This window comes from Salvelinus sp. IW2-2015, linkage group LG9 (assembly GCF_002910315.2).
Source record: "Salvelinus sp. IW2-2015 linkage group LG9, ASM291031v2, whole genome shotgun sequence".
Lineage (NCBI taxonomy): Eukaryota > Metazoa > Chordata > Actinopteri > Salmoniformes > Salmonidae > Salvelinus > Salvelinus sp. IW2-2015.
Genome location: NC_036849.1, coordinates 28868551 through 28920798, shown reverse-complemented (window position 1 = coordinate 28920798; position 52248 = coordinate 28868551). Strand labels below are relative to the sequence as shown.

Genomic DNA, 52248 nt, shown 5'->3' with positions numbered 1-52248 from the left:
GACAAATTGTAACGGTTGCTTTCCCCTCCTCTTCGTCTGAAGAGAAGGAGTAGGGATCGGACCAAAACGCAGCGTTGTATGAAGACATAATGATTAATTAAACGAAGACGAAACACGAAGAACACTTGAATAGATTAAAATAACAAACGACGTAGACCGACCTGAACATAAGAACTTAACATAAACACGAAAAACGAACAGGTACAGACTAGCACAAACGAAACAGTCCCATGTGGTGCGACAGACACAGAAACAATCACCACAAAACAACCAGTGAAAACAGCCTACCTTAATATGGTTCTCAATCAGAGGAAACGTAAAACACCTGTCCTGATTGAGAACCATATCAGGCCAATAGACAAATAACCTAAACATAGAAACACATAACATAGAATGCCCACCAAACTCACGCCCTGACCAACTAAACACATACAAAAACAAGGAAAACAGGTCAGGAACGTGAACACAAATACAGAAAAATGTTTGCCTTTTAACGTATCTAACTTGTCTGAAAATAAATGACTTGAGTTGAACTTTTGACAGATGAGAACGTTACTGCCATATATATTCAGAATTTACATGGATTTCAGACAATATTTCTCAAATTACACAGACCACTAGAAGACAGCCTCACACGCCAGTCAGACCTATTTCCAACCACGAACACCTAGCCTGGCCTGTCCTGCACACCCACTGCTGCCTGTCAGGCTGCTGCAGAAAGAGGGGGTGGTGCTGTGACCATCACTGAACAGAGGATAGAAGGCCATATAGGGACATAGCACAGCCAGAGTCTCACAAGTCAGTATCATATGTCACTGTTTCCCACAGTGTTTGTCTTGGTGGGGTGCAGATGCTTCTGAAACAACATTCATATATATGCATGTTTCCGGTTATAAATCAGACCCGTCTTGAAACGGTGCGCATGTGAACGCGCGTAATAACTCCACCTGTAAAAAGCTCATCATTCACCTTTTATGGTGAAAATAATGCCCTTATTTGCTGTATATTTTGGTATTGGAATTAGGACAAGGAAGTTTCTAAAGAATATATATGGCGAGCTTGATCAAATGTCTCTGGAGGTGTTGGAAGAATGTTTTAAACTTTTCCAGTGACATTTCCTGTAGGGCCTGTCTCTGGTGGGTCAGTTTCTTAAAGAAAAAATCAATAGCAAATTGTTGTAAACCTGTAAACAGATCATTTGAATTCARTAATATTTAGTGTTTACTTTTTCCCAAACCAAAATATGATGCACTGTCTGTGTACTTCACCCCAAAAATATAMATTTATAGTAGGCCCACTTACAGTGGTAGCCTACACACTTCAATGCAAAAGATCAACTGTCTGTTCAACTCTACTGTATATTAAATCCGTGCTGCCTTTCGGATGCATAGAGCAAAATACTTAATAGCAGCCTGATTAAATGAGAGATGCACATGGTAATTTGTTGTAGGCTAAAGCTACTTTGGGAATATGAACCCATCATGGCCAGAAAAGGTTTGAATCCCTGATCCGGCAATGTGGAAAAGTCTGCAGTTCAATGACTAGGTATCCCCTACTTGCTTGCTTGCAATGCAATAACCTTCTGTGTATACGCAAAGTTTGCGGGAAGCTAAGCACATTCTTACTGCAAGTTCAGTTTTTTATAAATGCCAACTTTTGCATTACAACAAATGTTTTGGGGTATGTTTTGTACGAATGCACAGTTTATAAATGAGGCCCCAGACTTTCATAGCTTCACTTGCTGTCCAGCTGAGAGTATTTCACCAGCAAACAACATCAACTACTCGAAAAATGACACTAACTTTATACAAATTAACTAAGTAAATACAATTGACCTATAATAAATAACCGGGAAAGAAAGTTGAGGATGCCCTTCCAAGGTATTCACTGTCGTCTTAAGGCCCTCCCACATTATGTGATTGGAGGACACTTCCAGGAAGTGGAGTCTGGGCATTGTAGGGTCGACCAGCTCTGGGAAGAGGTCGTCTGGCCTGCAGTTTGAGGGCGCGGAGGAGAAGAGATACGGAAGAGGGAGACAGGCTGAGGCCGGGTATTGCAGTTTGGGACACATGTGCGTCCAAGCCTGTGGTGAACTTTGCACTTTCTTAATTAACAATTTGTTAGGAATGATCAATTAAAGGTGTGAGGACGCAAGGTGTCTTGAATTAGAAACAGGATGCGATGTTCTATAAATAGTGTGTCAAATTAGAAAAAAGTAACCATGGCTGTTCTTGCGTTATTGGAAGACATTGTAAACTGTGATTTTAGAAGAGAGAGTTATCAGAGACCGGAATTACTTTTATGCGCATGATGATCCATGGCTTATAAATCGCCATYGTCTCCCTAAAAAATGTTCCGTTAGATTTCTGTGCGGATTTAGCCCCTAATCTGGAAAGGAAGACACGCTGTAATCATGCCATTCCCGTATCTGTCCAAGTACTATCCACTCTGGGATTCCTCACTACTGGGATATTCCAGAGGGAAATAAGTGACAGGTCAGGTATATAACAGCCATCATTCAGCCATCTTCCAAAAAGTTTGCTTTTCTCTTTTGGTCCATGGTTATTCCTGACTAAACACTATTTTGTGCTAGTATCCTATAATGGGAAATCGCTGATTGTAAGGCACGTTCAGGTGCCGTTAATTTTAAATTAATTTGAGATTTATAGATCACAGGTCCGTAAATTACAAATGGGCTTCTTAGAACCTGCGTAAGCAAGTTTTTTTGTGCTCATTGTCACATTTAACATGCTGGTTGAAATGAGGTATTTTTGTTCAGTATATATTTTTATTCAGATTTTTCATGTAGCTGCAGCACCCTCAGCATCCCTACTTCTCGCTGCTATGGCAGAGGCAGTGTTTGTTTTGGTTCTACGAAGCTGTGATGTCCATCATAACGTTAAACAATCAATTCATAGCATTAATTCTTGCAACATGCGATCAATTATCAGTTCTTAACATACATTTTTCTTCTCTGTGCTCATTATCTATTTTTCATGCGCGCATATGATAGACAGTTCGTGTTCAGAGCACGTCTCTGGAGCCTCTGAGCCGGAGGAGCGTGTGTTAAGTACTAGCTGGTAAAATGATCGACTTAAATGAACGAGTCACTTAGAAAATGAATAATGACAGTCGAATATGTACAAAGAGTCGTTCAAAGAGAATGAATCGTTCGTGAAGTGCACATCACTGTCAGACAGATAATAAAATTAACCCAGCAGACGATCCCCCACACCCACACAAATATGGTAATTATCTGATGCCTTAACTGTGTCTTTTGTGTGTAGCCTTGTGAATAAATCTTCTTGGATGTGTGCATCAGATGGGATTCAACTCATAGCAGGCAGCCAGGCAGGCATCTCTCTCGCCCTAGCTCCCTTCCGCTTTAACCAACCAGAAGTTGCGGGTCATACCTTGTTAAATAAAGCCTTTAATAAAATAAATATAAAAAATTATTCTGCCCTGTTAGTTTGTTGTAAATCTCCATTTCAGAAAACAACCTCTTACTACAAACATCACATTCAGGAAGTGTCATAATTTCTTTGGTGGGAAAACAATGGTGCAAAGCTAAATAAATATAAACTATTGTTTCATGTTGTTGGTCTGTATGTCCCACTTATATATTTCCACCCTGTTCGGCTAAATTCTTGAGAAAATTAACAAAATGTCAGTGTTCACCATTATGTTAGCTCAGTCTTGCTCATTCGCCAAGCTACTATATGACTAATTAGGCTCCAAATGTCCACCCTTTTACAAACATGCAACAGGTTTGAAAATAAACCAAAAAAATGTACGTTCCTGAGCTTGAYCAATATGTCCTTTTWCTGATAGAATACTAAAATAATATGTACTTTTCCTCAAAAAAGTTATGAGGACATAATTTATAGGAATGACCCAGCTGGCAATCAGCTGTTTTAAAACACTACAGGTTGAGAGCCAGGTTGAAGCAAACCTTCCTAGAGTCTGCTGGAGATGTAAGTTGGTCCCGAGGAAGGTGAAGAACATGATGCCTAAACACAGAGGACAAATAAGGTGACATACAGCATGACATCTGACGCCCACACCATTCTGTTGTTGGGGTACTCCCACACCACTCACAGAAAAGCTGCTTTTTAACACACTTAATTAAAACCTTTTGGAAKGGAAACTATTTCACTCMTATTGTTTTTCATTGTAAGTCCTATTTCATAGAAATCTGGAAACACTGGACAGATACTTTTTGGATCAGATACTTTAAGCCACCTACCAAACAATCAATACTTTTTGTTCAGAAAACTAAGATTGTAAATAAAAAAGGTAGCCAAACTGCCAACATGAGTTCCTAGACAATGTAATTATTAAATGCTTTATCATAAAATAATATTACGATATGTTAATCTKTAAAAATTCTAAGTAGATACATTTCTAGAGTTATGTTAGACGTGTCAAAGAAGAGTAGGAGTTGTATTCTCTRTCAATTGAGGTTTATTTTTTGCCCAAACAAAAAAGTTCACACAAACATTTTCAACCTTTTGGACTAAAATAGCATAATATTTACATTTGTATGTGATATAAAATAGAGTGCAATTTAAAATTGACACATACATTATTATAAACTGAATCATTTGATCCCTGGATGGTGATTTAAGCAATAAGGCCCGAGGGGGTGTGGTATATGGAAWATATACCACTGCTAAGGGCTGTTCTTAAGCACGACACAACACAGAGTGCCTGGATACAGCCCTAGCCGTGGTATATTGGCTATATATCACAAACCCCAGAGGTGCCTTATTGCTATTATAAACTGGTTACCAACGTAATTAGAGCAGTAAAGTATTTTTTGGTCATACGCGTGGTATACGGTCTGATATACCATGGCTGTCAGCCAATCAGCATTCATGGCTCGAACCACCCAGTTCATAAGAGACAATATACCACGGGTATGATGCAAAACAACTTACTTACTTTCTAATTACATTGGTAACCTGTTAATAATAGCAACACGGCACCTCGGGGGTTTGTGGTATATGGCCGTTACACCACAGCTAAGGGATGTATCCAGGCACTCTGGCTGCTTGGTGAATAAGAGCAGTCCTTATCCACGGTAGATTGGCCAAATACCACACTCCCTCTGGACTTATTGCTTAATTATAACACATGTTCCCAAAACATTATTTCAGAACATAATCATTCCAATAACTAAATYATCCATTTATATTTGTGTTGTGACTAGTTTGAAAAAGAAAGAGCAAAAATCTGGTAGCATAGCATTGTCTTGACACCTGAACATCCATCTTCTCAYTTTGGAATCTGGATACTGGCTGCTTGGTCAGTAGCTCAGGTCCAAAACTTCCTTTGGTCTAAAGAGGCACAAAAAGACTACATGAGTGGAAGATCGGAAGACATAAACCTCAATAGTTTCATTTGAATTAATACATTTGACTCAAATACTGTTTCAATTAACAAGCACAAGTGATCATCGCAATACTCGTTAGTTGTCTGAACAGTGACTAAATAGTATGTCGAACGGTTTCTTGTACTCACTTGCAGGCCTTAATGTTAACACAGATGGTTCTCACATCATCACTTGTGTTAAGCTCCTCAATCAGCACCCACAAGTGTTTTTTCACCAGGCCTTTACACATAGATTTTAGGAAGCCAACATTATCGCAAACAGACAACAGCTTCTGCTTTAGCTCCTCCTGTTGACAAGAAATCATTATCAACAACAGTTGACATTTTCAGAGAAATATCACAGTAAATAGTAAATAGTGCAATTTCATTAAAGGACACTTATCAATTGTAATGCTATGGTAGCTACCTGGCTAGAGGAAGCGGAGATGGATTTCTTCACTTTGTTCAGTGCCCACTTACACACCCAGCAGGTCCCCTTTAGCTGTTGCTCCTTTAGAAACCACAAACAAACAAGAAAGGAGAAAAAAACACACTTAAGTCAAATATAAGCACCCCCCCCCAAAATTATTATTATGAATTAAATTATGGTGTGATGTATTCAGTGTTATGGTTTAAGTACATTTGAATATGTAATGTGAGAGTGAGATTACCATGCGCTTTTCCAGCTGTTTTTCCACTACTTCCTGGTCATCAGGGTCAACCTCTTGACGATGCCCATGGATTTTCCAAACTGCGAAGAAAAATTGACACAACAGTCACTCACGTGATGGGTACTTCACTTGTATTGTACTGAAACCAAAGGTGAACTTGGAGTTGATTTAGGCCCCCTACCCACAGTTCCCCTTGAACCCTGACCCAATGTATGTGCTGCATGTACAGTAGTTACTATTTGAGTGAAATAAATAAAATCTCACCTGAACAAGCCAGCAGACTGAGGGCAAGGAGGACCAGAGATGTCTTCATGATTTGTGGTGGTGGAGATGTGAAGAGTCAAAGTCGTGTTGGGGTTTGGTAAAGTGACTTAGGAATCAGACAAGCCCCTTTATATATAGGAGGCCCCTCTATCCACAGCCCCCTGTATAACCCCACCTACAGTTCATTCTATTGATAGTACAACTCACATTAACCACAAGACACAACCCTTACAAGTCAACAGGATGTTACTGTTTAGACCTACAGTACATACTGATGAGGAGCAATCTTCATAATCACCTTTTTCCATCTCTCCACTGTCTGATCTTCATTTTAATTTCATTTTAATTAGTCAATTACAGATTATTCCATGTACTGTATGTCATGGAAAGAGCAGGTCTTCTTAATGTTTTGTACACTCAGTGTATGTTTCCAGCAGAATCCACCACACTGACATATTGATTAAAACGTRTTCAGCTAGCTTAGAAGTGATACATTTAGGGCTACTAAGATAACATATGGAGTTAAGATAGTAATAAAATTGACCATTTAGCTATTTTAATTTGTATTTTAGGAAACCTGTAGGTATATATATWTTTTTTTAAACAAATTATTTAATGAAGCATTGCATTTGCCCTTACTGCTACAGAAACCCATTGTATAACACAAATACATAGCAAAATAAATCAATAGGAAGTATGTTTTGGAAGTGTCTGAAATGCATCTGAGAGGTATAGGAAAGCTCGGGGTGAATCAAATGTTATTTCAAAACAAATGTTATGTTAGTGGTTGTGGTTAACTTTGCTTCAGAGTCCAATGGCGGCGAGCTTTACACCACTCTAGCCGACGCGTGGCATTGTGATCTTAGGCTTGTGTACGGCTGCTGGCCGAGGAAAACCATTTCAAAATGCTGTTTTCCAGACATTGACTCTAGGGGTTTAATTAAGAAATCACACCACATTCCATCCTCTTGTTGCAAGCCGTTACAATGACACTGTAAATAAGTCAAGCAACACTGAGGATGATTGTTTGAATTAACACAAGGGGTTTTATTGAGAAATGAACAAGACCACAAAAGTTTAATAATCCTTTCAGTAATATTTCAATTACATTTAAGAATTCGATTCCTCCTATTCTTAAACCAGTTGGATAGGAATGTAATGTAAAGCTAAGATATGGCAGTATATTCCTCAAATAAACAGTAAACAATGTGTATCCTTATGTAGCCAGTGACAATCATTATTGAATTTGCTAATATGGTTATTGTATTTTTTTTTTATGTCTCGGCTAATTAATTTCCCTACATGGATTAAAAAGTAGAGTGTATTCTAATCTAATCTAATTGAAAGTAAGATTGAAAGTAAAGATCAGTCCCCCAGGATTCCGCGATTCCACATATTATGCGAGGGCTTGTAATTTGACCAATGACCACACTATTTTCGCTAGCTACAGATTGTAACACCAGATAATTTGTCTCAATCAATGAAAGAAGATTTGAAAAAGACAAGATGGGTGTGTACACCAGTGGAGGCTCCTCAGAGGAGGATGGTGAGGACATCCTCTTCATTGAAATGTCTTTTTTATTTTTATTGTGTAACATAAAAAACTAAAAACAGTATAACTATACTAAACCATACTAAATATATTCATATGTCATCAAATAATTGATTAAAACACACTGTTTTGCAATTAAGTTTTATGGTAACTTCAACAGCACTCTCTGGTGTAGCACCATGGTGTAGCCGGAGGACAGCTAGCTTTCGTTTCCCTCTGGCTACAATGACTTCAATACAAAACCTAGGAGGTTCTTAGGCCTCACCCCCTTCCATAGACCTACATGGTAATTATGACCACTCCGGAGGACGTCCTCCAACCAATCAAAGCTTTCTAGTATGAACTGACATGTTGTCCATCCAATCATAGGATTGAGATAAGATAATTAACCTAGTGTGTTGTATTGGGGTTGTGCCATAGAGTATTATGGGGGGATAGATATTGGATATAAATTAAGAGTGAAAAGTGTTTGTTGAGCTTTTTAGGATATTATTCCATTCAAATGTGTTTCTTCAATTACCGGAGACAGAGGTGTTAGATTTATAAATAGTTTTCTTGGTTTTAGAATTGCTCATTGAATCCCCTCATGCACCCGTAGTTTTGAGGTTTTCATTGCTATAGAGGCACAATCCTCTTATCTACTGGGCTACTGGTTCTATCATGGGTTGGAGCCCGTTCTGCCACGCCATTGTCTGAAGTCGGCGCAGCCTGTCCCGGACGTCTTCCTACGGGCTTGGGAGAGGCCTCGAATCTCTCTGCCATTTTTGCCAGAGTACTAGGACCTCCGGGAGGTTTTCAACAAGGCGCGCTACATCTCTACCTCTGCATCTACCCTATGACTGCACTCTCGACCTTCTACCAGGAACTACAACTTCGCAGGTGCGTCTTTATTCCCTGTCGGGTCCGGAGACCAAGACCATGGAAAGTACATTGAGGAATCTCTTGCTGCAGAGCGTATTCATCCTTCTGACTCCCCCTCCGGCGCAGGGTTCTTCTTGTTTGTGAAGAAGGACAAAACTCTGCGGCCGTGTATCGACTACCGCGGCATTAATGACATAACGGTTCAAAAACATTACCCCTACCACTCATCTTCTCGGCTTTCGAGCCTCTCCAGGGGGCGACAATCTTCTCGAAGTTGGACCTTCGGAACGCCTACCATCTGGTTCGGATACGGGAAGGAGACGGATGGAAGACAGCTTTTAACACGCGGGCACTATAAGTACCTTGTTATGCCATTTGGACTGACCAATGTTCCCGCAGTGTTCCAGTCCCTGGTTAAAACTTCTTACGGCTGAGATCCCGTTAACGGGATCGATTAGACAACAGCTAGTGAAAGTGTAGGGCGCCAAATTCAAAACAACAGAAATCTCATAATTAAAATTCCTCAGACATACAAGTATTTTACACCATTTTAAAGATACACTTGTTGTTAATCCCACCACAGTGTCCGATTTCAAAAAGACTCTAAGACGAAACACACCAAACGATTAGTGTAGGTCTGCACCTAGTCTGTGTAACATGTATGTTTTTTTCGATAAAGTTCATATTTATATCCAAAAATCTTAGTTTACATTGGCTCGTTATGTTCAGTAATGTTTTGCGTCCAAAACATCAGGTGATTTTGCAGAGAGCCACATCAATTTACAGAAATACTCATAATAAACATTGATAAAAGATACAATATTAAACATGGAACTTTAGATAAACTTCTCCTTAACTTCTTTGGGGTAGGGGCAGTATTTTCACGTCCGGATGAAAAACGTGCCCAAGTAAACTGCCTGCTACTCAGGCCCAGATCCCAGGATATGCATATTATTAGTAGATTAGATAGAAACACTCTGGCGTTTCTAAAACTGTTTGAATGATGTCTGTGAGTATAACAGAACTCATATGGCAGGCAAAAACTGAGAAAAAATCCAACCAGGAAGTGGGAAATCTGAGGTTTGTATGTTTTCAACTCTTTGCTTATCCAAGATACAGTGGAAATGGGGTCATGTTGCATTTCCTAAGGCTTCCACTAGATGTCAACAGGTCTTTAAACCTTGTTTGATGGCTCTACTGTGAAGTGGGGGCGAATGAGAGGAGATTGAGTAAGTCTCTCCCAGAGTGCCACGAGCTGACCATGCGCTGACCATGCACGTTCATGTGAGAGTTAGCTGCGTTCCATCGCATTTCTGAAGACAAAGGAATTCTCCGGTTGGAACATATTGAAGATTTATGTTAAAAACATCCTAAAGATTGATTCTATAAATCAAAATCAAATGTATTTATATAGCCCTTTTTACATCAGCTGATATCTCAAAGTGCTGTACAGAAACACAGCCTAAAACCCAAACAGCAAGCAATTGAAACTTTCAAGTTTTAATGTACAGGGAAATGCCTTTCTTGCAAACGTTACACCCAACAATGCAATATTCAATATCAATGTATTCAATGAGAGAACAAATGTAGTGATGGTCTCTGTAAGTAGGATTCAAGTCAACTAGTAATGTTTAAGCTGGAGGCCAAGCTCAGAACTCAACACTGACATATTGGGTAAAAGACATAGTACTAACTGCCTGGTTCAGGGCATACCATGAGATTGGGATTTGATTGGTCCCTTGGTGAAAATGAAAACCACATGGATGTTTTAGTCTGGCTGGCCTCAACTTGATAGGTTAGGCAACTGTGGAAGAGACTACGAGACCACTGATATGCACTTTCTATAAAGTATTCATGTGAATGCATACTATCTTTTCAAACCGTGAAAAGATTTGTGCATGATTAAAAAAATGTCCCTATAGCAGCAAGGCACCACTTTGGTTTTAGATTTGGGAGGGGACATAACTTGGTGTTTTTTGGGGGGTACATCAAAGCAATTTCTTGCATTTTTACACAATCCATTATGCTGTCGTAATTTAGAACAAAAAGTAAGCAAAAAATCCACAGTCATCATGTTAGGTAAGAGAYAATTTTAAAATATGTTTAAGTGATTAATAGGACTGAACTAGATCAAAGTTAATCCAATTATACATATTGTGTTGCACATTTATTAACCAATAGCCTAACAAATGAAAAACTCTTGAAAAGATACAAAGACTTTTGATTGTCTTTATTAAGACAGCCTCAATATATAATTCCAGCCAGACCGACAAGTCAGCCCGAGCCACCTGCACTCCGGACCCCCACAAGTCTAGTCAATAACTCAACTCACTCCCAACACAATTTCCTTCCCAGTTCACACCTTAAAATATTTGAATTCCTAAGGGAAAGGTTTGGAAACAAAAACTTTAACCAAAAAACACACATACACCTCAAATCTACATTAACACACAGAAACAGCAAATCCTCCRTAWAATTAATATCAAAAGCSTAATGTTAATGAGAACTCTTTTTACAATGTATCTGCGTCGACCCATCGTGTCCCTAGGGGTCCACCACCCTGCAGAGTCCCAAYCCAACTCACCCCACTCAGCTTTAGGATCGTAGTGAAACATTCATTATTGGTTTCGGGTGTGTTAGGCCAAGGCCASAGTGACAACCCACAGGATGCAGGACCTGCGGGTCGCAACAGAGMTCATTGCAGCATGGTATGCACTGGGAATAAACCGTAGTTCATTTTTTCTGTGAAGTTAAACAGCAGTTACCTTGCCAGCTACATCAGTCAACTAAATAATAGCCCGTTTCTGCTCTGCTTGCTTTTACAACTCGGTGAAAGAACGCAACACATGCACACTGAACTACAGTATGCTCAAGTCTCCCGTGCTGGTCTAGCCATTCTTCCAGAACCTTTGCTTTCACATAGCCGATCAGCCCAATCTTTGGTGTCCGTGGGGTCCTCATTCCAGCCGTCTAAAACTGGAAACAGCCTACCTGACCGCACAGAGGCGTTTGTATGGTCCTAAAGCACACCGTTGCCGCTTTCTTTTGTCACATTGCAATGATAAAACTGTGTGGCGGGGGGACATGAACCCCCATCCCCACTGAAAGTTGTGCCCCTGCTTAGCAGCACTTCAAATGGATATGCTTAAATAGTTAACAAGGTGGCAGTAGCACCATCCACAAATTGCACTAACAGAAACCATTTAGTAATTGTTTTTTATAAATTGGAAATGACTATTACAGGTGATGAAATGAGTTATTCTAAACATAATCACCTTGGCCCAACCTCTGAGTGATATAGCGATACACTGAGGTGACAACACTGATGTGTGACTAGGAACTTTCCCACAGTATCTTGAAGCCCACCCAACACCCTCCTTTGTGGAAATATTAAACAGTGAGAAGAAGGCCWGTCAGTAGGTTAACTAACAAGGAAACCACAATGTGAAGCGGTGTGTCTTCAGAAGCTCACACCAAGTTGGTGGAGAACATTGTTTCACTTGCAAGACTCATGACACTCCCCCCCGAGAGTTGTGAGTTGTTGGAGATGCAGCAGCTGTGGGAGGAGACTATGAGGAACATGACAGCATGAAGGGTAATAACAGTTTCTCAGCTGGCCCTTTCTTCAGTCAGTCGGCAAATGTTGGGTGGTCGCGTGGAAAAAGTACCATAGCAATATCAGTTTTTTTTTTCCGATTACTTACAAAAACATAGACAATACACATACACATGTATAAACGCACCTACAAACACACAGTGAAATACGTATATCTACATAATGTTTATAAAATATTAATGCCGAGATCCCTCTGCAGCCTGTGTCAATTGATGTCTCAAATATGAGGACCAAGGAGTGTAAATCATCTCAAGTATACACATTGGAATCRAATCCGGTCTTTAAAAGGGTGAAAAGTCAAGGAGTCCTTCTCACAGTGAGGGGGCAGTAGTGAGCAGGCACTTGGCATCTCTGGAGAGGAAGCAGCTCCCAGGCCTTCTCTGGCCCCAGGTCTGCTGTAGTGCCTTGCAGTCCAGTTTGTTGAGCCTCTGGGAGCACAGCCGCAGGTCCTGGACCTGTTCTGACAGGCAATCCAAACTAGAGCTGACCCAGAGCACAGCTAACTGACAACCTGAAGAAAGAGAGAGAGGGAGGGAACAATTTAGAGGTATTAAGAGAGAAACAGAGTCAGACTGAGAACCAATAGACTACTATAGGCCTACTGTACCTTGGAGGTTGAGATAGGTCAAAGGTCGCTGGGTGGAGAGGAGGCTTTGGAGTGCCACCTAGGTCACCGCCGGGTTCCCGGACAGGTCCACAGACACAATGGAGGGACAGACAGGCAGACACCTGAACAGCAGGACACACAGAACTTACAGATCTAAGTACTGGACAGTCAGGTCACAWGATCCAGAGGTAGTGTACAGGATAGACACTTTGAAAAGACCCAGACAGCTCAACTAGCTAAATACAGAAGGACAAGGATTGATATACATTGAGAGAAACCACAAACACACACTTGGAGAGGGTGGCCACGCTGCCGTCCGCCATTTCCCGCCAGGCTCAGGTTGGTCAGGAAGCAGTCATCCTGTGGAACACAGAAAGGACCAATCAGAACCATGTTCTCTGTGCCTGCTCCATTTTCAGCAAGGGACTGCTGGTTAGGGGCTTGTAAGGAAACATTTCACTGTACGGTTGTGCTCGGCGCATGTGACTAATAAAACAGGTCTCCTACCTGACTTCGCCACACTCCCCTTTAGCCTCCCCCAATACATTTTTGGGGTTTCTTCTCGGGCTTCCAGCCACGCTTCCGTGCTGCCTCCTCATACCACCGCTCCTCGGCTTTAGCTGCCTCCAGCTCTTCACGAGAGCGGCGATATTCGCCAATCTTAGCCCAGTGTCCCTTACCCTCCAGAATCTCCTCCCATGTCCAGGAGTCCTGTGTAATGGGCCGCTGCTGTCGCTGCTGCCCGTTACTACGCTGCTTGGTCCGATTTTGGTGGGTGGTTCTGTAACGGCAGCCTTCCTCCTCTTCGTCTGAAGAGGAGGTGTAGCGGGGATCGGACCAAGACGCAGCGTAGCTCGTGTTCAACATGTTTTAATAAACAAGACGAAAACGTGAACACTTACAAAATACAAAAATAACAAACGTGGCAAACCGAAACAGTCCTCTCTGGTGAAACGAACACAAAGACAGGAAACAACCACCCACAAACCCCAACACAAAACAAGCCACCTAAATATGATTCCCAATCAGAGACAACACAAAACACCTGCCTCTGATTGAGAACCATATTAGGCCAAACATAGAAACAGACAAACTAGACACACAACATAGAATGCCCACACAGCTCACGTCCTGACCAACACTAAAACATGTAAAACACACAAGAACTATGGTCAGAACGTGACAAGGGAGCTGCCAATAAACTGCCTGGACCTCAAACCAGCAAAGCCTATGTAAACAAACCAACTGAAAACAAAAGGACATCATTGCAATAGTTTTACATAATGAACMCCTTGAATATTATCACATGATTAAACTCACTGATGGGTCAAACTCAACACGTRGCATTCAGAACAAATCGACCACACCCCAAGCATTTCTTCCAGAAAGCATGGTCAGGTGATGTCCATCTACTATTGGACTCTAGTTAAAGATCAGGCAGAGGCAGAGATGCAGTTCAGATTAAGAGTCTTTCAGTTGTGGAAAAAGTACCCAATATTTGTACTTGAGTAAAAGTAAAGATACCTTAATAGAAGTGAAAGTCACCCAGTAAAATATTACTTGAGTAAAAGCCTAGAAGTATTTGGTTTTAAATTTACGTATATATAAGTATCAAAAGAAAAAAGGTATATTATTTAAAATGTGTTATATTATGCAAACCAGATGGTTTGGTTAATGATTGTCTGACAAATACAGAAAAATGTTTGCCTTTTTAACGTATCTAACTTGTCTGAAAATAAATGACTTGAGTTGAACTTTTGACAGATAAGAACGTTACTGCCATATATTATTCAGAATTTACATGGATTTCAGACAATATTTCTCAAATTACACAGACCACTAGAAGACAGCCTCACACGCCAGTCAGACCTATTTCCAACCACGAACACCTAGCCTGGCCTGTCCTGCACACCCACTGCTGCCTGTCAGGCTGCTGCAGAAAGAGGGGGTGGTGCTGTGACCATCACTGAACAGAGGATAGAAGGCCATATAGGGACATAGCACAGCCAGAGTCTTACAAGTCAGTATCATATGTCAGTGTTTCCCACAGTGTTTGTCTTGGTGGGGTGCAGATGCTTCTGAAACAACATTCATATATATGCATGTTTCCGGTTATAAATCAGACCTGTCTTGAAACGGTGCGCATGTGAACACGCGTAATAAGTCCACCTGTAAAAAGCTCATCATTCACCTTTTATGGTGAAAATAATGCCCTTATTTGCTGTATACTTTGGTATTGAAATTAGGACAAGGAAGTGTCTAAAGAATATATATGGAGAGCTTGATCAAATGTCTCTGGAGGTGTTGGCAGAATCTTTTAAACTTTTCCAGTGACATTTCCTGAAGGGCCTGGCTCAGGTGTGTCAGTTTCTGAAAGAAAAAAATCAATAGCAAATTGTTGTAAACCTGTAAACAGATCATTTGAATTCAATAATATTTAGCGTTTACTTTTCCTGAACCTACTCCACCCCAAAAATGTAAATTTATAGTAGGCCCACTTACAGTGGTAGCCTACACACTTCAATGCAAACGATCAACTGTCTGTTCATCAATCAATCAGTCAATCAAATTGATTTATAAAGCCCTTCTTACATCAGCTGATGTCACAAAGTGCTGTACAGAAACCCAGGCTAGAACCCCAAACAGCAAGCTATGCAGGTGTTGAAGCACGGTGGCTAGGAAAAACTCCCTAGAAAGTCCGGAACCTAGGAAGAAACCTAGACAGGAACCAGGCTATGAGGGGTGGCCAGTCCTCTTCTGGCTGTGTTCATCTGTTCTTTTCTACTGTATGTTAAAACCGCACTGCCTTTCGCATGCATAGATCAAAATACTTGAAATTGTAGCCTATCTAATAGGCCTGATTAAATGAGAGATGCACATGGTAATTTGTTGTAGGCTAAAGCTACTTTGGGAATATGAACCCATCATGGCCAGAAAAGGTTTGAATCACCGAGCGGGCAAGGTGGAAAAGTCTGCTGTTCTGCCTTTGAGCAAGGCAGTAAACCACCAACAACAACTGCTCCTCCGGCATCGATGACCTCGATTAAGGCAGCCCAGCAAAGGGGTTGGGGTAAATGCGGAAGACACATTTCAGTTGATTGCATTTGGTTGTGCAACAGACTAGGTATCCCGTGCTTGCAATGCAATAACCTTCAACAACCAACTTGCGAATGCTAAGCACATTCTTACGACAAGTTCAGTTTTGTATGAATGCCAACTTTTGCGTGAAAATTAGAGCACAAATGTTTTGGGGTATATTTTGAACATACGCAACGTTTAGAAATGAGGCCCTAGACTTTCATAGCTTCACTTGCTTTCCAGCTGAAAGTATTTCCCCAGCAAATAAGATCAACTACTCAAAAAATTACACAAAGTTTATACAAACTAAGTATATACAAATGATCTCTTAAGTTATCGGGAAAGCAGGTTGAGGATGCCCTTCCAAGGTGTTTGCTGTCTTCTTTAAGACCTTCCTACATGATGTGGTTCGAGGACACTTCCAGGAGGCGGAGCCGGGGCATAGCTCTGGGAAGAGGTCATCTTGGAGACAGCTGAGTGAGTCTGACGTGCAGTTTGAGGGAGTGGGGGAGAGGGAGGAGGGGGTCAGGCTGAGACCACACACTGACACGAAGGGTCTGCCTTCCTGCACCTCAAACAGACGAAACACATGCTTGTTCTCCTCTGGACACACAACACACATCACACCCAGAAACACACATACAAGTACTGTGTTCTCCTGGAGACTTTTGGTTCTGGACTGGCCATTGATGGATGAATAGCACCCTCCGGTGGGGATCAGAGGCTCTGAGTTCTCTGTGTAGAGCCCCACAGTGGAGGTGTCATAATACCCATAAAGCGGTCAAACTGAAATGGTTCCAATAGTTTTTCCACCATTCATTTTTTCCCGTAGGGGATTTTAGAAAGAATAAAAATAAGGGCTGTGTTTTGTGTAAGCTTACCCTGGCGTGACGTTTTGATAAAAATGTATATCTCTCTCAGACAAGGTAACATTCATTAATATATTAAGCTCCATTTACACTCAGATGCAAAAATGCTAATTTGCATCAAAGTAGACATCATGTAAAACTACAAATCCCTACAAGCTCCTGCACATCATCTCTAGCTGACACCTTTGCTAACAGGTATTGTGTCAATTTAAAATTGTGTTAATTTAAAACTTGCCCAAGACAGTTCACAGAATTGTCCAATTAAAGAACTGTTTCCAATTGCTTAATTACTACATTTCACTAACATTAGCTAGTCAATCCAGAGATCCATACCTTTGCCTCATTTTGGCAGTCTCATCCAGATCATCATGGCATGTATTGTTCTTTATGACAGCCACAGCCACATTAACATCTAATTAGTATTTCATTTTTGGGGGGTAAATACAGGGGCTAAATACAGGAGAATATATTGATAAGTCACCTTGTCCTAGTGATATTTACACGGATATGAAAATGTCAAGCCAGGGTAAGCCTACATAAAACACAGCCCTTATTTTAGGTGTTTCTCCAATTCCCTGTAGGAAAAATGAATGGTGGAAAAACGATTGGAACAAATACCCTGTTTGACCACTAGATTTTATAGGTATTATAACTCTGTGGTTGTCACGTTCTGACCATAGTTCTTTTGTGTTTTCTTTGTTTTAGTGTTGGTCAGGACGTGAGCTGAGTGGGCATTCTATGTTGTGTGTCTAGTTTTCCTGTTTCTGTGTTTGGCCTGATATGGTTCCCARTCAGAGGCAGGTGTTAGTCGTTTGTCTCTGATTGGGAGCCATATTTAGGTAGCCTGTTTTGTGTTGGGTTTTGTGGGTGGTTGTTTCCTGTCTCTGTGTCTATGCACCAGATAGGACTGTTTCGGTTTTCACGTTTGTTGTTTTGTATTTGTAGTGTTCAGTTTTGTGTGTTATTAAATCATGATGAACACTAACCACCCTGCGCTTTGGTCCTCTCCTTCGTCCACAGAAGAAAGCTGTTACGGTGGTACTCTATCAAACAGCTGTCTGTCCTGCAGCGCTTCAAAGGGCGCATGAGGGCGGGAGCAGCAGGGACTGTGGAACAGAAAGAGTAGAAACATTTAAAGAAATGTAGAACAGTTAATGTTACAGTAACAGACATTTATATGGAAATTAAGCTGATTTTAACCTCAAAAACAGTGTGTGAGTGAGATGATGTATCCACAGGTACTAGGTATAAACATCAGTGAAACTAAATTTGACATTGAATATACAGCCTGGTTGGGATCAATTCCATTTTAATTCCAGTCAATTCAGGAAGTACACTGAAATTCCAATTCCAAAAACCCTGCTACACAGGCCAAATATTATTGCTCTGGGATTTGCTCTATGCTTTCTATAGTTCTGTGGGGAAAGAGAGGGAAATAAGTTGTGTATGATACAAGTGTGTGTACAAATGCCAATATGCTGAATGCCTTGCTATGATATTGTTTGGTCAAGAACAACAGCAACCAGACAATCATAATAAAGAATGTTCTGGGGAGTATTCATTAGTCGGTTTCTGTTGCATAACCTTTGGTCTGTTGCAAAACGTCCAACTCATTCATTAAAGGAGTGATAACAGAGGTGGGATTAAGTGTTGAGGCGGATCAGATGAAATGGAAGATTCGCCAGCCGTTTGGTGTGACACAGACCAGGTGAAGAGTGTGGTGAAACAGAGAAGGCATTGTCTGGCCTGCTGAGTTTTGATGCAGAGTCTTTGCCCAACAAGGTGAAGTTAGGATGTGTTAGTTATCCTGTGAGAGCTTTTGTTCCTAAAATACTACTGTGTTTTAGGTGCCAAGCTTATGCTCATGTTGCAGCAGTGTGTAGGAAGGAGATTCCAAGATGGAATGTGTAGTATCGGTGGAGAACGTTGTGTGTGTAAACTGTGGGGGTGCCCATGGGGCTGGAGATCGTAGGTGTCCGGTGAGAGAAAGGCAGGTTGAGGTTGCCAAGGTCAGAGGATTCCTGTGAGTAGCCAGAGTCCAATAAAGAGGGCTGGGAATAATATGTGCTTCAGTAAGGTGGGTTTCAGTAAGGCGGCATTCATAGCCGTGGTTGACAACTGTACTGCAGAAATGGAACGCAAGTCACAGATTAAAAGAGGTTGTGGTGGCAGCTGCAGAGAAGTACTTGGGATTGCGAGCTTTTACTGCAGAAGATTTGCAGGGGGTGTTGAGTAGTAGTGTTCTGTCCTGCCAGACCTTTGGCCTGGAGTAGGATTAGAAAGGGTTAAATAGTGGAATGGTGTTTTTTTGTGAGGGCTACTAGTCAGCAGGGTAATGTTCCTTTTTCCCAATTCTGTATTATCGGAAGTTAATGTAGTGTCATGACGTTGCCCTCTTTGGGTACAGCAAGCCCCATCCCCCTCTCTCTGTGTCCCACACTCAGGCTGCTGCGACCTCAGGTTGTAAATTCCTGGAGGAGATTATCTCCTCATGGCCACAGTATAGAGACAGAGTGAAGTTTTCATAGAGAGTACAAAGGAATTTCTTCCACCTCACAGAACTTGAGGTCCAAACAACATTTATGTTCTGGAGAATGTATAAAAGATCGGTGAAGAATCCAGCTAGGAACTGGTCCGTTTGGTACAATTTTGTGAAACTCATGGGAGACTACGGCCACATTACCATAACGCTGTATATACAATAGCATCAGATATGAGGCTTACATCTAATTGTTGTACAGGATGAATGAGGAAAGATTCAACTATTTGTGAAATTATGGGATGCTATGTAATGATGTAATGTGAGACAATTGTATTTCTGTGTAAAGTTTCACTTAAGTCACTGGCACGCCCCCATGAACACAGTTAGGACCTGGCGTCATGAGACAGCTTTTTTCTGCTCTTCCGAATAAAACCCCCACCTTGAGAATTTCTCAACAGACCATGTTTCTCTCAATTACGAGAGGACAAATGTTGTAGACCAGTTTACCTCGATAACGAGAGGGCCAAGGTTTGAGACGATTGCTGAATCTTTTAACCATCCCACAAGGTTAAACTCTTAGACTATCGATACCGACAGAATAAGAACAAGTCTTTGATATTAATTACTAGTCTGCAGCTAGGAATTCGGTATCATTGAACGCGAAGACCGACAACTGCCGAAACATCTACTCTATAACAACATGAATGTCACCCTGAACTATCCATCCTAACCACGTCAGAGAGAGAGGGCGGGCAGACTCTCCAACAGAAACAAACTTTTCAACAGAGATCCCGACGACACACTGAGCGTAAATATATATATTGATTGCAATTGTTCCCGAATGAGTGAGCGTTCATGTCCAAAGGATTAGCATTTCAATTGTTATAATTATCAACTGTGTGTTGTCTTATCTCAGTCGACCCCCACTTCCCTTTTGTACACCAAGCCGCGATGCCGGTTTAGCCCACTAGGGCACATTCCACCTATCATTTCTTGTAACCCTATTTACTTTGTTTGTTTGTGTGTGCACTTCTGTGATTGTTTAGCTATTTAATAAATAAATGATTGAGACAATTGATGTATGGATGACTCATAGTAAAGGCTGGGTTCGTGCAGATCAACAATTTACGACGTTCGGAATGAGACTAATGTGAGGTAAAATAAATTATTCATTAATTAAGAAGACTAATTGATCAGATATTAAAATATCTGAAAAGTTGTATTAGGAAAATTATAACTTTTTCCTTGGTGCCCCGACTTCCTAGTTAATTACAGTTACATGATTAATCAGTTTAATCGCGTAATAATAATTACAGAGAGTTATTTGATAAATAAGTCTTCAGTTTAATGATGCCAAAGACACCACAGTAGGTAGGCCGTGACTGGCCTCACTCTCCAGTACAGTAGGCGGGGATGTATGCACCTAAGTTGTGGACATGATCCGCCAACCCAATCCCAAAGAAGAAGAACTCATTCATTGCGAGATCGAAGTAAGTGAACAAATTAGGTTTTATCTCCCGGGCAGCGCTCATCTTGTCCCRTCAAAGTGTAGGCAGACCTGACAACCAAAAATAAATTGAAGATCTGCAAGCTAGCTATCTTTGACTGTAGCCTGGCTAACGAGGAAGTGATTGTGAAGACACTAGTTAGCCAGCCAACGTTTTTCTAGTCTGTCTGCTGTTAGACATTACTGCCTAGCTACCTCATTATACTGTTTCTACACTTCATCTTATTCTTGGTCGTGATCCATAGTTCCCATATAATCCGATTATTAAAATTGAACCAGTTCTGTAGCTAAAATAATTTGTTATCCCCTCCATAACTTTCCATAAAGCCCAGCCAATGTTTACACCAATGACTGCTTTGGAGGTTGTTTATTTGCTGATGACCTGGCACTTGAACGTGACGTAAAGTCCAAGCACATTGAGGAGTCCTTCTTGGTAAGGGAAAATATGAACACCCAATGTAAAGTGTCGGTCCCGTGTTTCATGAGCTGAAATAAAATACTCACAAAATCTTATTTCTCTCAAAATATGTAAACAAATTTGTTTACATCCCTGTTAGTGACCATTTATCCTTTGCCAAGATAATACATCCAACTGGTGTGGCATATCAAGAAGCTGATTAAACAGAATGATCATTACACAGGTGCACCTTGTGCTGGGGACAAAACAATTACCACTCTAACATGTGCAGTTTTGTCACAACACAATGCCACAGTAGTCTCAAGTTTTGAGGGTGCATGCAATTTCTGACTGCAGGAATGTCCACCTAAGCTGTTGCCAGAGCATTGAATGTTAATGTCTCTACCATAAGCCGCCTCCAAAGTTGTTTTAGAGAATTTGGCACCACGTCCAACTGGCCTCACAACCACAGACCACATGTAACCACGCCAGCCCAGGACCTCCACACCCGGCTTCTTCACCTGCGGGATAGTCTGAGACCAGCCACCGACAGCTGATGAAATTGTGGGGTTTGCACAACCAAATCATTTCTGCACAAACTGTCAGAAACCGTCTCAGGGAAGCTCATCTGCATGCTTGTCGTCCTCTCCAGGGTCTCGAACTGACTGCAGTTCGGCATCGTAACTGACTTTAGTGGGCAAATGCTCACCTTCGATGGCCACTGGCACACCGGAGAAGTGTGCTCTTCAGGGATGAATCCCGGTTCCAACTGTACCGGGCAGATAGCGTATTGCTGATGTCAACATTGTGAACAGAGTGCCCCATGGTGGCGGTGTGATTATGGTATTAGCAGGCATAAGCTACGGACAACAAATACATTTGCATTTTCTCGACTGCAATTTCAAAGCACAGAGATACCGTGACGAGATCTTGAGGCCCATTGTCGTGCCATTCAAACGCTTCCATCACCTCATGTTTCAGCATAATAATGCATGGCGCCATGTAAGGATCTGTCAACAATTCCTGGAAGCTGACATGTCACCCATTGAGCATGTTTGGGATGCTCTGGATCGCCGTTTACTACAGCGTGTTTCAGTTCCCGCCAGTATCCAGCAACTTTGCACAGCCATTGAAGAGGAGTGGGACAACATTCCACAGGCTGCAATCAACAGCCTGATCAACTCTATGCAAAGGAGATGTGTCGTGCTGCATGAGGCAAATGGTGATCACACCAGATATTGACTGGTTTTCTGATCCAAGTTCCTATCTTTTTTTTTTTACAGTGTTTGTGACCAACAGGTGCATATCTGTATTCCCAGCCTTGTGAAATCCATAGATTAGGGCCTAATGAATTTACTTAAATTGACTGATTTCCTTATATGAACAATAACTCAGTAAAATTGTTGAAATTGGTCTGATTATTTTCATTCTTCAGATAACATTATAATGTTATACTGATCATGTACAGTAGCAGTGAAGGCTGGTGGGATGAACTATAGGATGACAGGCTCATTGTAATGGCTGGAATAGAAGTAAATGCAACAATATCATACACATCAAAGACATGGAAACCACATTTTTGACTCTGTTCCATTAATTATATTCCAGCCATTACAATGCCCCGTCCTCCTATAGATCCTCCCACCAGCCTCCACTGTACAGTAGGCATTCATCATATGTTGGGATCAGTCAGAGTAGTGAGCTATGTGATTGTTTAGCTATTGCTGTCTGTTCTCTTCAAATAGGTCGCCAAGAATACAACAAAATATCAAACATAAAAGATGCCTAACATTACTTACACCAATGCTCAAATTGACGTCCCATGGAACTTTCCCAATTTCATGATCTTTCAAACATTCAAGATTACTTTATTTACAAGGCTGGATTGATGTGCTGCTGATTATCAACAACAACACAGAAAGAGCGCGGTCTTTATAAAAGAATGGATGACATCAGCGTAGGCTAGTATACTCTTCACTGATGAATATGATTCATTCATATTATCAAGGCTACTATTTGTTGAAATAGGTTAATCCTATCTAATAGAGACCAATCTCTTTGTGTATGTAGGCTAATCCCACATATCTATGTTWGCGAATCTCAGGCTGAAGCCGTATTTTAGCAGCCCTTGAACATGTCTCAGTAAAAAAGCACTGATAGGCACACAGCTGAGGGACTTAATAGTCTTCCACATCAGGGACTGTGTCTGACTGTGTGAACCAGATCCTGTATCTATCTCCCACCATTGATCTCCCAAACGATCACGCTGCATCATTATGAGAATTGGTCTGGGCGGTACAGAGCAGAGTAGAGCAACAGGGCAGAGCGAATGAGCCACATCCGCCACTGGAGGGATCAAATCTGTGCCATCTGATGCTCAAGGATTTATAGGTTTAGTCAAAATTGCTTTTTCCCACTGTGGAGATTAAGCACCGTGGGATGTTTGTTGGTCAGGCCAGAGCTGCTGCTTCTTCCCCGGCCCCGATGCTGTTCTGCTGAAGACAATGTCTCAGGACCCACGAGGTGTTAGCCCTGGTAGGGTGTGGAATTTGACTGGAGTTTGAGTGGTCTACAGAGGTATGTGCACCATGCAGGTGGATACTGTGTTGGTGCTGTTCTGCGTCTGCCTCATGGGGGTTGCTGGGAGATCAGCTCATCAAAGAGGTGACAAGCTGGAGACCTACAAACAAAGCAGGTAAATGCAAATTCCATCCCAGGATCTATACATAACACAGACTGGATGTATGGCATTGAATTTATCCTTTGATTGACATTTTATATCTAGACATGGGTTAAAATGTGAATCTGTATTTTTAATAGATGTCCACTTGGTGATGGTAATGTTCTGTTGTCCTCACCTGTTCTGCTCCCCCACCAGGTGATTTTAGACTTATTCAGAAAGGGGATTTAGAGAGGGGACCTATATTCCAGTATCTAATAATGTTCTATTGTTGGATGTTGTGGCTGTTGCTCCATGGGTGGCTGGACTGGATGTGGCGCTATTGGATGGAATGAATATCATTCTGATCWGTTTATGATACAAATGTATGGAGCCCTAACTCAACCTAGCCTGGTCCTATCTGTTTTTGACATGTCAGCAACCACAGGAGGTGGCAAGACCGCACAAACAGACCTGGGACCAGGCTAGGGTCAACCAATACTTTGAAGTGCATACAGTTAACAACATATAGAACCAATTATRTGGAACTGATGGATTAAGTGGCAATGAGGCATACCGTATATTACATACAGTACAGTATGTTACAGCTGAATGGCAAATTTACTACAATGGTTGCTTTTAATACAGGATCATTGTCTCTATACCGGGACGGTTGAGCTAATGTGCGCTAATGTGATTAGAATGACAGTTGTAAATAACAGCAAACTTTCCAGGACATAGACATGTCTTATATGGGAAAGCTTAAATTCTTGTTAAYTTAACTGCACTGTCCAATTTACAGTAGCAATTACAGTGGAAAAATACCATGCTATTGTTTGAGGAGATTGCATAACAACAAAAAACTTTTATCACGGCAACTGGTTTGATAYATTCACCTCTGAAGGTAAATAATGTACTTACATTCAGTAATCTTGTTCTGATWCGTCATCCTGAGGGTCCCAGAGATAAAATGTAGCATAGTTTTGTTTGATAAAATCTGTCTTTATATTMAAATGTAGGAACTGGGTTCTCCAGTTTGAACCCCTGCTGTCTCTGGCTCCAMACCCASCCYGCCCGGCCATCTAGATGTGTGATAGTTAGTGTATAAGCTAATGATCCATCATGTATGACATTCCTGGAATGTGTAAACTTAAATGTTGTATTACCATATCATTTTTGTATGTTCTCTATAGTTATGTACTTGAACATGTATAAATTGACCAATTCGACACATTTGGGCAGACTTGGTACAAAATATTGATTGTCCAGTATTGCCATGCTTCACTGGATCAATCTGAAACTTTGCACACACACTGTTTCCATCTAGTGGCCAAAATCTAAATTGCGCCTAAACTATAATAATATATTATGGCCTTTCTCTTGCATTTCAAAGATGAAAATACAAAAAAAATCATGTTTTTTTTCTTTGTGTTATCTTTTACCAGATCTTATGTGTTATATTCTCCTACATTCATTTAACATTTCCACACACTTCAAAGTGTTTCCTCTCAAATGGTATTWATAATATGCATATCCTTGCTTCAGGCCCTGAGCTACAGGCAGTTAGATTTGGGTATGTCATTTTAGGCAAAAATTGAAAAAAAGAGTACGATACTTAAGAGCGATGATGTTGTTGCAATGTTATAGCCTTAGGACAGTACATTTTCTAGCCCAGATATAATTAACCGCAAATACCATAACATGTTGTCTGGCCATATTGCCTACAGATTCATAAAACATTTAAATATTATTTTAGAWMAACTTTATTTTGAYAGGGAGTCAATGCTGAGACCAAGGTCTCTTTTTCAGATGAGCCCTCTATAGCACCACATTACACATACAATAAATACATCAAACTACACATTCATATAGGCCTACACATTAAAATGCACGTTATTATACACAACAATAATAACCTGCAAAATATGAAATATTCCTAAAATGTAAGAGCTCTCGAGTCCTACAGTACAATGCTAAAAACAGAACTGTGCACCTGTTAATCTCTAGTGAAGATGATAATGATTTTTCCCATCCAAACTGCAGGGTGCCTTTGGACTCACTATCAGCTTTGAGTGATTTATATCCACTTAGTGCATTCCAAAGGCCCTTTAATTTCCTAATCCCACAAACCATGTCTCCTTTAGACACAATTTCACTCTGATGTGATCATGGCTCTTTGAGCTATTTTTACAGTCGATAGTGAAAGTCTACACACCCCTTGCACAGTCTTAAAATGTATTCTAAAAAGGAATTAAAATCGGATGTTCCTCTACCAATCTACACAACCTACTCCAGATGTTCAWAGTGAAAGAAAAATTATAGAACATTTTAAAAATGTATTAAAAATAAAAAACAAAGAGGTCTTGAATGATTGCATACGTCTTCAAACCTGAGTTAATATKTGGTGGAAGCACCTTTGGCAGCCATTATTGCTGTGAATAATTTCAAATAAGATTCTACCAACTTTGCACAACTCTTAGGGCAACATACATGTATATCCATCATTTTTGTCAAAATTGCTTAGGCTCATTGAATTTGGTTGGGAGTCATTAACGGACACCAATATAAATAAACCTTGTCTCTGATTTTCAAGCAAATTTAAGTCTGGACTGAGACTTGAACACTCAACACCTCTTGGAAAGCCATTCTGGTGTCTTTGGCATAAACATTTGTTGCATTGTGTTGCTGAAAAATACACCTCTATCCAATGGATTAGGTTTTGAGAAGACTGAGGTGGGTTTTCATTTAACWAAAAAATGTAATAAAAATAAAATATTGTGTTAAGATATTCAATCACAATTATATTTTCAAGGAAAATKAAAAGTCCTTTATTTCAAAGTTACACAGATATTGTTGTAGATAACCACTTTTTCTCTCATGTAGATTGGAAATGTTATGGTCGTGAACAGATGCCACACATTTTGTAACATAGGAACACAGTATATTGCTGTGAGTGAAACCAAAATGTTAGCAACACATAACTTGAAACAGGCACCATAAACATATATGGCGACGGACTTGAACATGTGTTAATTTTCTCTCTTCAAAAAACAACAAAAGAACACAGTACATCAAAGCAGTATCAGACAGTCTTAGCTTAGCTTAACAGACACTGATGGTATACTAAACCCGACCTCTCACCCCAAAGCTGTTTCTCTAAAGTTCATATGAAAAGCATTCTCTGTCCTCTTGAATGGCATGAAAATAACAACAACAGTCAATTGTACAATCAGCTTCTGAGAAATGCAACGTTTTGTTATGACTGGACTGCTGTGAATCCAATCACGGAACTGGAGCAAACCGATATCCGGACAGAGCAATGAAAAAAATAACTGAGTTTAAATTGGCACCAGTGAACTGCGATGCACTTTCAACTGAGCTCTTCCTTGTTATGTGCACTTAACAGGAGTTGATTAATGACCCTGGTGTTGACTCTGTCAGGCCAGAAAAGGCAGGCAACTGTATACCAACAGCAGAGCTATAGGAAGCCCCAAGGCAGTGTTCTGCAGACACACACACACACACACACACACACACACACACCACACACACACCACACACCCCACACACACACACACACACACACACACAGACACACACACACACACACACACACACACACACACACACACACACACACACACACACACACACACACACACACACACACACACACACACACACACATACGACACACACACACACACACACACACACACACACACACATACACACACATACACACACATCACACACACATACACACACACATGCATACGCACACACACAGAGAGACTTTTCTAGACTCTGGCCCTTGGAGGGGATTGGAGATACATTTGTGCCAAGCGGATTATCAACCAGCTGCTGGGGAGGACAGAGAGGAATATCAACCTATACCCATCAGCCCACACCGGTTAGCGCCCAGCAGCGCACTCTCTTGCTCTCTGTCTGATTGTCACGGTAGATAATATCGCTGTCTGCTGTTCTCCTCTCACCATGCACGCCTGTGGGGCACTGTCACAGCATGCACTCGCCCGTAGGCCTCCCATTAATCCAGTTGAGGGTTTTTAGGGGAAAATCTATTTTTTTAATTATTTTTTTATGTTTCTGCCGTGACCTGGATAACGCTATCAGAGCGACAAGCGTTCAGAAGTAGGATCCCTTTGAGCGTTGACGAGACGTTCTCTTGAAATAGTGTTTTTCTGAATGCCCTCATGCCCTTGTGTTTTGGGGATGAAAATGGCAACGATTCAGCCTGATTTGGCTCCTTGAGTCAAGTTGAGAGTAAAAGACAAATTTCTGCTTAGCTTTATAAAAAACATGATAATGATAACAACAATATAATATATTGTTAATATATAATATAATGATAACAACAATTTCTACTGTGTCTTACACTGGTTGTTGCTTCTTTGAATTATTTATTTGTTGTTGTTGCTAAACTGCACAAAACTTGCTTTGTAGTTCAGCCTCACAACGGTCTCAGTTTGATTAAAGGTTATCATTACAAGGTTACTATATACTTACGTCGACGCTCTTATGCAGAGCGATTTACAGTAGTGAGTGCATGCATTTTAATTCATACTGGTCCCCTGTGGGTTTCAAACCCTCAACTCTGGCGTTGAAAGTGCCATGCGCTACCAACTGTGCCACTCCTGTGTCATTTATTGAATATCTATCACCTATACTGGACTTCATCTTGCCATTTTGACCAGAAGCTGTTTGAAATCATTTTGTGATCTTTTCATTATGCCCAGGTGAATGTCACTATTCCTTTCCCAAAAACAATTAACAACGTTAGAGGGCCATTTTACTGAAGAATGTGTTTGTTTCATATGATTGTGTTTTTCTTTTCGTGTTTTATCTTTTCTTTTGATGTATAGTGTAATAATGTGTACTGTATATAGCTATGTATTGTGTAATTGATGTGTATATAGATATGTATAGTTTACTAATTGTTGATTGATGTGTTCAAATATTTTTCATCAACAGATCCAGGAGAGAAACATCAAGAATGGATGATGGAGGAGCTCACAGCAAGACCGCAAGGTTAGAGTTCAATGTCATTGTACAAAACACTGATCAGMAAAAGTGGTTTGCCAACTTGAAGCATGACAGGAAAGGTTTTATCAATACATTTGATATTGTAAATACAGCAAACCTGATATTGTAAAATGCTATCATACTTGACAGTGTACAACATTGAAAAAAGAGATCCTCAACTTATAGCCTAACTCTAAAAAGACAACCTCTTTTCCTCACTACAGCCCAATCCTAAAACGAGGTCCAGACATGACAAAATCTCCCATGACAAAATCTGAGCAGCTCTTAAGAATAGATGACCATGACTTTACCATGCGACCAGCATTTGGAGGTAAGACTTTACAGGAGTCATATAATGTGTATATTTCTACCTAGTAAAATCATCAGGTTTAGTATGTGAAAAACATGCTCCACTTAAGCTTTGTACCTACCCTGCATCAACAATAATTACTTTGATGGTAATGCACAAATGGTTTACTGACTCCCTTTAGTTGTGTTTGCTGTTTTGATGTTGCTTAGAGCACCAACACAAACTCCTTTTTTCCTTTAAACAGGGTCAGACAATCTATCCAATGGTCTTATCAGCTCAGCCCTCTAGAAGCCCTAATGACACCAACAACATGGAAAGATGTATATTGTCATGCTAGTACAGATGTAGGATCTTAATTTGATCACTCTTTTGTTGCTGAGAATTTTCATGAACCCCTAAAAAAAATGTCCATTCATTATAATCCACATAATATTTCAMATTTCCTGTTGCTGCAGGACTATTTTCCTGCTGTAGCAAACTGTCTCAAATTAAGATCCTATATCTGTACTCTCTCTTTTAACACGGATGTTTGTGGGACAGAGTGTTTGTGGTTTCATGGTCATCGTACAGGGGATTTGCTGTTGTGGGATTACAGGACATATCCCACTGAGGATATACATTGATTTACATAAATCTTCTGTAATTTCAACATAGTAATTGGATCTACGCATTTGTTGAAATTCCACATGGAAACGTTCAAAATCTTTTCATCCTATATTCAATATACACTGAGTATACAAAACATGCTCTTTCCATGACATAGACTGACCAGTTGAATCCAGGTGAAAGCTATGATCCCTTATTGACGTCAATTGTTAAATCCACTTAAATCAGTGTAGATGAAAGGGAGGAGACAGTTAAAGAATAATTTTTAAGCCTTGAGACAGTTGCGACATGGATTGTGTATGTGTGCCATTCAGAGGGTGAATGGGCGAGACAAAAAAATGTAAGTGCCTTCAAACAGGGTATGGTAGTAGTTGCCAGATGCACCGGTTTGTGTCAAGAACTGCAACGCTGCTGGGTTTTTCATGGGGAGGTATACTCTATGTATATTGCGGGGTTGAACGTATGTAACATTTTATATTTGATTAGACATAGTTTATTTCACCTTGTTTCAATGTTGATAATAAAATAATATGTTTGAATCAATGTAATTGTTTCAACGTAATGCCATCAACCTAAATAAAGAGGTATATCGAAAGGTTGCTGGATCGCATCCCCGAGCTGACAAGGTAAAAATCAGTTTTTCTGCCCCCAGAAAAGGCAGTTAACCCACTGTTCCCTCGGCGCCGAAGACGTGGATGTCGATTAAGGTAGCCCCGCGCACCTCTCTGATTCAGAGGGGTTGGGTTAAATGCGGAAGACACATTTCAGTTGAATGCATTCAGTTGTACAACTGACTAGGTATCCCCCTTTTGAAATAAAATATGAAGCCAAAATTACTGCCTGAACAGTGACTCCTACTGGTATAAGAGGGGTAATGCACTTCAGTGAGAACAAATCACATTCCAGATACCTACCTCTATGTACCTTGCTTAGCTTTGGAAGCGAGCTGTGAACATTTCTGCCAAGCTATCACGTCAACACACTAGACACATCAGCTTCCATACTCATTCGCGTAAATCACATTGAATAGTTGAAAGTAACTCTTCTAACTTTTCTTACTTCACAAGCTGTATGTGAAAGTAAATTTGGAGTGAGGTTGGGTTTATGTAGGCTACATTGAAATCCGATTTGCCCAACAGAGGACACCATCATTTCAACGTGTAGTCAGGTATATTATCATTCATCCATGGTTGATTGGATCCTAGTTACCATTAGCCCTATAAATAGGATGAATTCATAATATGAATAGAAAATGTGTACCTTAGGATATTGTCTTGTATGTGAAGGATGGTTGGCTGATTTCACATTTAATATATAAGTTATTAATATGTTGGATTCATGTCTCCATCTCAACCAAAAACCKAARTTGAAGAAAAGGACTAAATCAAATCAAACTTTATTTGAAGTGCATATAAAGTTTCATTTGATTTAGTGCTATTCTTTAGCTTAGATTTTTGGTTGATATGGAGATGTGAATCCAACAACATTAATAATTACTTTGTAGTCTAACTGGATATTGAATTGTCATTGTTCAGGCAGGAAGCGTTGGACTGTGGTTTGACATTTTATTTCAATATATCTTTATTTAGGTTGATGGCATAACATACCATTTTACTATCAACATTGAAACAAGGTTAAATAACATACAATATGTCTAATCAAATATGAGATTCAAAATAATTKAAATATACAGTATATTAAATACAGGATAAAAAATATGTTTTTTTATGTTTCTACATGATGATTATGTTGAAATTAGATTGATGTAACAACCTGTAAGTCAGGTTAAGTCAATGTATTTAAGTACAAGTTCTACCCTAATTTCAATGTTTACAATGCTGATTGAAATTAGATGAAATCAGTAYTGGTTGATTACTTTTCCGCAATCCAATGTATTTTTCATGTTGATTCCACGTCACAATACGTTGACAAATTACATTGAAACAACGTTGATTCAACTCATGTGTGCCCAGTGGTCTCATGTTAAGGTTAAATTTACTTTTTGAGTTRTTTACATGTTGGGAATCCATAATACCTTTAGGATGACCTTCTTAGTTCAAACATAGAGATACAATGATGTTCGAGGCCAAATGACAAAATGTGTTTCAGAGCACCCACGCAAGCCCATGGATCAAGCAACATGTGCGTTACTTTAGAAKGCATGTGATATTCATGAACCAGAACAAGGGCCAAATATGTCTTTTKTTATGAATACATAAACATAAACAGCTGTAAGTGCAATCTGAGTCTAAAAAACATCACACTATGAATGACCCCTCTCCTATTGAGAAAGTAGATCTAAAAAAGAGAGATTGGAAAGGCATCCAGATGTTTGCGGCTGCAACAACTGTGATCCATTGTGACCTAATTGTGTTCCTGTACTAAGGCGGATGATGGAGAGTGAAGGTTAAAACAGTTTWAAAAAATAGAATCCAGCCCATCATGGCACAAGCAAATCCATTGGCTGACAATGCAGCACTGAATTTATTGTAGTGTATTTTTTGCATTAGGCTTACACTGACTGAATGAAAGTACTGTATATTGTATTACACATAGTATAGTCACAATACGTGATGTTCTTTGTGCTAGAATCAATGATTATTGAAGCACTTGGCCAAAGCTTTTGATACGGTAGACCATTMCATTCTTGTGGGCCGGCTAAGGAGTATTGGTGTCTCTAAGGGGTCTTTGGCCTGGTTTGCTAACTACATCTCTCAAAGAGCGCAGTGTATTACGTCAGAAAATCTGCTGTCTCAGCCACTGCCTGTCACCAAATAAAATWAAATGTTATTTGTCACATGCGCTGAATACAACAGGTGTAGACCTTACAGTGAAATGCTTACTTACAAGCCCTTAACCAACAATGCAGTTTCAAGTTCCTTGGCGTCCACATCACCAACAAACTAACATGGTCCAAGCAGTCCATAGATGTATGTGTAGTATGATTTGACCTTAGTCCTGTTTTGACGCTTTGCCTGTTTGATGGTTCAGCACCTCAGGAGTAAATGTCAGTTGGCTTTTCATAGCCGATCATTCAGAGTATCTCTACCGCCCCTGCGGTTTCTAGAGAGTTGAAAACAGCAGGTCTGGGACAGGTAGCACATCCGGTGAATTGGTCAGGGTTCCATAGCCGCAGGCAGAACAGTTAAAACTGGAGCAGCAGCACAGCTAGGTGGACTGGGGACAGCAAGGAGTCATCATGCCAGGTATTCCTGAGGCATGGTCCTAGGGCTCAGGTTCTTCCAGAAAGAAAAGAAAGAAAGAAAGAAGAAAGAAAGAAAGAAAGAAAGAAAGAAAGAAAGAAAGAAGAAAGAAAGAAAGAAAGAAGAAGAAAGAAAGAAAGAAAGAAAGAGAATTAGAGAGAGCATACTTAAATTCACACAGGACACCGGATAAGACAGGAGAAATACTCCAGATATAACAGACTGACCCTAGCCCCCCGACACATAAACTACTGCAGCATAAATACTGGAGGCTGACGATACCSCGGACAAGGCCAAACAGGCAGAATATAACCCCACCCACTTTGCCAAAGCACAGCCCCCACAACACTAGAGGGAWAKCTTCAACCACCAACTTACCATCCTGAGACAAGGCCGAGGATAGCCCACAAAGATCTCCGCCACGGCACAACCCAAGGGGGTGCGCCAACCCAGACAGGAAGATACGTAAGTGACTCAACCTACTCAAGTGACGCACCCCTCCTAGGGATGGCATGGAAGAGCACCAGTAAGCCAGTGACTCAGCCCCTGTAATAGGTTTAGAGGCAGAGAATCCCAGTCGAGAGAGGGGAACCGGATAGGCAGAGACAGCAAGGGTGGTTCGTTGCTCCAGTGCTTTCCTTTCAACTTCACACTCCTGGGCCAGACTACACTCAATCATAGGACCTACTGAAGAGATGAGTCTTCAATAAAGACTTAAAGGTTGAGACCGAGTCTGCGTCTCTSACATGGGTAGGCAGACCGTTCCATAAAAATGGAGATCTATAGGAGAAAGCCCTGCCTCCAGCTGTTGGCTGAGAAATTMYAGGGACAGTTAGGAGGCCCGCGTCTTGTAACCGTAGCGTACGTGTAGGACCAAATCGGAAAGATGGGTAGGAGCAAGCCCATGTAATGCTTTGTAGGTTAGCAGTAAAACCTTGRAATCAGTCCTTACCTTAACAGGAAGCCAGTGTAGAGAGGCTAGCACTGGAGTAATATGATCAAATTTCTTGGTTCTAGTCAAGATTCTAGCAGCCGTGTTTAGCACTAACTGAAGTTTATTTAGTGCTTTATCCGGGTAGCCAGAAAGTAGAGCATTCCACCCCCACCATCACTGCATCACTGCACTCTATACTCCTCTGTAAACTGGTCATCTCTGTATACCTGTCGCAAGACCCACYKGTTGATGCTCATTTATAAAGCCTCTTAGGCCTCACTTCCACCTATCTGAGATATCTACTGCAGCCCTCATCCTCCACGTACAACATCCGTTCTGCCAGTCACATTCTGTTATAGGTCCCCAAAGCACACACATCTCTGGGTCGCTCGTCTTTTCATTTCGCTGCAGCTAGCGACTGGAACGAGCTGCAACAAACACTCAAACTGAACAGTTAAATCTCAATCTCTTCATTCACTCAATCATGGGCACTCTTAATGAYAGTTGTTGCTGCTTTGCATGATGTATCGTTGTCTCTACCTTCTTGTCCTTTGTGCTGTTGTCTGTGCCCAATAATGTTTGTACCATGTTTTGTGCTGCTACCATGATGTGTTGCTACCATGCTGTGTTGTCGTGTGTTGCTGACTTGCTATGTTGTTGTCTTAGGTCTCTCTTTATGTAGTGTTGTGTTGTCTGTCTTGTCGTGATGTGTGTTTTGTCCTATATTTATACTTTTTTTTTTTTTWATCCCTGCAGGAGGCCTTTTGCCTTTTTTGCCATCATTAAATAATAATTMGTTCTTAACTGACTTGCCTAGTTAAATAAAGGTTAAATAAAATGCATTTAATTAAATTAAAGTATCCATTATAGCAATGCGTGAAGGAAATGAAGGATAAATGGTACTGCACTTGTAAAACACAAMATGTTTTAAAAAGGTTTTTGAACAGAGGTCCAGGATTGTCAATTAATTCTGGAAATCTAATCTCTCATTGAAATTTATATTAATGCAATTTTATTTAATTACAGGACCCCCTATTCCAGTTGGGGTAGATGTTCAGGTTGAAAGTCTGGACACAATCTCTGAAGTGGATATGGTGAGTGGGATTTCAGTCTCTTTACACAGTGAAGGGTAATCCTTCCTAACCTGGTGGAACGAGACTGATCGCACAATAGCTCACATTCTGTTTGTAAAACAGAAACGTGAGCACAGCCGTTAGTCTGCTTGACCAGGCTAAATCTTTTCCCCAAACTTTAGAAAAAGTATTCCACCATCTAGAAAAATGCTTTCAACCAGAGAAGCCGTTTATTAATATTATGTAATGACAAAAGATGAAGCATACTCAACTCAGATACTGTACCTCACATGTAGAATCCTCCAAACACATATGTTGCATCCAAATAGCATATTCATCAATAGGCGTGATTGTTCTACAGCACTACCACCGCTCCCACCACTCCCACCACCACCACCAACACCACCACCACCACTACCACCAACACCACCACCACCACCACCAACACCACCACCACTACCACCACCACCACCACTACCCCCGCCCCCACCACCCCCACCACCACCACCACCACCAACACCACCGCCAACACCACCAACACCACCACCACCCACTACCTGTCTCTTATACACATCTAGATGTGTATAAGAGACAGCCTACCAACACAACCACCACCACCACCAACACCACCAACACAGCCACCACCACCACCACCACCACCACCACCACCACCACCACCACCACCACCACCACCACCACCACCACCACCACAGCCACCACCACTCCCACCAACACCACCACCACCCCCACCATCACCATCACCACTCCCACCACCAACAACCCCACCACCACCACCACTCCTACCCCCACTCCCACCACCCCCACCAACCTGCTGTGTTGTTTCAGGACTTCACCATGACCCTGTACCTGAGGCACTACTGGAAGGACGAGCGCCTGTCCTTCACCAGTACCAATAACCAGAGCATGACCTTTGACAGCAGGCTGGCCAAGAAGATCTGGGTTCCTGACATGTTCTTCGTCCACTCCAAGAGGTCCTTCATCCATGACACCACCACGGACAACGTCATGCTGAGGGTGTACCCTGACGGCAACGTGCTTTACAGTCTGAGGTAGCTCCACTGTGTTACGGCCCTGCTACACTATAGCCACCGGGCGTCCAGCATTGCCAGGAGCCATCAGCCATTGAGGAAATACTTCCTTTGAAATCAATGAAAGCTGCTGTACTGCCCGTGTTGCGCACGCATTGCATCACGTCCAAAGGCGGCATCCAAGCTTAAGAATAGCAGAGGTTMAATTCTCRCATGTTCATTCTTTCTTGTGAAWTGAAATAATGAGAAATAACAACATGCTCTGATATTTACAACTTCGCGAAGAAAGTTAATCTGTGTCGTTTACAGTAGGTGCAAATAACGCATTGTGTGCAGAACAAGCAAGGAGGTAGGAAAASCCAAGCATGAGCTAGCGAGATCCTATTGGTATGTTGTAGCATGTGTTCTTAATGGAGCTCTCTCTGCACCACTAATTGTAGAACCACTGACATGTATTATTTACTTGACTATTGTTTCTGGCGTTATCCCTAAGATCTGGAAAGCGGCACATGTCCTCACCTTACACAAAGGTGGAGATCCTTCTGACTTAGATAACTACGGTCCAATTTCCAAATTCTTGCCTTTCCAAAGTTTTAGAATCTCTGAATAACTTTCCCCTAAGAACATTTTTAAACTATTCCCTCTGTTCTTAATGTGCACAAATCCGTTTTTTGACCTGGACATAGCACGGTTTCAGCAGATACACTTGCTTTGGATGATGTGTTAAACTTGGATCATAAAAATCATTGTGCTGCCTTATTTATAGACCTTCCAAGGCCTTCGATACCAATGACCATCACATTCTTATTCAGAGGTTGACTGAAATAGGCCTGGATCAGGCTTGCAAGTGGTTTGRAAAGTATCTGTCAGACAGGACTAAATGTGTGATCTTTGATAGCGTTAAGTCTAGTTTCCTGGATATCACAAAAAGTGTACCGCAGTGGTCAGTACTGGGACCTGTTCTCTTTACCATTGATATAAATAATATTGGTCTATCTGTTAAAATGTGTAATATTCATCTGAATGCAGACGGCACTGTTATATTTGCCATTGACCCAACTGCTGACCAGGCTATGTTAGAGATGCAATCTGACCTTGTTACTTTACAGAAAGCCCTGGTTGGTTTAAAACTTGGACTTAATGCAGGCAAAACTAAATACATGTTTTTYTGTAGTTCTTGCAATGTTTCAGATGGACTACATATGTATTCTATCAAGGCACAAGGCGAGACCCAGATGCAGACACAGGAGGCAGATGGTTGGAGTCTTACAATGTTTATTAATCCAAAAAGGGGTAGGCAAGAATGGTCGTGTACAGGCAAAAGGTCAAAATCAGTTCAGAGTCCAATAGGTACCGAAAGGCAGGCAGATTCAAGGTCAGGGCAGGCAGGGTGATCAGGCAGGCGGGAAAGTAGTCCAGAGTCAGGCAGTGGTCAAAACCAAGAAGACTAGCAAAAGAGAATAGAAAAGGAGTACGGGGAAAAACACGCTGGTTGACTTGACTAAACATACAAGACAAACTAGCACAGAGAGACAGGTAACACAGGGATAAATACACTGGGGAAAATAAGCGACACCTGGAGCGGGTGGAGATAATCACAGGGACAGGTGAAACAGATCAGGGCGTGACATATTCATTGGATGGTTCTCCCATTGATCGGGTTCCTGCCAACAAATATCTGGGCATTTRGATTGACAAAGACTTCATGTTTAAAAAACATACTGTTGATCTATTTAAGATTTAAAGTGGGCTTATTTTTTTGAAATATATCTTGTTTTTCCCTAAGTAGCAGAAAGCAGATTGTGCAGTCAACTTTCCTGCCAGTTCTTGATTATGATGACATCATTTACCAGATTGCAGCAGCCACTACTCGTAAACCATTGGATGCTGTCTACCATACTGTAGCGCCATATGTTTTATCACTGGTGACAGGTTTAATACTCACCACTGAATTCTGTATCAAAACGTTGGCTGATCCCCATTAAAGTCCCATAGATCAATTCATTACTCGCTTTTTGTTTACAAAGCCCTACTACACAAGCTTACAACTTACCTAACTTCGTTGCTAACGTATAAAAGAATGAGCAACCAAACCCACTCGCAGGATTTATCTCTTGAGGTCCCTCTGGTCTTGACCAATTTAGGTAAATGCTCTTTTAGTTTTAGTACCCTCCAGTGTTGGAATAACCTACAAAATTCCTTTCAAATTGATTCCCTGGTGCTGCTAGGGTAGTTTAGTTGCTTTGATTTATTGTAGTGGTTTATTTGTTAATGGTTGTGTTGAGGTTGTGCCTTATGGTTATTTGTATTAATCTTGTTTTAATTGTAATGTAAATTATTCTTCCTGTTGTGAGAAAATGTTTGTACTCAGAGCACCATTGGGAATGAAACCCTGGTCTCAATTGGACTACCCTAAACAAATAAAAGTTTATAAAAATGTGTATATTTCCGTTATGGAACACCTCTCTGAAGTGTGTGTGTGCACAAACTCAATTTGGCATTGCACTCATTCTAAACAATGCCTTTTTCTTTTTACTTTGGCAAAGCGTCAAGTGTATAAAACTTTGTGCACTGGATTCCTAACAGATTCTGGTTCTGGAAACAGAAACATTTATTGAGATCAGATGTTTCATTGATGAGAAAATGTGCTAAATGTTGGGCCAGTTTTACCTACTTCCATCCTCTCCCACTGCCCACGACTGGTCTTCCTCTCACTACCATATTTGGTGGTSAGAAAACGGCTCTGTGTAGCAGGTAGAATGTCACATTGACGCAACGCAACGCGTACAGTGGAGCTGCAGTGTTACCACAGACAGAAGGGGAAACCCAGACAGATTACAGGGGCTATAAAGCTGAAGCATCTATGCTTGTGTTGCCCAACAGTCCCCCACCCACTTCCCTTCCCTTCATTGAAAATGAATGGGGCTCAGTTGTTTCATCGCCCCACCCCAGCACTACACAGCTGAATCAAATAACCAACTCAAGCTTTGATCATTTGAATCAGTTGTGTAGTGCTAGGCTGGGAAAAAAAAAAAAAACGTGCACCCAGGGTAGCCCCAGGACTGAGTTTGGTAAATCCTGCATCAGGGCACACCATAGCAAAAGGTTTTGCAACGGAACACGGAAACAAGCGTTTCTTTTGGACAGGTTCCGATAGCACCCCGTTTCGGAACGTTTTTGTGCTAGCTGAACACCACCTTGGTTTGATAACTAACCCTTAAGGGTGTTGGATTTAGTGCTGAAATCCTTTTCAAGTTGACTTATCTGTCACGCCCTGACCTTAGAGATCCTTTTTATTCTCTATTTTGGTTAGGTCAGGGTGTGACTAGGGTGGTTAGTCTAGTTTTTTTCATTTCTATGTTGGCCTGGTATGGCTCCCAATCAGAGGCAGCTGTCTATCTTGTCTCTGATTGGGGATCATATTTAGGCAGCCTTTTCCCACTGGGTTTTTGTGGGATCTTGTCTACGTCTAATTGCCTGCAAGCACTACATTAGTTTCACGTTTCGTTTTGCGCTTTATTGTTTTCTGTGAGTTTCATCCAATAAACATGTGGAACTCTATGCACGCTGTGCCCTGGTCCATTAATTCAACCAACAATCGTGACAGAAGATCCCACCACCAACGGACCAAGGAGCGTGCCCAGGAGGAGAAGGGATCCTGGGCCTGGGAGGAAAGCCAGGAGTGGAGGACATCCTGGACTTGACAGGAAATAATGGCAGGAGACAAAGCCTGCCATGGAAACAGGCGGAAGCAGCGAAGGAGGAACAACGACGACGCCAGGGTTCGCAGACAGGGCGCAAGCCCAAAAGATAGCCCGGGGGAAAAAAGTGGGGGGGAGGGGGCACACTGAGTGATCAGCGGAGCCGAGGGGTGAACCAGAGCCAGTCTGGGAGTCAAGTGAGGAACTCGACGAAAGATTCCGGAGAGAGGTGTTGGCGTTGAGAGCGCTGCAGAGCTGGCGTGCTGAGGAGCGTGACACCAGTCCGGTGTCATTTGCACCAGTTTCACGCATCTGGCCTCTAGTGCGCCTTCCCAGTCCGGTACGTCCTGTGTCGTCTCCACGGACTCGCCCTGAGGTGTGTGTCACCGTTCCGGTACAATGTGTGCCGGTTTTACGACCCGTGTCTCCAGTGCGCCTCCACAGCCCAGTGCGTCCTGTGCCAGCTCCTCGCACTTGCCGTGCGAAGGTTATCATCTGTCCAAGACATGTTGTGCCAGCTCTACGCTCCAGACCTCCAGTGCGCCTCCACAGCCCAGTACATCCTGTGCCGGCTCCACGCACCAGGCCTCCTGTGCATCTCCCCAGCCCGGTACTTCCTGTGCCGGCTCCACGCTCCAGGCCTCCTGTGCGTCTCCCCAGCCCAGTACGTCCTGTGCCGGCTCCACACACCAGTCCTCCAGCGATGGTCTGCAGTCCAGAGCCTCCAGTGAGGGTTCCCAGTCCGGAGCCTCCAGCGAGGGTTCCCAGTCCGGAGCCTCCAGCGAGGGTTCCCAGTCCGGAGCCTCCAGCGAGTGGTTCAGTCCGGAGCCTTCCAGCGAGGGTTCCCAGTCCGGAGCCTCCAGCGAGGGTTCCCAGTCCAGAGCCTCCCAGCGAGGGTCCCAGTCCAGAGCTTCCAGCGAGGGTTCCCAGTCCAGAGCCTCCAGCGAGGGTTCGCAGTCCAGAGCTTCCAGCGAGGGTTCGCAGTCCAGAACCTCCAGTGCGGTTCACAGTTCAGAGCCTCCAGTGAGGATCCATGGCCCGGAGCCTCCTGTGATGATCCATGGCCCGGAGCCTCCAGTGATGATCATGGCCCGGAGCCTCCAGTGACGATCCACGGTCCGGAGTCCCCGGCGACGATCTACGTGCGGAGTTCCCGGCGACGATCCACGGTCCGGAGCCTCCGGCTACGATCCCACGGTCCGGTTCCTCCGGCAACGATCCACGGTCCGGTTCCTCCGGCAACGATCCACGGTCCCGGTTCCTCCGGAAACGATCCACGGTCCGGTTCCTTCCCGGCAACGATCCACGGTCCCGGTTCCTCCGGCAACGATCCACGATCCGGTTCCTCCGGCAACGATCCACGGTCGCCCGGTTCCTCCGGCAACGATCCACGGTCCGGTTCCTCCGGCAACGATCCACGGTCCGGTTCCTCCGGCAACGATCCAAGGTCCGGTTCCTCTGGCAACGATCCACGGTCCGGTTCCTCCGGCAACGATCCACGGTCCGGAGCTTCCGGCGACGAACCACAGTCCGGTTCCTCCAGCGACGATCCACGGTCCGGAGCTTCCGGCGACGATCCCCGCACCAGAGTCGCCACCAAAGAGGGCGTATCCACGAGCGGAGCGGGGTCTACGTCCCGCACCGGAGCCGCAACCGAGGCTAGATGCCCACCCGGACCCTCCCCTATAGAGTCAGGTTTTGCGGCCGGAGTCCGCACCTTTGGAGGGGGGGGTACTGTCACACCCTGACCTCAGAGATCCTTTTTATTCTCTATTTTGGTTAGGTCAGGGTGTGACTAGGGTGGGTAGTCTAGTTTTTTCATTTCTATGTTGGCCTGGTATGGTTCCCAATCAGAGGCAGCTGTCTATTGTTGTCTCTGATTGGGGATCATATTTAGGCAGCCTTTTCCCACTGTGTTTTTGTGGGATCTTGTCTATGTCTTGTTGCCTGCGAGCACTACATTAGTTTCACATTTCATTTTGCACTTTATTGTTTTCTGTGAGTTTCATCCAATAAACATGTGGAACTCTATGCACGCTGCGCTTTGGTCCATTAATTCAACCAACGACCGTGACATTATTGAGGCATATGAAGGAGGCCTATTTGTTGGACAGCAAAACAAAGCTATTGGACATGCTACTTAGTAATTATACATGTCAGATCCTGTGTGTGCAACCCTCCTTGGTTGTTAAATTGGACAATGAGTTCATTGAATGGATGATATAAATATAGATCTGGTGGTGCATGACATAATTTATCTGACAAAGTTAGGACCTTTTAGTGACAGCCATTTCATGAGACAGGTGGACAACACTGTTGTAATCAGGACTGTATGACAAACATTTTCCCTTCCCTTGCCAGTGTTCTTCATTGAACAGATTTAATCAACACCAGTCCAATTGTAAACAAGACAGCCACCAAATAGAGACCTCATGTAACCTTCAGTGACATCGGATATAACATTCTGTAGACTCCTAGCCATTAGACCTAGATCACCTACATGGAGTTGACATTGGAAAAGCAGTCTCAATCCCCAACAACAATTTTTTGTTAAATTATTTTAGGCCCGGTAGATTCAAAATTCAGTTTTCCTGTGTTTTGTACCATATTTGTACACCAGCTGATGAAACTAACACTGTCAAAATATGAAAATGTAATCAGTGTTATTTCTACATAGGACATTCTAATCAGCAGGTTTTGCATGGGTGGAGTTTTGGCTTGCTTGGTGATAAATCATCAGGCGGCATAAATKAATAGACCAATAACAATGAGAGTTCCTAACTTCTCTCCCAATAAAAGCTAGTTTTCAGTTTACATATCACTCCCATTAGGCCCCTCCACTCTGGTGGATTGATCCCCGCACCACAATCCTAACTGGGGTTAATGCACTGCTTTGGTGCCCTTTCCCGCTCCGCTGAGACCTAGCAAAAGTATTCCTTAAGAAATAGTTTTTTGCTCAAAAGCTATTTCCATAATTTTTTACCATTATTACAAAAAAACTTTAAAATATGGTACTTAATTGTTGCCCAGAAATTATTTGATATTGAGATAAAAACTTCTTCACCTGCCATTTTTTTGTTTCATACCCTATTCAAGTAAACTTATAATAGTCATATTGATCCATTTCAGCTACAGCTCAGCATAAAGGCAACCAGAATTTAATATGGATACAAAGTGATGATTATAATTGTGAATTGCTTTGATTGTTTTAATCAAAGCAATTCACAATTATAATCATCACTTTGTATCCATATTAAATTCTGGTCAGGCATAAGTCAGGCTCTGATGTCACTTTTGTTCTCACAGAGTCACGGTCACGGCCATGTGCAACATGGACCTGAGTCGCTTCCCTCTAGACACACAGACCTGCTCGCTGGAAATAGAGAGCTGTGAGTGCACCTCTCAACTTTACTATTTACCTACACATCTCTGATGACATTTGATTATGTTTTTATCACATGATCAAAGATAAGCAATCATATTTATATGAGGTATTCATTGGGGTTTTTGAACATTCTCTCGTCAGATGCTTACACGGACGATGATCTCATGCTGTACTGGAAGAAAGGCAACGAGTCACTGAACACAGACGAGAGGATATCTTTATCCCAGTTCCTCATCCAGAAGTTTCACACCACTACAAAGCTGGCCTTCTATAGCAGTACAGGTAACCCTGAAGTCACAGATTGAGTAGATATTACGTAGATATTACAAAGACACATTATAGGACTGGATCTGCGTAGAATATCAGCTGTGTTTCTTTTTCTTCTCAGGCTGGTACAACCGTCTGTACATCCACTTCACCCTGCGACGTCACGTCTTCTTCTTCCTGCTCCAGACCTACTTCCCAGCCACCCTCATGGTCATGCTGTCCTGGGTCTCCTTCTGGATTGACCGCCGGGCCGTCCCCGCTAGGGTCCCTTTGGGTAGGAAAGGCCTTTGCCAGAAGGACCAGGACATTTTATTGGCTCTAGGCTAAATTGATATTTCCATGTTTTATTTGAGATATAGTACAGTCTTGCTGTCTTTCCAACAGTGATTGGGAAGTTTGCTTGGTCTCGACAGTGCCCCAAATAAAGATTGACATCAACTGTAAAAGATCAAGCCAAGACCTGGACTAAAAAGCTATTTCAATGGAGATCTGTGTCTGGGTAACTGTCCCTAATGTCTTTTTTACTATGTCCAGGTATCACCACAGTGCTCACCATGTCCACCATCATCACTGGAGTCAACGCCTCCATGCCCAGAGTGTCCTACATCAAAGCGGTGGACATCTACCTGTGGGTCAGTTTCGTGTTTGTCTTCCTCTCGGTCATAGAGTATGCAGCGGTCAACTACCTCTCTACCGTGCAGGAAAGGAAAGAGAGGAAACTAAGAGAGAGGGTACAGTTTGTTTCATTTCATTTGCATAAAATGTTTTTCTGCTTTTCTGTATACTTTTATTTTTAGAACTACATCTGGAGAACAACGTTGCATGCTGTATATTTCTCTATATGCCAAATGTTGTGGCATGTGGAACTGAAACTGCATAAGATGCCTCAGGAGGAAATCAAATCAAATGTTATTTGTCACATACACATGGTTAGCAGATGTTAATGCGAGTGTAGCGAAATGCTTCTGCTTCTAGTTCCGACCATGCAGTAATATCTAACAAGTAATCTAACCTAACAATTTCACAACAACTACCTTATACACACAAGTGTAAAGGAATGAATAAGAATATGTACATAAAAATATATGAATGAATGATGGCCGAACGGCATAGGCAAGATGCAGTAGATGGTATAGAGTRCAGTATATACATATGAGATGAGTAATGTAGGGTATGTAAACATTATATAAAGTGGCATTGTTTAAAGTGGCTAGTGATACATTTATTACATCAATTYTTCCATTATTAAAGTGGCTAGAGTTGAGTCAGTATGTTGGCAGCAGCCACTCAATGTTAGTGATGGCTGTTTAACAGTCTGATGGCCTATTGTAACTCACACAGCCCCTGAAAACTTTTCCTGCCACGAACAACCTTGTTGAGAAGCCCTAAGCTCGAAAATTACTAAATACATTAGACATCAGTAGATTTAAAGCCACTTAAGTTTTTGCAGTTTCAAAGTATTGTCCTTTAATTCAACCTTTTTCTTTTTTACTCCCCGCTATCTACAGTTGCCGTGTACATGTGGCATCGGAAAYCCTGACGACGCCATGTGCGACCCCCAGATCACTGGCTACACCACCATGGAYGTCAACAATATAGGGAACTATGGCACCGCAGGGAACTATGGAATGCCAGAGAACGGAGGCAGGCAGGAGAGGATGTTTGCCCAGGTGGTTCTGGGGGATCCCCAGCTCACGGGCCAGGTAAAGAGGCCAGGCTATGTGAACATTTGGATAGACACCCACGCCATAGACAAGTACTCACGGATGGTCTTCCCTGGTTCCTACGTCCTGTTCAACATCATCTACTGGTCCATCTACTCCTAACGCCTGGCCAATGGGGAAGGACCATACTACCCTAACACAGCCACATGCTGCAGATAGARCACAACATGTTCGATTTCATTATGCACCAAACGGCACAACACTGACTGAAACAGGGATCGACTACCTGAACTTGTCCAATAAGAAACACGAGTTTTCGTTTTTCAGGGCAAAACTTTTGCTACATTTTGCAACAGTATGCCCTCATGAATATGAAACAGGACACCACTGTAACTCCATTAACAGGGATAGCRGCCACGCAGAGAGAAAACATATTATTGTTTCTGTTTTCAAGACAAAAGACTGAGATATGGATTATTTATTGTGAGGTGAACATTGCCTTCTTGACCCAGCCTCTTAAATGGACCTATTCATGTACAGTACAGTGCATTTGGAAAGTATTCAGACGCCTTGACTTTTTCCACATTTAGTTACATTACAGCCTTATTCTAAAATGGATTAAATGTTGTTTTTTTCTCTCAATCTACACACAATACCCCATTTGGACAAAGCAAAAGCTGGTTTGTAGAAAATGTTGCAAATTTAATAATAAAAAAAATATGAAATATCACATTCACATAAGTATTCAGACTCTTTACTCARTACTTTGTTGAAGCACCTTTGACAGCGATTACAGCCTCTATTTGGGGAGTTTCTCCCATTCTTCTCTGCAGATCCTCTCAAGCTCTGTCAGGTTGGATGGGGAGCGTCACTGCACAGTTATTTTCAGGTTTCTCCAGAGATGTTCAATCGGGTTCAAGTTCGGGCTCTGGCTGGGTCACTCAAGGACATTCAAAGACTTATCCTGGAGCCACTCCTGTGTTGTCTTGACTGTGTGCTTGGGATCATTGTCCTGTTGCAAGGTGAACCTTCACCCCATTCTGAGGTCCTGAGCACACTGGAGCAGGTTTTTCCCTCGATCCTGACAAGTCTMCCAGTACCTGCGGCTGAAAAACACCCACCACCATGCTTCACAGTAGGGATGGTGCAAGGTTTCTTCCAGAGTGATGCTGGCATTCAGGCCAAAGAGTTGAATCTTGGTTTCATCAGACCAGAGATTCTTGTTTCTCATGTTCTGATAGTACTTTAGTGCCTATTGGCAAATTCCAAGTGGGCTGTCATGTGCCTTTTACTGAGGAGTGGCGTCTGGCCACTCTACCATAAAGGCCTGATTGGTGGAGTGCTGCAGAGATGGTTGTCCTTCTGGAATGTTCTCCCATCTCCACAGAGGAACTCTGGAGCTCTGTCAGGGTGACCATYGGGTTCTTGGTCACCTGCCTGATCAAGGCCCYTCTCCCCCGATTGTTTGGCTGGGTGGCCAGCTCTAGGAAGTCTTGGTGGTTCCTAACTTCTTCCATTTAAGAATGATGGAGGCCACTGTGTTCTTGGGGACCTTCAATGCTGCAGACATTTTTCGTTACCCTTCCCTAGATCTGTGCCTCGACACAATCCTGTCTTGGAGCTCTACGGACAATTCCTTCGACCTCATGGCTTGGTTTTTGCTCTGAAATGCCTTGTCAACTGTGGGACCTAATATAGGCAGGTGTGTGCTTTCCAAATCATGTCCAATCAATTGAATTTACCACAGGTGGAGTCCAATGAAGTTCTAGACACATCTAAGGATCATCAATGGAAACAGGATGCACCTGAGCTCAATTCGAGTCTCATAGCAAAGGGTCTGAATACTTATGTAAATAAGGTATTTCTTGTTTTTTTATTTTTTAGTTGAAGAAAAAAGTTAATAACCTGTTTTCGCTTTGTCATTATGGGGTATTGTGTGTAGATTGATGAGGAACTGTTAATTTAATCAATTTTAGAATAAGGCTGTAACATAACAAAATGTGGAAAAGGGGAAGGGTCTGAATACTTCCTAATATGTACTCTTTCCATGTGTATTCAAGAAAAAGGTTGTAAGGGTTTCTCATCATTTCCACTGAGCCACCGGGTCAAGTTAATTTGTAAATACTTGTGGTTAGCTAGACGGTAAGGGCTTAGGATGGTGTACAATATTATCAATGACTCAGACGGACCAAAGGTAGACTGAGGTATTTATCCTCCTGGCTCTGAAACACTACATAAATTGGGTGCAGTATTTTTCTGTAAACATCCTTTGAGAATTTTCAGTTGCACTATGATTGCTCAAACATTATGCATCAGATTAATTAACATTGATAAACTGTTGCTTGGGGTTGAAAAACCATTTGAGATAGCACGATGTTTTGGGAATGTCAAATTTTGAAATACAATGTTGTTTAGACATGATCGTTATCTCTGAGACAGTTGTTTGACATTGCGACATCTATGACTACGACTATTAGTTAACTTGGCATGACTACGACCATTAGTTAACTTGGCATGACTATGACTATTAGTTAACTTGGCATGACTATAACTTGTTAACTTGGCATGACTATTAGTTAACTTGGCATGACTACGACTATTAGTTAACTTGGCATGACTATGACCATTTGTTAACTTGGCATGACTATAACCATTGTTAACTTGGCATGACTATAACCATTTGTTAACTTGGCATGACTATTAGTTAACTTGGCATGACTACGCCATTTGTTAACTTGGCATGACTAACTGACTATTAGTTAACTTGGCATGACTATGACTATTAGTTAACTTGGATGACTATTAGTTAACTTGGCATGACTATTAGTTAACTTGGCATGACTATGACTATTAGTTAACTTGGCATGACTATTTAGTTAACTTGGCATTGACTATTAGTTAACTTGGCATGACAGACTATTAGTTAACTTGGCATGACTACGACTATTAGTTAACTTGGCATGACTATGACTATTAGTTAACTTGGCATGACTAATTAGTTAACTTGGCATGACTACGACTATTAGTTAACTTGGCATGACTATGACTATTAGCTAACTTGGCATGACTATTAGTTAACTTGGCATGACTATGACTATTAGTTAACTTGGCATGACTACGACTATTAGTTAACTTGGCATGACTACGACTATTAGTTAACTTGGCATGACTATTAGTTAACTTGGCATGACTACGACTATTAGTTAACTTGGCATGACTATTAGTTAACTTGGCATGACTACGACTATTAGTTAACTTGGCATGACTATTAGTTAACTTGGCATGACTACGACTATTAGTTAACTTGGCATGACTACGACTATTAGTTAACGTGGCATGACTACAACTATTAGTTAACTTGGCATGACTATTAGTTAACTTGGCATGACTATGACTATTAGTTAACTTGGCATGACTATGACTATTAGTTAACTTGGCATGACTACTAGTTAACTTGGCATGACTACGACTATTAGTTAACTTGGCATGACTATGACTATTAGTTAACTTGGCATGACTACTAGTTAACTTGGCATGACGACTATTAGTTAACTTGACATGACTACGACTATTAGTTAACTTGGCATGACTACAACTATTAGTTAACTTGGCATGACTATTAGTTAACTTGGCATGACTATGACTATTGTTAACTTGCATGACTATGACTATTAGTTAACTTGGCATGACTACTAGTTAACTTGGCATGACTACGACTATTAGTTAACTTGGCATGAACTATTAGTTAACTTGGCATGACTACGACTATTTGTTAACTTGGCATGACTACGACTATTAGTTAACTTGGCATGACTATGACTATTAGTTAACTTGGCATGACTATTAGTTAACTTGGCATGACTACAACTATTAGTTAACTTGGCATGACTATTAGTTAACTTGGCATGACTACGACTATTAGTTAACTTGGCATGACTACGACTATTGTTAACTTGGCATGACTACGACTATTAGTTAACTTGGCATGACAACTATTAGTTAACTTGGCATGACTACGACTATTAGTTAACTTGGCAATGACTATTAGTTAACTTGGCATGACTACGACTATTAGTTAATGGGCATGACTATGACTATTAGTTAACTTGGCATGACTATTAGTTAACTTGGCATGACTACGACTATTAGTTAACTTGGCATGACTATGACTATTAGTTAACTTGGCATGACTATTAGTTAACTTGGCATGACTACGACTTTAGTTAACTTGGCATGACTATTAGTTAACTTGGCATGACTATTAGTTAACTTGGCATGACTATGACTATTAGTTAACTTGGCATGACTATGACTATTAGTTAACTTGGCATGACTATGACTATTAGTTAACTTGGCATGACTATACTATAGTTAACTTGGCATGATATTAGTTAACTTGGATCTATTAGTTAACTTGGCATGACTATGACTATTAGTTAACGTGGCATGACTATGACTATTAGTTAACTTGGCATGACTACGACTATTAGTTAACTTGGCATGACTATTAGTTAACTTGGCATGACTACGACTATTAGTTAACTTGGCATGACTATTAGTTAACTTGCATGACTATACTATTAGTTAACTTGGCATGACTATGACTATTAGTTAACTTGGCAGACTATGACTATTAGTTAACTTGGCATGACTATTAGTTAACTTGGCATGACTATACTATTAGTTAACTTGGCATGACTACGACTATTAGTTAACTTGGCATGACTATGACTATTAGTTAACTTGGCATGACTACGACTATTAGTTAACTTGGCATGACTATTAGTTAACTTGGCATGACTATTAGTTAACTTGGCATGACTATGACTATTAGTTAACTTGGCATGACTATGACTAGAGCTAGTGCCCAGGAGAATGCTAACCTCGTTAAACTCTAAATCTGTAATTTCCAGTGATATCTAGAATTTTATTTTCGTACTTGCAATTTTGTAATATCATATGAACACACTATTTGGATGTTATGTATTGTTGCTTCTACTAGTTTGTTGCTAAGCAACTTTGTCACTTTTTCAATGTGCACTTGACAATAGCACAACTACATGTTACAGTAATACATAACAATTCACTACTAGTGACTACTACAGTACTACATTTAGGTTATTTGAAGCCAAATCACAATCTTTTTCACTAATTTGATACTATTGTCACGGTGAAACATACGAGATGTGAGGTGATCACAAAGACAGAGTACAGCTGCTTCATAATTTTGAAGCTCATATTGTCTATTATATGCTGAGACTTTGAGATTCACTGTAGTAGTTGTTTTAGGTTTTAGTATTTTTCCACTTTGATGCGTTTGAATAAATAACCTATTAGATAACCTCTCATATGACTACTGAATATTGTTGTCTCCAAACAGGATGGATATATTATTGTCTTACTAGGAGAGWKCGTGTCCCAAAGCACCCCTTCTTTTTACAAGTTATATTAGTATGATCACTCACACGGTCACACCTTTGGAAAGCTATGTTATGACTGACCCTTGTTAAAAACGTTTAGCTAATGTCATGTTTTCTGAGAAAGAGAAAGTCATTGAATCTGAAATGGAAGAACACATGTTGAACCAGCCTCCTGCATAGTTAAGACATGTAATTGCAATGGTGTAGTGTCTCATTAGAAACTTCGCCTGAAGTTTATAGCGTAGGGTCAGTGCATCAGAGCCATGTAAAAGAAAGGGTGGATCCCAGGGACAACAAATGGCACATTTCCAAAGTCAGTGGAACCTGCCAAGACATAGATTTTATAGACAAGACTACATAGACAAGACCAAATAGAYAAGATTACATGRACAAGACTACGTTACATAGACAAGACTACGTAGACAAGATTACATGGACAAGACTACGTTACATAGACAAAACTACATAGACAAAACTACATAGACAAGACTACATAGACAAGACTATGTTACGTAGACAAGACCCCATAGACAAGACCCCATAGACAAGACCCCATAGACAAGACCCCATAGACAAGACTACGTAGACAAGACTACGTAGACAAGACTACATAGACAAGACTACATAGACAAGACTATGTTACGTAGACACGACTACATATACAAGACTACGTAGACATGACTACGTTACATAGACAAGACTACGTAGACAAGACTACATAGACAAGACCCCATAGACAAGATTACATGGACAAGACTACGTTACATAGACAAGACTACGTAGACAATACTACATAGACAAGACCAAATAGACAAGACTACATAGACAAGACTATGTTACGTACACAAGACCACATAGACAAGACCACATAGACAAGACCCCATAGACAAGACAACACCACATAGACAACACCACATAGACAACACCACATAAAGACACAAACACCACATAGACAAACACCACATAGACAAGACCACGTTACATAGACAAGACTACATAGACAAGACTACATAGACAAGACTACGTAGACAAGACTACATAGACAAGACTACATAGACAAGACTACATAGACAAGACTACATAGACAAGACTACATAGACAAGACTACATAGATAAGACTATGTTACTTAGACACGACTACATAGACAAGACTACGTAGACAAGACCACATAGACAAGACTACGTAGACACGACTACATAGACAAGACTACATAGACAAGACTATTACGTAGATAAGACTACATAGACAAGACTACATAGACAAGACTACATAGACAAAGACCACATAGACAAGACTACATCGACAAGACTATGTTACATAGACAAGACTACATAGACACGACTACGTAGACACGACTACATAGACACGACTACATAGACACGACTACATAGACAAGACTACATAGACAAGACTACATAGACAAGACTACATAGACAAGACTATGTTACGTAGACAAGACCACATAGACAAGACCACATAGACAAGACTATGTTACGTAGAGCAAGACCACATAGACAAGACCACATAGACAAGAACTACATAGACAAAGACTATGTTACGTAGACAAGACTACATAGACAAGACTATGTCACGTAGACAAGACTACATAGACAAGACTATGTTACGTAGACAAGAACAATAGACCAAGACTATGTC

The 52248-nt window shown here is 41.4% G+C and overlaps 2 protein-coding genes across 3 annotated transcripts; one reads left to right on the top strand and one right to left on the bottom strand.

Annotated features, from left to right (window-relative positions):
• Positions 1-5060: 5060 nt before the first annotated feature.
• Positions 5061-6411, bottom strand: LOC111968384 (antimicrobial peptide NK-lysin-like). Of its 2 annotated transcripts, none has more exons than XM_023993869.3 (5): positions 6309-6411; positions 6045-6124; positions 5801-5884; positions 5524-5681; positions 5061-5339 (listed from the first exon to the last, which is right to left on the bottom strand). In XM_023993869.3, exons 1-5 carry the CDS (start codon positions 6355-6357, stop codon positions 5309-5311), a joined length of 402 nt encoding a protein of 133 aa, XP_023849637.1. In that variant the 5' UTR covers positions 6358-6411; the 3' UTR covers positions 5061-5308. The 2 variants fall into 2 exon arrangements, with proteins under 2 accessions (XP_023849637.1, XP_070301155.1); XM_070445054.1 differs by having other exon boundaries at positions 5227-5339; positions 5801-5881; positions 6309-6395.
• A 17153-nt stretch (positions 6412-23564) lies between these two features.
• Positions 23565-46982, top strand: LOC111968903 (gamma-aminobutyric acid receptor subunit rho-1-like). Its single transcript, XM_023994859.3, has 10 exons — positions 23565-23972; positions 28929-28985; positions 29204-29310; positions 35059-35126; positions 35952-36175; positions 43162-43244; positions 43382-43522; positions 43629-43781; positions 44042-44238; positions 45016-46982. Exons 1-10 carry the CDS (start codon positions 23857-23859, stop codon positions 45331-45333), a joined length of 1464 nt encoding a protein of 487 aa, XP_023850627.1. The 5' UTR covers positions 23565-23856; the 3' UTR covers positions 45334-46982.
• Positions 46983-52248: the final 5266 nt, after the last annotated feature.

Excerpts from the sequence above, each read along its gene's own strand:
- LOC111968384 (XM_023993869.3), bottom strand. The coding sequence starts at position 6,357 with ATGAAGACATCTCTGGTCCTCCTTGCCCTCAGTCTGCTGGCTTGTTCA. Across the intron at positions 6,125-6,308 it reads CAGTCTGCTGGCTTGTTCAG|TTTGGAAAATCCATGGGCAT; the intron begins GTGAGATTTTAT and ends TTTTCTTCGCAG. Across the intron at positions 5,682-5,800 it reads TCTCCGCTTCCTCTAGCCAG|GAGGAGCTAAAGCAGAAGCT; the intron begins GTAGCTACCATA and ends TCTTGTCAACAG.